General features: G+C 42.5%; 1 long non-coding RNA gene across 2 annotated transcripts; it reads left to right on the top strand.

Annotated features, from left to right (window-relative positions):
* Positions 1-14,051: 14,051 nt before the first annotated feature.
* Positions 14,052-54,325, top strand: LOC141987081 (uncharacterized). 2 transcript variants are annotated; one of them, XR_012639438.1, is made up of 3 exons: positions 14,052-14,089; positions 40,139-40,218; positions 50,472-50,583. It is a non-coding gene; the product is annotated as an uncharacterized LOC141987081 (long non-coding RNA). The 2 variants fall into 2 exon arrangements; XR_012639439.1 differs by lacking the exons at positions 14,052-14,089; positions 50,472-50,583 and adding exons at positions 39,651-39,767; positions 54,181-54,325.
* The last annotated feature ends 17,764 nt before the right edge of the window (positions 54,326-72,089 follow it).

A 72,089-nucleotide genomic window follows, 5' to 3' on the forward strand; every position in this document is an offset into this window, starting at 1 on the left:
ATTCTTGCTTTAGTCCCAAGCAGAACTCAGGATCTGGGACACAAGGTGAATATAGCTGAGCCAGTCAGTAATATTAACCATAATGTAATTAAATTTAACATCCCTGTAGGAGGAAAAATGTCAAAGAAACTCACCACAGTAGCATTTAACTTGTGAAAGGGAAACTACATAAAATGACAGGTTTCAGAGTAGCAGCCGTGTTAGTCTGTATTCACAAAAAGAAAAGGAGTACTTGTGGCACCTTAGAGACTAACCAATTTATTTGAGCATAAGCTTTAATGAGCTACAGCTCACTTCATCAGATGCATAAAGTGGAAAGTACAGTGAGGAGATTTTATATATACACACAGACCATGAAAAAATATACATTGTAAGGAGAGTGATCACTTAAGATGAGCTATTACCAGCAGGAGAGTGGGGTGGGGGGAGAGAAAACCTTTTGAAGTGATAATCAAGGTGGGCCATTTCCAGCACATTTCCAGGAGTTAACAAGAACGTCTGAGGAACAGTGGGGGGGGGGAGGAATAAACAAGGGGAAATAGTTTCACTTAGTATAATGACTCAACCACTCCCAGTCTCTATTCAAGCCTAAGTTAATTGTATCCAATTTGCAAATTAATGAGAGACTGCTGAATTGGAATTAATTTGCAAATTGGATACAATTAACTTAGACTTGAATAGAGACTGGGAGTGGTTGAGTCATTATACTAAGTGAAACTATTTCCCCTTGTTTATTCCTTCCTCCCCCCCCCCCCCCCCGACTGTTCCTCAGACGTTCTTGTTAACTCCTGGAAATGTGCTGGAAATGGCCCACCTTGATTATCACTTCAAAAGGTTTTCTCTCCCCCCACCCCACTCTCCTGCTGGTAATAGCTCATCTTAAGTGATCACTCTCCTTACAATGTATATTTTTTCATGGTCTGTGTGTATATATAAAATCTCCTCACTGTACTTTCCACTTTATGCATCTGATGAAGTGAGCTGTAGCTCACGAAAGCTTATGCTCAGATAAATTGATTAGTCTCTAAGGTGCCACAAGTACTCCTTTTCTTTTTACATAAAATGAGAAAACTAATTATATGGAAATTGAAAGGAACCGTCACAAGAGTAAAATGCCTGCAAATTGCATAGATAGTGCTTAAAACACCATAATAGAAGCTTAACCTACATATATACTCCAAATAAATACATAAATACCAGTATGAGAAGAAAAAAAAAGCCACCATGTCTAAACAGCAGAGTAAAAGAGACAAGAAGGGATACTTTAAATTTGGGAGTCATATCCTGCTGATGAAAATAGAAAGAAAAACTCTGACAACTTAAGTGTAAAATTATAATTAGGCAGGCCAAGAAAGAATCTAAACAGTCACGAGCTATGCGTACAAAAACGAACAGCAAAAAAGTTAACGTATATCAGGAGCAGGAAGCCTGTCAGTCAGTAGGGCAACTGGATGATTGAGGTGCTAAAGGACAACACAAAGAAGAGAAGGCAACTGTGGAAAAACTAAAATGACTTCTTCACATTCACTTTCACTGTAGAGGATACAGGGAGATCCCCACACCTGAGCCATTCTTTTTAGACGACAAATCTGAGGAACTGTCCCAGATTGAGGTGTCAGTAGAGGAAGCTTTGGAACAAATTGATATTATTGTTTAGTTGAAGTCACCAGGACGAGATGGGATTCCCCCAAGAGTTCTGAAATATGAAACTGCAAAATTACTAACTGTGGGATGTAATCTATTGCTCAATCAACCTCTGTACCAGATAACTGGAGGGTAGCTAATTAACACCAATTTTTTAAAAAGTTCCAGAGGCAATCCTGGCAAACCTAACTTCGGTACCAGGAGAATTGGTTAAACTCCAGTAAAGAATAGAATTATCAGATGCACAGATGAACATGGTATGCTGGAAAAAAAGAACACGGCTTTTGTAAAGGGAATTCATAGCTCACCAATCTATTAGAATTCTTGAAGTTGTCAATATCGGGACAAGGGTGATCCAGTGGATATAGTTACTTTGATTTTCAGAAAGCCTTTGACAAGGTTCCACACCAACAAGCAAACCAATCAGTCATGGTTAAAAAGCAGGAAACAAAGGGTAGGAATAAATCATTAGTTTTCACAACAGAGAGAGGTAAATAGTGGTATCCCAAGGATCTGCACAGGGAGTTGTGTTATTCAACATATTCATAAATGATCTAGAAAAAGGAGTGAACTGTGAGATGGCAAAGTTTCCAGACAATACAAAATTATTCAGGATAGTTTAATCAAAAGCTGACTGCACAAAACTGGGTGATTGGACAACAAAATGGTAGATGAAATTCAATGATGAAAAGTACAAAGTAGTGCACATTGGAAAACATAATCCCAAGTATACATACAAAATGACAGCATCTAAAGGAGCTGTTACCACTCAGTAAAGATCTTGGAGTCATTGTGGATAGCTCCCCGAAAACATCTGCGCATTGTGCAGCAGCCGTCAAAAAAGCAAACAGAATGTTAGGAACAATTAGGAAAGGGATAGGTAAGAAGACAGAAAACATAATGCCACTGTATGAATCCAAGGTACAGCCACACTTTGAATGCTGCAAGCAGATCTGGTCACCTCATCTCAAAAAAAAACCAAACAAACAAAAAAAAAACCCCAAAGATACATTAGAATTGGAAAAGGTACAGAGAGGGACAACAACAATTATTAGGGGGATGGAACAGCTTCCATATGAAAAGAAATTAAAGAGACTGGGACTGTTTAGCTTAGCGAAGAGATGACTAATCAGAGATATGATAGAGGTCTATAAAATCATGAATGGAGTGTAGGAAGTGTTATTTACTTCTTACATAACACAAGAACCAGGAGTCACCCAATGAAGCTAATTAACAGGCAGCAAGTTTAAATCAAACAAAGGGATGTACTTCTTTACACAAAATGGAGTCAACCTGTGGAACTCATTGCCAGTGGATGCTGTGAAGCCCAAAAGTGCAACTGAGTTCAAAAGAGAATCAATAGATAAATTAATGGAGGACAGGTACATCAATGACTATTAGCCAAGATGGTCAGGCATGCAACCCCATGATCTGCGTGTTCCTAAACTTCAAACTGCCAGAGTCAGGGACTGGGCAACAGGAGATGGATCACTTGAAATTGCCCTTTTCTCTGTTCATTCTCTCTAAAAGCATCTGGCACAGGCCACTACAGGATACTAGGCTAGAGGAACCATTGACACAGTATGACCATTCTTATATTCTATTTATTGGTCCACTAAAAATATTTTATCTATTCAGGGTCAAAATCTGCTGATTTTACTTGTGTGAAATTGCCACAGAAGTCTGAGAGTAAAGCAAGTAGGATTTGATCACTTGTATTAAGGAATATTTTGGGGGGTGGCTCACCCACTGAGAAAAAGTATGGCTTTGTGGACAAGGCACTGGACTGTGATTCAAAAGTTTTGGTTCATTTCCCTACTTTGCCAAATACTGTGTGACCATGGGCAAACCACTTAATCTCTGTGACATGTTGCTTGGGGTATGCAGAATTATGAGCCTGTATTACCTGTCTCAGCAAGTGAGAGTTTTGCTTCTAAACTACAGGTCAGGTCCCCGATGCATCAGCTGTCTGCGTTGCTAGCAAACTTTTCGGAACGATCAGTCCAAACTTTGCATTGAAGGTAACAAACAGCGTACCCCAGTTCCTGAATTTCTCAGAGATGCTTCTCTGCAGTGTCCAGTCACTCTCCCAGGACACGCTCAAAAGTTATTAACTTCATTGTAACCACAGACACAGAGAACACACCAGTCTGTATACTAGCTGAGGACTCACCCTCCAGTTTAATACACAGCACTGCAATGGCTTTGTTTATCTTATATGTAAATGTACTTCAGGTGTCCTCTACTTGTGATTTGAGCCAGCAGATGAATAAACACTAATTTCTTTGTCTAGGGCATACTGGGTTCATGCCCTGCCTTCCCTATCCAGTTTAAGAACATATTTACAGCACATTCCTCTAATCCTTTGTGCACAAGCTGTACATACATCACACAATGATTTTGGGGACCAAAATGTCACCAGCTTACATAGGTTACCTTACACCTTTGATGTATATTACTCCTGGGGACATTCTGCACCAAAATATTAAAAATTCTGCACACTATTTTAAAATTCTGCAAAGTTTATTTGTCAAAATAACACTACATAATCACACCAGTTTCAATTATTTGGGTAATTTATTTCAAAATGTGTATCAGCAAGTATGTCTGTAACAATACAGAAACACAAATATTCCCCCAGAGTTAAAGAAACCCCTATGACAACCCAGTTCCTGTTTCTCTGCCCCCTTCCCTCCCCCCCCCCCCGAGCCCAGCCAGGGGTTCAGACACCCACACAACCAATCCCCCCTGATCCCAGCCACGCCTCCCCAGCCAATACGCACAAACCTCCATCCCCCCAGAACCCAGTTGCGGCCCCCCTGGTGCAATTACCCACACCCCCTCCCCCCAGAGCCCAACCACGGCCCCCCCCCCTTGCCCAGACACCCATCCTCCTCCACTCAGAGCCCAGGGATCCAGAGGTAGAAACAGCCTGATGCTCAGTGCCAGGCTTGCATGGAGTTCCGTAGTTCCTGAGCATCACCCCCTTCTTCCCGCAGACCATGCTGGGAACTGCAGTTGCCAGGAACCCTCTAGCTCCCTCTCCCTTCCCCCAGAAGTGTCTTCTATGTGCAAGCTGGGCTCTGCTGGGTTCAGTGGCCCGTAGTGGCAGCAAGCAGTACGGTAGCCCATTTCTGTGGGGGAAAGGAAATTCTGTGCACATGTTAATTTCTGCAAAATTCTGTATTGTGCAGTGGAGCAGAATTCCCCCAGGAGTATACAGTCTGTTCTGCCTAAGGAGACAGTGCCTGCCCCACTCTTACCTCCTCAGACACACCTCAAAGCCCTGGACTGCTACACCGAGGGTGTCGCAATAGCGAGAGGGACAGAGTGTGTCTCTCTCGCTCACACACGCACAACTGCCCACCCCCCAGCAGTGATTTACAGTTCTACCAGCTGCTCCAGGTGCCCCAAATCAATCTGCCTGTGCTGCCAGGCAGGGTCACATGACTGCTCTTGTGGCTTCCCTTTGTTTCCCTGTCAGAAGTCATTTTTCTGCAGGGAAGCAAATAAATCTGCGGGGACATGAATTCTGCACATATGCAGTGATGCAGAATTCCCCCAGGAGTAATAATATATATACATATTATGACAACAGTATGTTGGGGCAATGGGTGTGTCAGCCTGATATGAATTAAAATATGGGGGCAACTCTCTGCCAGTTGGCACTGATGGGATCCCAGGGTTGCAATCTCTCTGTGCCTCAGTTCCCCATCTATAAACAGATAATACCCTTTTCTGTCTTCTCTATTTAGACTGTACGTTTTTTGGTTCAGGGACTGTCTCTTACAACATGTATGGAACCTACCACAAAGGGGCCTCAATCTTGGCTGGGTTCTCTCATATTAATTTGTATTACAGTAATGCCTAATCTCTCCTATGGGACAGCTGTGCCATCAATTTTTAAAGGCAAATTCTTTCTCCCAAATTATTCTCACCAAGGATATCTACTTAAAAACTCAAATTCATATTATATATATGAATGATATGGCCACAGGGATTGGAGTTTTTCTTCCAAATTTCACAGCTTTGGCACTAACTTTATTACATATTCACTTTAAAATTTGGAGCAGATTTTCCTGATCATTCAAGCTGAGAGTGCATAAGACAAAGTCCAATTATTTGGAATTTGCTCTACTTTTCTACCAGACTTTATGTCTGCTAAAACTGGTCTGAGGATATCATAAAAATGTTGGTAATGCCATTTTATTCACTGGATCCTCAATAGGATAGGACAAAAGAAAATGACAGCATTAGCTACATCTCATTTATACTTGTATGAGCAATCTTACATTATGCTCATAAAAGCAATCGTCTAGTCCACAAGAAAAAGATCCCCCAGAGTTTTCTTTAGTGTTCAATAAATGTCACAACTATTAGGATCTGACTATGGAATTATTTTACTATGCAATTTCCCTGTGTTATCATTACTAAATCAACAATATACTCACTATTTCAAAGCATGAAAATGTCTCTTTGTTTTGATATAACTCATGATAAAAGACATTTTCAGGTGAAAAAAGCCATTTCAACTTTTAAAAGCTGCTATGGGAACTTGCTGATGTCTACCCGGAGTGTCATTTGGGTAACAGGGCACAATCTTTAACCAGACTTTGGCAAACATAATTCGTAACCTCCCACTCAGATGCAGCTATTAACCATTGCAAACAAATTCTGTGGTAGAGGTGGGAATTGAACACAGGTCTCCTGAGTCCTAGTCCAATGCTTTATCTACTAAGCCCTCTTTCTTCTGAGGGAAGAAGCCAAGAAAAATAATTTTCATACATGATGTGAATGAGACCTATTATTATTATTTATTGTAGTTTGGTAAAATAGGGATGCCATTCTTAACACAAACTTTTAGCCTATGATACAAACTAGTCAATCTATGAGAATATCATGCAGCCCACTAGGGCAACGTATACAAGACAGCCTTCTAAATGTACACTAAAACTTTCAGGATTCTTCAGGTGTTATGTGGGTATGTCACAGAAGACGGTTCCATCATCCTAGACACATTGCTGCAAACAGTCCACACTCCTGTGTGCAGCACCACCTTGGGTTTTATGTACAATACACTATACAAGTTCTTGTCACCCCCCTCCCCCACAACAGAAGGCTTTTATCTTAACCTTAGGCAAAGGGTGAGAAGGAGAGATCTGACCTCCTTGAGATCCTGGGCTACTCTGGCTCTGGCTTGTCCCCTCTCCTTCCCCTTCCTGTCTCTCTTTTAACTGGCCTAAGCTGACAAGCTGAATCACCTATTCAGGAGCCAGGAAGGGTTAAGCAACTAGCAGGCTAAATGACCCAAATTCAACTGTGAAAGACCTTTGGTTGCCCTGAATGCTTGGAATGTAACACTGAAATGTGCTTTCTGCAATTAATTGATCTTCGACTACTAGTGGTAGATATGCCCAATGGCCTGTGATGGGATGTTAGATGGGGTGGGATCTGAGTTACTACAGAGAATTCTTTCCTGGGTGTCTGGCTGATGAGTCTTGCCCACATGCTCAGGGTTTAGCTGATTGCCATATTTTGGGTCGGGAAGGAATTTTTTCCCCTTCCTCTGCAGTGTGGGGCACGGGTCACTTGCTGGAGGATTCTCTGCACCTTGAAGTCTTTAAACCACGATTTGAGGACTTCAATAGCTCAGACATCAGTTAGGAGTTTGTTACAGGAGTTGGTGGGTGAGATTCTGTGGCCTGCGTTGTGCAGGAGGTCAGACTAGACTATCATAATTGTCCCTTCTGACCTTAAAGTCTATGATTCTATGATTCATGCTAGCAAAATCATACACCAGCCAGTAAAAACATACTGGTTTTACTACCAGCTGGCAATAGGGCAGAAAATTAACTTAGAAATTCAAGCCAATGCTAATGCAATTTTCCCCCACCATTTGAGCAAGTCCAAACTTGAAAGACTGATGTCCAAGCTGCCACTAATGTGTCTTCTTATTCTCTGAACTAAGGGCTTGATCCAGTGCTACTGAAGTAGATGGAAAGGGTGTCAGATCAGATCCTAATGGCACCAGTTGCAAGAGAAAAGTGATCTTCAAACTGTAAAGCTATCCCAACCTCACCAAAATACTTATGCCCAGTGTGAGCAAGGGATTTCCCCAATATTACTATTCACAGAGGAGAGGTCAAGGGAAAGATTTACGGGGGAAGGGGAAGCAGCGCACAAATGGAGAGCTGTCATGTGACAGTTGAATGAGCACTGAAATGGGATTCAGGATACCTGGGTTTTATCCTTAGTTCTGCCACTGACTGCATTTGTGACATTGGTTAAGACACGGTAACACTGTTGATTCCCCTCTCTGCCTATTTTTTCATCTGTTTAGATTATAAACTCTGCAAGGCAGGGATTGTCTCTATGTGTTTGTACAGCTCCTAGCACAACTGAGCTACCATCTGGGATAAGACCTCTAGAGGTTAGACGAAGGTTTCTAACCATCAGAGGAGTGAAGTTCTGGAACAGCCTTCCAAGGGAAGCAGTGGGGGCAAAAGACCTATCTGGCTTCAAGATTAAACTCGGTAAGTGTATGGAGGAGATGGTATGATGGGATAACATGGTTTTGGCAATTAATTGATCTTTAACTATTCATGGTAAATAGGCTCAATGGCCTGTGATGGGATGTTAGATGGGGTGGGATCTGAGTTACTACAGAGAATTCTTTCCCGGGTATCTGGCTGGTGAATCTTGCCCACATGCTCGGGGTTCAGATAATCGCTATATTTGGGGTCAGGAAGCAATTTTCCTCCAGGGCAGAATGGAAGAGGCCTTGGGGGTTTTTCGCCTTCCTCTGTAGCATGGGACATGGGTCACTTGCTGGAGGATTCTCTGCTCCTTGAAGTCTTTAAACCACGATTTGAGGACTTCAATAGCTCAGACATAGGGAGAGGTTTATTGCAGGAGTGGGTGGGTGAGATTCTGTGGCCTGCATTGTGCAGGAGGTCGGACTAGGTGATCATAATGGTCCCTTCTGACCTTAATATCTATGAATCTATGAATACAAATAGCAAATTGATTTTTCCCCCCACCTCCTTTTTCTTTCTGTAAAAGCCACAGGCTGGTGTTGGTCGCTCTCTAGCTCCCGTGTGAAATCTTGTGTACAGAAAAGACATCCCACATCTTTTAAATAAACTGCTCAGTGGACTCTGAGAACTCATAGGAAAACAGGAGTTCTGCCCTGTGTCCCTGAGATCCCTTCTGCATCCATGTACCTAATGGCAAAATAGGACATAGTTACCATATTAAAAAAAAGTGTGGGATGACATGAAAGCCCCAGTGGGAGCAGTGCAGAAGTTACTGCGAACACACAACATTCTATACAGAAACTGATAGTTAAGACATCAGGGCCACTGGCTGGACATCAGAAAAAATACAAGACAAAACTCATTATTATTACAGCACTGTTATACACAAGGGCTCAGCATGCTCATAGTCTTGCTACAACAAGTAAATTCCTCCCCATGGTCCTCTCTGTACTACCACTTCATACCAAGCCTTTCCCAGATTAATTAAAACTACAGGTCCAGCGTGGGAGTGAATGATGCCATATCAGCATGGATAATGGGCTAGAGATAGTAGCTGCTTCACAAGAACCTGTATCATAATCCAGGAGGGGCTGATTCTGCCACCCTGTCAAAAATCCAACAATTTATATGAAAAAAAGTTACTTGCAAACAAGCTTTCTTCTATTTTTTCTTGGGGAAAATAAGATCCATCTTTAAGATCTGACCAGTTTTATTTGTAGGCTGGTAGGGGAGAAGCAGGGAACCCACTGCTAGTGTACTGATACAGGGCCATCCTGTGATTGGACTCATAGTTATTACTAAGGCTGTGAGTTTGACACAGAGGCCACATATTCTGTGACTTTCCAGGACCTCCGGGACTTCTGCAGTGGCCAATGCGGCTGGACCAGGGGCCGCCTGAGGACCTCAAGTAGCCCCTGGACCAGCCGCACGGGCAGCTGCTGGGGCAATCTTGGGCCACCGTGCCCCCCTCCACCAGCAGCAGGGCTTTGGGTGGGGGCCTGGGACGCGGGAAGGGGTGATGGCTCTGGGCAGCACTTACCTCGGGGTGGGTGGGGGAGGTGGCTCCCTGGAAGCGGCGGCTCCCTGGAAGCGGCGACATCCCTCGGCTCCTAGACAGAAGCGGCCAGAGAGCTCCATGCACCACCTCTGCCTGCAGGCACCACCCCCGGAGCTCCTGTTGGCTGGAGTTCCTAGCCAATGGGAGCTGTGGAGCTGGCATTTGGGGTGGAGGCAGAGCTTCCTGGCCATGCTTCTGCCTAGGAGCTAAGGAATATCACCACTTCTGGGGAGCCACGGAGTGGGATAGGGATAAGTTCACAGTAAAGCTTAAGTGGCTGCAAAATCTCTTTTTGTAAAGCCTATTCAGGACCATCCATAGTCAAACGCAACAGTGTAGGGCACCCAAAGATATGGGGCACCACCGGGACAGCAGGTAAGAGCAGGTCGGCTCCCACACACCCAACACACGCTGCAGTATCCATAAACAGGGGATGTATTCACAGAGCCGAATGAGCTGGCGCAGCACATTCTGCATGAGGGAGAGGGTACAGGGGTCTCTGAGGGGAAATGTGACTCTCTGCCGTGAGGCCGGCTGGGTATCCTTTGCTGCCTCGTCCCTCCCCACCAGACTGCGAGCCCGGGCTGCTGCAGCCTCTACTGTGTACGAAGCTTAGTGTGTGCCAGGAATGGGGGGAGGGGAGTTTTTTTTCTGGGGATCCACAGGTGGAGGTGGTGTTTGTGCCCCTCAACACAATTGGTGCAGCGGCGCCGGCTGGGGACTACCTTCAGTGGAGCCCCCACCTTCCCCTCCCCCATCTCTCAATATCCCCCCTCAGGTAACCTGGGGGTATACAAGACAAATCAGACTCCTGAAAGGGGTACAGTAGAAGATCCAGAAAAGAAATTTGAGGTTGAATTTTTTAATGTTGTATGGATAAAGCAATATCTGCCGTTGATGAAAGGTTTAATACCTTACGAGCACACCATAAACGGTTTGGATTTTTATATGATAACTAAATTCAAAGAAATAAGAAAACAAGAGCAGCTAATGACAAAGTGCAAGCACTTCGAGAGCCTCCTGACGCATGGTGATAGTTTTGATTTAAATGGACTTGAACTGTACGAAGAATTGAGTACATTGTCATCAATGTTGCCACATGCAAAGTCGGTAATGGACATTGTACAATTTATTCACACCAGCAAGCTTGTTGATATATATCCTGTGTACATGGCCACTCGTATTCTACTGACAATTCCTGTAACCGTAGCATCAGGAGAACGGAATTTCTCAAAACTAAAGCTCATTAAAAACTATCTCCGCGCCACAATGAGTCACAAACACTTGATTGGTCTTGCTATTTTTGCAGTCGAACAAAGACATCACTTCATGTTCGTCATACGATGACATTATTACTGATTTTGCAGCCAAAAAAGCCAGAAAGATTGCTTTTAATTAATAACAAATCCTTGTTTCAAGACCTCTTCATAGTAACTTCCAATAAAATGTTGACAAACTTTAAAAAAATACATTTGCATCATTCCGTCAATAAATCAGATTTTTTCTATAGGGCTACTTCTCTAGTGCAAGTATAGTCCATCAGCATTACAGTGTGCTTAATTTGTTTAAACTGTTTTTAATAAAGTGCCTGTGTCAAGTTTTCCAGTACTGTAAGCTTATGTTTTTTGTTGCTAAGAGCAAGTCGGGCATAGGAGCACCAGTTTAATAACACTGCGTAGGGCCCTATAAATCCTAAGGACAGCCCTGAGCCTATTTTCTGATTAATACTTTTATTATTTAAGGCTAAGACTTTTTAAAAGAGCCAAAGGGTGTTAGGTAGCCAAATGCCAGTGAAGTTCAATGGGAGTTGCAGTATTGTCAACCCCAGCATCCAAAACCTGGGAGTCGGGGCACCAAAAATCATGAGACTTGTAAAATACGCTTTGGGTTCTTCCCCACCCCTCATTTGTCTTCTGGCTTTTGAGCTTGAGGGTTCATGTTTTCAAGTTTTTTCCTGCAACCATAAGGGGTAGAAACTTAATTCTTCTGTTAAACGATAGCTGAGATGCTTCTATAATCAATTCCAAAAGCCACAAACATGCGTAACTTTACTCATAAGAATAGTCCCATTGAAGTCAATATTACTTCACACCTGCATGAAGCTAAGCCTGTCAGTCAGTCTTTGCAGGATCTGGGACTTTATGTTCCATTTTATCACTGGACAGTATACGCTTTTTTTTTTTAAACTGGAATTCTGCTGTAAATGCAACTTCCACAAAACGATTCAGGGGTGGGGGACTTAAAAGCCTTTCCTGTGGTGTTTGAAGGTGTGTTCCAATCAATTATTTATTGATGTCCGTAAAACAGTGGTTCCCAGACTTGTTCCGCTGCTTGTGCAGGGAAAGCCCCAGCGGGCCGGGCTGGTTTGTTTACCTGCCGCATCCACAGGTTCGGCCAATCGCGGCTCCCACTGGCTGTGCTTCGCTGCTCCAGGCGAATGGGAGCTGCTGGAAGCGGCACGGGCCGAGGGACGTCCTGGCCGCCGCTGCCAGCAGCTCCCATTGGCCTGGAGCAGGGAACCGTGGCCACTGGGAGCCACAATCGGCCGAACCTGCAGACGCGGCAGGTAAACAAACCAGCCTGGCCCACCAGAGGCTTTCCCTGCACAAGCGGTGGAAGAAGTTTGGGAACCACTGCTGTAAAGGATGCTGAGATAGGAAAATGCAGCTTGAAACAGGCAGCCTCTGAAATCTTCCCAGGACACTCTTAGGTCATGAGTCACCCACCCACCTGCCATATCCCAGTTTAATTAGTCCATCTGCAGATAAGTTAGAGTCAGAGCCAGGATATTGCCGATGAAGTTGGAGATTCATAAAATGAGAGAAACCTTATTGAAAAGTAGCACTTCATAAGAGAATTAAAAACAGATTATCAACAAAGCACTTAATCCTGGTATAAATGCATGAGATTTAATCAAACTAAGATTTTTAATTCTGTTTTTAAAACCTAAGTTAGTTAAATACAAGAAATTACCATCATGCAGTAAATCTGCAAATATATAGCGGTAAATGTCACAGGGTTACTAAAACCCTTTTAAATTGCTGGGGAGGCAGATGCAGAAAATTCACAATTAAATACTGTTTATGGATTCTACTCAGATCAAAGTTAAATGTCTACAGCTTTATATTTTATCATTAAGGCTGGTTGAAAATGTCCTCAAACTATTTTCCAACAAAACAATTTTTTTATGAAAAATATTGACTTCTTCTGTGGAAAATATTGACTTTTTAGTCAAAAAACCCAAACATCTTAAAGTATAGTGTTTTGATTTAGCTATGTCATGGTGCTTTATAGGAGTTATAGCTCAGATTTCTCATATCCCCATTCTCTTCCCCAGCCAGACTACCTTTCCTATGATGCACTGCAGTCAGAGACTCCCATGAACCACTGTGGTAGCTCCATAAATGGGGAGAGTGTGATGCATCATGTAATCCAGCCAAAGAGCCCAGTCTGTAGGCGAGAATGTGGGCATGAGGTAGTCAAACTGCAGCTCCCATGAAGCACCTCAACAGTGATATGGAACAGAATTATTATTTTTAAATTTAGCTGAAAGCTTTTGGACAAAATTTTCAGTTAAGGACCAAAATTTTTTGCCACAAATTTGACCTTTCCACGTAAAGTGTTCATTAAAAACAATTTTCTTCATTTTCCTCAAAACTTTCTGCAGAAACCCTCATCTTCCAATGAGCAATAGTTAACTGTCTACACAAGGCTAGTTCTATGTAAACATAAAAAACTGGCAATAACCTCGAGAACCACTCAAGAAAGTGATATACAATAGGGAAATGAAAAAAGGAACCAATGTCTCCCAGTGGTATTTATTGTTATTTCAGTTTGAGCCCACTGCAGTGTGCCATCTCCCACCTTACCCCTGCCACATGCACACCTATCACCATCAACACTTCTCAAACATCTACACACTTTTTTTTAAGCAAAAGGTACCTACGTGATGGAAGTGGAGCTGCTTTGTAACAATCTAAGAATACTGAAATGTGCCAGTTTTGTGAACACTATATGTGACCTGGTCAGTGAGGAGACATTGCATACTGAGTTATAAGACTTTCCTGTACCAATTCTTTGTCTAGCTTGTCATAAATATAAAGGGAAGGGTAACCACCTTTCTGTATACAGTGCTATAAAATCCCTCCTGGCCAGAGGCAAAACCCTTTCACTTGTAAAGGGTTAAGAAGCTAAGATAACCTCGCTGGCACCTGACCCAAAATGACCAATGAGGGGACAAGATACTTTCAAATCTGGATGGGGGGGGGGGGACAAAGGGTTCGGTCTGTCTGTGTGATGCTTTTGCCGGGAACAGATCAGAAATGGAAGCCTTCCAACTCCTGTGAAGTTAGTAAGTAATCTAGCTAGAAAATGCATTAGATTTTCTTTTGTTTAGTGGCTGGTAAAATAAGCTGTGCTGGAGGGAATGTATATTCCCGTTTTTGTGTCTTTTTGTAACTTAAGGTTTTGCCTAGAGGGAGTCTCTATGTTTTGAATCTGATTACCCTGTAAGGTATTTACCATCCTGATTTTACAGAGGTGATTCTTTTACCTTTTCTTTAATTAAAATTCTTCTTTTAAGAACCTGATTGCTTTTTCATTGTTCTTAAGATCCAAGGGTTTGGGTCTGTGTTCACCTGTACCAATTGGTGAGGATTCTTATCAAGCCTTCCCCAGGAAAGGGGGGGTAGGGCTTGGGAGGGATATTTTGGGGGAAGACATCTCCAAGGGTTCTCTTTCCCTGTTCTTTGTTTAAGACGCTTGGTGGCGGCAGCATACTATTCAAGGACAAGGCAAAGTTTGTACCTTGGGGAAGCTTTTAACCCAAGCTGGTAAGAATAGGCTTAGGGGGTCTTTCATGCAGGTCCCCACATCTGTACCCTAGTGTTCAGAGTGGGAAATGAACCTTGACAGCTTAGGTTAGGAACCTTGATAGCTTAAGAGGGGATTGTGGGGGAAACAAATGGGAAGAAGACAATGGCTCCAGATAAGGACACCTAAGCGCGCGTGTGCAGATGCGCGCACACACACACACGACAATGAGCGAGGCTATCAGCTTTGAGGAGCTTACATCCTGTCTTTAACAGAACCTAAGCCTTGTTCTGCCAGTGCTGGGAACTAAAAGTTTACAGGGCTATGAAGAGTTACTAAGTGACCGGTCTCATGGATGATCATGAGGACTAAGCGTCTCAGAAATGGATTATCCCCCTGAGGCTGGGAGAGAGAAATAGCTTGTGAGTTAAGGGATTGGACTATGCCAGCTGTGACAAAGCTCTGTCCTTGCCTCCGTGGGTCCCACATTTCCTGGCAGTTTTCGCTAGCCTCAGAGGCTCACTGTGACCCTCCATGTGAGCCTTCTCTCTCTAGAGACAAGGTCACAGTCTATTGAGCCATTTTCATCATAAGCCAGCGAGGGATGTGAGGAGAAGTTACCCTTCCATGCACAGTCTCTGTTGTCTCTCAGTGATTAAACAGGGGGCACAGGTCGGGGGGGGGAGCCCGGACCCACCCTCTACTCTGGGCTCCACCCCAGGGACCCTAATAGTATCAGCTATGGTAGCTGACCTTTTAGAAACATGACATGTACAATTCCCTGGGCTACTTCCCCTACAGCAGCCCTCACTTCCTCAAGCTCCACTTCACCCTTACCTCAGGGCCTCCTTCCTTGTGCCTGCTATGGTGTGTACTACTCAGTCTCTCCAACAGCGCAACTTCCTCCCACAGCTCCTGACATGCACACCCACCTGACTAACTGGGAGGCTTTTAACTAGTTTCAGCCAGCCCCTGATTGGCTTCAGGTGTCCCAATCAACCTAGCATTCTCCCTGCCTTCTGGAAAGTTCTTAATTGGCCCCAGGTGTCTTAATCGACCTGGAGCAGCTGCCATTTCACTTATCCTAGTACCAGGGATTTGTTTAGCCTGGAGCCAATATATCTATCTCCCACTACTTTTTTATCGCCATCTGGCCTTGCCCCGTCACACAGCCAAATCCGAGAAACCTCAGAGGAAAGGGAGCCAGAGTTGCACAGCAGGTTAGACCTACCAGGATCCCCTTGAGGAACACTGTTAGATATCTATCTGGCAAACTAGATGTGTTTACAGTCTGTTTTTCTCTCAAATACTTTGCTTTTAGGACTTCCTTTGGTCACTGATTACCATGGTCATTCTCCCACACTTGCAGATGCTGGACATAAGTCAGACATGCTGAGATAATCAGAGTTGATGCACAGGTGACTGTAGTCCAAGGCCTGGTCTGGGTGTGGGAGAATCACATGGCTGAAGCCTGAGACCTGGAAGATGCCGTGGAAAAGACCAGGGGAGTCAGGAGTGCAGTTACCCAGATAACTGTGACAGCTTCCTCTGCAGATTGGATGCTATCCAGGGAAGAAAGTAATTACTCTTTCATGGCAAATTGGTATCTTATGCAATGGCTATTAGTTCTTCCAGCAAACTACCACAGCTAGCATAAATTCACCCCTTGTTAGACATTCTCAAGAGGCCCATGATTGCACAGACATGGAGAATGGGCCTTCTGATTCCATGAAAGGTGTTTTCTCCCAGTTCACAGTGGAAGCTCATTGGTGGGGCAGCTTATACAACATTCAAAAAGTTACACCAGCAATAAATCTAGTCGCTTCTCTTCAGTTTAGTGAAATTCACCCTGGTGCAGAGGATCAGCCCAAGGTTTATGCACCACTTAAGCTCTCAAAAATAGGACTTAAATTAGATTTCATCTCCAGGGTGAATTTCACCCACGGTGAGTAAACGCCAGTAAATTAGTGCTTAAAAATAAACGCCATATTAAACATTCTATAATAGCAAAGATAGCCATTTCTTTCTGTAGCAAAAGGAAAAACAGAACATTAAATTAGTGACCTTATTGTAAAAATCCACCCTGTATTTCTTCTCATTATCACCAACTTTCATCTCCTTTCTTTATATTATACTTCCCCAATGTATTTTTCTTCCCAGCTCCAGTTTTTTCATCTTGTATTTCCTTTCTTTGTTCTAGTTTTCTTCTTCTCCCTGTAATACTTAACAAGGCAGCAGAAGCATAGCATGTCCCTTTGAAACATATCAGTGCCTTCTTGAAGAAGCCCGGCTCATAATCAGTCCTGTGTTTCCTTAAGATAACCTTAGTGGCATGTAATTTCCTGGACTTATCTTCGCTAAGTGAATTATTCTGGCCATTTACTGGTTTTTGTGGCTTTTTCTTCAACTAGTAGCCCAATCCTGCTTTGAGTATTTGAGGCCTGATCCAAAGTCCACTGAAGTCAAGGGAAATGTTTCCATTTACTTCAAATGGCTTTGGATCAGTTCTCTAAATCAATCGGAGAAGTACTGGGCAGAGTGAGGTTAATGGCAGAATAATAACAGGAAATTTATATAGAAGTCAATTTGACTCACCAAAAGCATTACAGCAGCGGTCAGTTTTTACATCACTGTTCATTGTGAGCAGGGCAGGGGACTAGTAAACAAGCGTAGAGAGAGTCACCTAGAAGTTATAGCAGTGTTTATGCTAATATAGAATCATACAGTTCTAAGACTGTAGAGTTGAGAGGACCTCGAAAGGTCATCTAGTCCAGGCCTCTGCATTGAGGCAGGACTACGGCATCCCTGGCAGGTGTTTCTCTCATCTGTTCTTAAAATCCTCCAATGAGAGAGATTCTACAACCTCCCTTGAAGTCTATTCCAGTACTTAACTATCCTTATAGTTAGAAAGCTTTTCCTAACATTTAACCTAAATTTCCTAAATTTCCCTTGCTGCAGATTACTTCTTGTCCGACTTTTAATGGACATGGTGAACAATTGATCACCATCCTCTTTATAACAGCCCTTGACATATTAAAAGATTTACCAGGTGTGATAAATGAAAGGGGTGGAGGGGAGGCATAGCTCCCTTTTATGGACACCGAGCCAGCCAGTTAGCTATCAAATCCCTCTTAGTAGTTGTTGTCTACTTGTTTTATCTGTAAAGGATGAAAAAGTCTCCCTGCATAGGTAAAAGGAAGGGAGTGGGCACCTGACCAAAAGAGCCAATGGGAAGGCTAGAACTTTTTGAAATTGGGAAAAAAACTTCCCCTTTCTCTGTCTGTGTTGTTCTCCCAGAGAGAAGAGATAGAGCCACTGTGCTGTAAGAAGTTTGGGGCCAGGTATGAAAAATCATCTGAATTATACCTAAAAACCACTCACTTGAAACCCCCAAATATGTAAGTAGATCAGGAAATGTCTAGGAAAACAGGATTAGGTTTATTTCTTTTTATTTCTTTATGGCTTGTGGACTCCTCTGTGCTAACCCCAAATGCTTTTGTTTTGCTTGTAACCTTTAAAATGGACCTCAAGAAGGTTAATCTTGATACTTAATTCTTGTGTATGTTTTTTTAAATCTAGCAATAGCCTGAGTTTTCAAATGTATTTTCTTTCTTTTTGTTTTTAATAACATTTACCCTTTTTAAGAAGAACAGGATTGGATTGTGTGTCTTAAGAGGTTTGTGCACATGTTGTTTAATTAGCTGGTGGCAACAGCTGATTTCCGTTGTTTTCTTTCTCAGCTCTTCCGTGTGTATGTCTGTGTGTGTGTGTGTGTGTGTGTGTGTGGGCTTGAGGGTACCCCACAGGAGGGAATTCCCACGTGCGCCTTCCTGGGTTCTCAAAGGGGCTTTTGCACGTGGGTGGTGGCAGAATCTACCCATCCAAGGTCAGAGAAAAGCTGTAACCTTGGGAGTTTAATATGAGCTTGGAGTGGCCAGTATTAATTTTTAAAATCCTTGCGGGTCCACACCTTCTGCATTCGAAGTTCTAGACTGGGGAATCAACCTTGACACCAGATCCCTCCTCAGTCTTCTTTTCTCAAGACAGTTTTTTTTCTTTTAACCTTTCCTATATAGGTCGGTTTCTAAACCTTTTATCATTTTTGTTGCTCTTCTCTGGACTCTCTTCAATTTGCCCACATCATTCTTAAAATGTGGCAGCCAAAGCTGGACACAATACTCCAGCTGAGGACTCACCAGGGCTAAGTAATGCAGGAAAATTACCCTCTGTGTTTTACATACAACTGAAGATTAGACTTTTTTCACAACTGCTTCACATTGTGGGCTCATATTCAATTTGTGATCCCAGATCTTTTTCTGCAGTACTGTTGCCTAGCTGTTATTTCCCATTTTCTATTTGTGCATTTGATTTTTCCTTCCTAAATGTAGTATTTCTGTTTGTCTTTATTGGATTTCATCTAGTTGATGTCAGATTCATTCTCTATTTTTTTCAGATCATTTTGAATTCTAATTCTCTTCTCCTAAGTGCTCGCAACCCCGCCCAGTTCAGTGCTGCAGTCTGTATTCTTACGTACACCCCTTTTACAAGACTATGATAAATTTTGTACAAAGTATGCCTTGTGAGGTATCATTTGAAAACTCAATTTGCTGATCATTATTGTCCTGGTAACATGTGTGTGGCAACACTGTATATAAAGTTATAAGATTCCACTGTATAATATTATTGAGACATATTCCAAAGTCTGCAAAAAAGTCACAAACCAGTTCCTCAGAAACAAAAGGCAAACTGATGCCTCAGCTAGTTGTCAACAAGAACAAATGGACTATCACTTGGTCAAGTCGCTATTCATTGATAGGAAAAAGGGTGTGAGTGAGAAATTTATATCTTGGTAAAGAAATAGATGGAGATTCCTATTTCCACAGACTTTTTCTCCTGAACCTCAGCTGGAAATGATTTTCAAAGAAAAAGAAAACTATAAGAAAGGGGAACGGATGCCCCAAACTACTCCTCCCTTTCTCTATGCCTGCAGCATCGACACCACCAAAAGGACACAAAACTAACACTGAACTGGGGGAGGGGTTCTGGCCAAAAGGAATCCAGCCAGTAAAACTGCTGAAGCATGTGGTGAAAGAAACCTTTGCTTTGAATTCATTTAGCTTGTTCAGATGTTAGTTGTGTTTTACCTTTTATTTTCTTGTAACCAATTCTGACTTTTATGCCTCATTAACTGCAATCACTTCTAATCTATCTTTCTGTAGTTAATGAACTTGCTTTATTGTTTTATGTAAACCAGTGTGCTTGGACTGAAGTGTTTGGGAAACTGCATTTGCGATCACGGGATTTTTGCATATAATTTTCTATTAATGAAATGACGGACTCTATGAGAGCTTGTATTGTCCAGTTGAGGGCTGGGCAGTATAAGATCTATATTTCTGGGGGCATGTCTGGGACTTGAAGTTGGCTGGTGTTGCTCTGCCGGGTAATTCAAGAGTGGCTGGTCATAGCACTCATACAGTATACCTAGGAGTAATTTATATACTGGAGGCTGTGTGTGAAGAGAGCAGGAATGGTAGATCTCACAGCCAAGCAGTGTAAAAGGCACCCCAGGTTGGAGAACTCAGGGGACACAGCTGTTCAACAGTCCAGATAGTACGCTAGCTAATGTCACAGTGTTATCCACAAATTGTATAAGCATACTCTCCACTGCATTATCCAAGTCATTAATGAAAATATTCACTAGTACTGAACCCAGGACAGACACTTGAGACTGCTGTTGATTTCATTAATAAAATAAAATAATAAAGGATAATAAGAGAACAAAATTGATGACATTTTAGTGACATTTTTGTCCTATTCTTGATCAGCTATAGAGCTGATCAAAATATTTCAAGTAATCAAAAATTTGACCACTCAAAATTTAATGTTTTACTTTCCAAAAATAGGGAACATTTTCAAAATAAAGTTGAGAAATATTCCCCCTCCCACACCATCTAGCTCTTGTCATTTTAAATATTCCCAGTCACAGTATTGTACACAGCTTCTACTATAAATAAATGAAAAAAGTTGTCTTCAAACGAAAGGAAAAATTGCTTTGTTTTATATGTTAGTATAGAATTCGTCTTTTAACCTATCACTGTCTACGCGGGAACTTTGGTAGACTTAACTACACCCCTCTTGTGTGTGACCAACATAGTTAAACAGACCTGGTTTTCCAGTGAGGACCAGAACTAAGTTTCACAACACTTTGCATGATTTTTGCAACCCTTGTTTTTCCCTTAAAAATATCAGAAAGAAAAAGTGACAATAAAAATCCTCTTGCCTTAAAAAAAAATGAATTCCTTGAAATGCAGCAGTCAATATTTCTCCTGAAAAAAGTCAATATTGGAGCTGTTCCGGTAGGCTGTACTTGTCAGAGTTAGATTTCTCTATTTGGAAGTATCTGAAAGGGATACATTTTTCTTCCAATAGCTAGATACTGGCTGCCCACTCATACATACATCCACAGGTGACTTCATGCTTATAGATGTCAATCCAGATTTCAGTTTGCTGTGCAGACATTTCCTTATTCCAAACATTCCACTTAAAAAGCTAAAACTTCTTTTTCTTTTTTTTGGTTTTTAGTTTATTATTCTCATAATTATGGGTTGATCTCACCCCCCCCTCCCGCCCCCACCGCACCCCTGAGTTAATAAAACATACCCATCAACAAAAGGGAAAAGCCTGAATCTGCACAGTGAGAGATGGCTGGACCACACCACCAGAACACTATGTCTAAGAACAGCCTTGAAGAGAAAATGGAGTTGTCAAAAAAACCCACAAAAAATGATGGAACAGTTTTCTGCCAGAAAACCCGGATCTGACAAAATTTAAACGTTTCACAGGAACTATAGATTGTTGAAATGTGTGTGGGAAATAATTTAAGTGTTTCATTTCAATAAGGTCAAAATGTTGCATTTCAACTTTATCATTTAGACTTTTACATCATAGATGATTTGAAACGATGAGCTTGAAGTTAACATTTCAACATTATTAAAACGGAATGTTTCAATAAAGTCAAAGAGAAATAGTTTTGGAATATTTTGTTTCATAAAAAGTTTGAGATTGATTTTTCATCCCAGTTCAGGATGAAACCAAATTTCAGGAAATTTCATGATTTCATAGGACAGAAATCCCATTTTTCAAAACCAGTTCTACTTATATTTATAACACTGTACTCTCATATTTCAAAAGTTCATACTGAACTGACCCCAACTGTCACAAATTTTGCTAGATAGCTCAATGGCTACCAATCACCTCAGAGAGTGTCTACACTGGGAAAAAGAGGAGTGATTGAAAATGTGGTACTTGAACATGAGAGGCTTTTCTTAGCACCTAGTACGGACCAAAATAAAAAGTGATGTTTAGAACTTCTTAGCTGGTGGTTAACCATAGGGTTTGCCTTCATTGCAGACATTGTCCCCATCTATACAAGGTATAAGTGATGTTCACTTAACATGTCAGCCATCATGTTTTTAACACACCACTCATTTTCTGAGTCTAGACAAGCCCATGGAGAAGAGTGATTATTCTCCTGTAAAAGTGGCAATACATATGAATTTTTATTTGATGAGGTCAAGGGGGAACAAACTAGACAGAGCTGGATGCACTGAGGCAAATTCAGTCTTGAAAGCAAGTGCATCTCTGCTGACCTAAGTGGATTTGTGCATTTACACTAGGGGTTCTCAAACTTCATAGCACCATGACCCCCTTTGGACAACAAAATTACTACACAACACCAGGAGGGGGATGGCAAAGCTGGAGCCTGCCTGAGCCCCACTGCCCTGGGTGGGAGGTCCCAAGCCCAAGCCCCACTGCTCTGGGCAGGAGGCAAGGGGGCAAAGTTGAAGCTCAAGAGCTTCAGCCTCAGGTAGGGAGCCTGTAACCTGAGCTCTGCCACCCAGGGCTGAAGCCCTCGGGCTTTGGCTTTGGCCCCAGGCCTCAGCAAGTCTAAGCCAGCTCTGGTGACCCCATTATAATGGGGTTGCAACCCACTTCATAGATTCATAGATTCATAGATATTTAGGTCAGAAGGGACCATTATGATCATCTAGTCTGACCTCCTGCACAATGCAGGCCACAGAATTTCACCCACCACTCCTACAAAAAAAACCCTCATACCTATATCTGTGCTATTGAAGTCCTCAAATTGTGGTTTAAAGATTTCAAGGAGCAGAGAATCCTCCAGCAAGTGACCCGTGCCCCATGCTACAGAGGAAGGTGAAAAACCTCCAGGGCCTCTTCCAATCTGCCCTGGAGGAAAATTCCTTCCCGACCCCAAATATGGCAATCAGCTAAACCCTGAGCATATGGGCAAGATTCATCAGCCAGATACTACAGAAAATTCTTTCCTGGGTAACTCGGATCTCACCCCATCTAATAGCCCATCACAGGCCATTGGGCCTATTTACCATGAATATTTAATTACCAACACCATGTTATCCCATTATACCATCTCCTCCATAAACTTATCGAGTTTAATCTTAAAGCCAGATAGATCTTTTGCCCCCACTGCTTCCCTTGGAAGGCTATTCCAAAACTTCACTCCTCTGATGGTTAAAAACCTTTCTTCTAATTTCTAGTCTAAATTTCCTGGTGGCCAGTTTATATCCATTTGTTCTTGTGTCCACATTGGTACTGAGCTTAAATAATTCCTCTCCCTCTCTGGTATTTATCCCTCTGATATATTTATACAGAGCAATCATATCTCCCCTCAACCTTCTTTTAGTTAGGCTAAACAAGCCAAGCTCCCTGAGTCTCCTTTCATAAGACAAGTTTTCCATTCCTCGGATCATCCTAGTAGCCCTTCTCTGTACCTGTTCCAGTTTGAATTCATCCTTCTTAAACAAGGGAGACCAGAACTGCACGCAATATTCAAGGTGAGGTCTCACCAGTGCCTTTTATAACAGTACTAAAACCTCTTTATCCCTACTGGAAATACCTCTCCTGATGCATCCCAAGACCGCATTAGCTTTTTTCACGGCCATATCACATTGGCAGCTCATAGTCATCCTATGATCAACCAATACTCCAAGGTCCTTTTCCTCCTCCGTTACTTCTAATTGATGCGTCCCTAGCTTATAACTAAAATTCTTGTTATTAATCCCTAAATGCATGACCTTACACTTCTCACTATTAAATTTCATCCTATTACTATTACTCCAGTTTACAAGGTCATCCAGATCCTCCTGTAGGGTATCCCTGTCCTTCTTTAAATTGGCAATACCTCCCAGCTTTGTATCATCCACAAACTTTATTAGCACACTCCCACTTTTTGTGCCAAGGTCAGTAATAAAAAGATTAAATAAGATTGGTCCCAAAACCGATCCTTGAGGAACTCCACTGGTGACTTACCTCCAGCCTGACATTTCACCTTTCAGTAGGACCCGTTGTAGTCTCCCCTTTAACCAATTCCTTATCCACCTTTCAATTTTCCTATTGATCCCCATCTTATATAATTTAACTAATAATTCCCCATGTGGCACCGTATCAAACGCCTTACTAAAATCTAGGTAAATTAGATCCACTGCGTTTCCTTTGTCTACAAAATCTGTTACTTTCTCAAAGAAGGAGATCAGGTTGGTTTGGCACGATCTACCTTTTGTAAAACCATGTTGTATTTTGTCCCATTTACCATTGACTTCAATGTCCTTAACTACCTTCTCCTTTAAAAATTTTTCCAAGACCTTGCATACTACAGATGTCAAACTAACAGGCCTATAATCACATTTTTTCCCTTTCTCACTTTGGGGTCCCGACCCACAGTTTGATAACTGCTGATTTACACCTTATCTGAATTTGGTTTATTAAGACTCATGGTATGATAACAGAAAGGTTTCACTTATTTGTTTTATCATAGTGCGTAAGAGCCCTAGTCAAAGACCAGGTCTCCACTGTGCTAGGCTCTCTTCAGACAAACAACACAGTCCCTGTCTCAAAGAGCTTACAATTTAAGCACTTAATCTCTTTCCAGGGAAACTGAATATTACTACCTCCCAAAGCCTTATTTGCAATGTACATATTCAATTTTTTATAAATCCATTTCCACTCAGGCCACTCTCTTAAATCACTGTTTACTCTAAACATCCCATAATGCTGAATAATTATCAGTTATGTAGAGTGAAATTCACCCCTCTGTAGAAAAGGGCCAGAATACAGTCATTGCAAACCTCGTTTTTAGGGTTTACATTTTACATAGGTCTTGTGTGTATCCTCTCCATAGGCATGACTTTCACCCCTAAAACACAGTCTCTGTAACATCACAGGAAACCCAAAGAAATCAGCAGCATACAAGTGCAAATTGTAATTTTTCCCCTTTTAAATTCATTGTCTCATGTATCATAGAAATTGTGATTGTGGGGTTGGAGTATCTATGTAATAATCAGTATTTGTCAATCACATATTTTGTCTTGGCAACAGTCTTCAGCCACATTTACAAATCATGGATGGCCCAGGATAGTCCTCTGCCATCAACATTATGGGGGTATGCATTGTTTGTGTAAATAATAAATGGTGTTATTAAAACACATTAAAATAATAAAGTATTTAGAGCCACACTGGGAACCAGTTACTTATATAGAACAACTCCTCACTCTGAGAAGTACCACTCATTATAAAGGGCTATGAAACTAGAATCAGGGTATCAGAATCTGCCCCTTAATCTCAGCAAATATGGTGGTTTCCTCTTCTTTTCTTAATGCTAAATATCTGGGATCCTACTGTTTTCATTCTTTGTTCTGTACATTAACCTGGAGTATGTCTAAACTACCCGCCGGATTGCTCTCCCATCAACTCCTGTACTCCAGCTCTGTGAGAAGCGCAGAGAGAGTCGACGGGGGAGCAGCAGCAGTCAACTCACCGTGGTGAAGACACCACGGTAGGTCGATCTAAGTACATCGACTTCAGCTATGTTATCCACGTAGCTGAATTTACGTAACTTAGATTGATTCCCCCCCACCACATTGTAGACCAGGGCTAAGTTAGGAAAACCTTCAAATCTCTCAAGCAATTCATACACACCTGATGTCTAGAACATGTGCAGAATGCACGGATGTTTGCATGACTGCAGCCCCTTGGTTGCCCCTTAAAGGGGAGAGATGAAGTCACAGAAGATGAAGTTGAAGTGATATTATAGATATCATGAGTCATAATAAGATGTGACATTAAAAAAACCACCAAAAACAACTTTGCTGATAAAAGCTGTCAAGAAGCACAGTAAGTATAGTGACAGTAAATTAATACAACTTTGTAATATGTGTTATATTTTGATAACAGAAAGGTTGGCAAATCCATCATGTCTCAAGTTGCTGAAGTAGAAAAACTAGTTACCCTCACACCATTTATCATCACCTGCCTATCTGCTAACACCTTAAGCATCACACAAAACACTGCTCAGTGTGTAAATGTTCCTAATTTCACAGAAGGCAGCCAAGAACATTCTATTGCAAATATTTGGGAAGATAATGTAGCCATAGGTATTAGCAAATAGAAGTCTGAATATTCATCCCCTGACACCCCTCCCTACACACACTATTAAACTTGCACTATTTGGAGTAACAGTAGGTACTTCATCTATTCACGGCCACATAGTTGTACAGATTGAGAAAAAGTAGATCCATTCTTATTACTGTGAGTTTCTGCACCTTACAGAGAGAGGGGTTTATTCTGGAGTTATCTGATTCTCAACAGACAAATCAGCGACACTCCAATGAAGACAATGAGAGCTCAGACTTCATGAATAATGAGCCAGTAGGCTAAATCTGGAGGTGATGTAAATGGTGAGAGTTACACTCAGCCAAATGAGTGAGAGAAGACACATTGTTTTACCAGCTGTAATCCTGCCCTTCCTCCCTGCAGTATGTAAATTACATCAAGCCACACGCTTCTCCTTTAATGTACTACACTCATGTAATTCACACCACTTTTTAGGCCCCAGTTCAGAACACTTTACATGTGCTTAATTTTCAGCATGAGTTAAAGACCATCCCAAATTCAGCGAAACATCTAATCCCATGCTTAATTTTAAACAGGTGCTTAAATCCCACTGAAGTCCCATGCCTAACTTTGAGGCCATGTTTACACTTACTGGGGATCGATGCTGCTGTGATCGATGCAGCTGGGGGGGGGAAGGGGGGCGATTTAGCGGGTCCAATGAAGACCTGCTAAATTGACCGCAGAGTGCTCTCTGGTCAACTCCAGTACGCCAACAGAATGAAAAGATTAAGGTAAGTCGATGGGACACGCTCTCCTGTCGATGCAGCATGGTGTAGACACCACAGTAAGTTGACCTAAGCTATACCGACTTCAGCTACATTATTCACATAGCTGGAATAGCATCACTTAGGTTGATTTACCCCAGTAGTGTAGACAAGGCATTAATAACTTCTTTGCTGAATAGGGATGGCTTTAAGCATACCCCAACTCTACCTTTAAGGATTAGTCTAGCAGAAAAAATCGCCATAAATATTCAGTAACTTTGACTTATGGTTATATGCCCCCTTCATATTTACTTTGTGCAAGTGTCCTAAAGAATGAATGTTCTAAATCCTGGTGTACGCTTTATAGTGCCATAGCTACATTGTTCAAGGGTGTGAAAAAGCCACATCTGCGAAAGCCAAAGCTATGCCGACCTAAGCCAGGTGATGGTGTGGCTAGGTCAACAGAAAAAGGCTTCCATCGACCTTGCCACTGTCGCTAAGGGAGGTGAAGGAAAAACCCTGTCACTGTGCTGCTGTAGCACCCATAATGTAGAGATGGCCTAAGAGGGATTTTGCAGATCCCTATAATAGACTCACTCCCTTTCACATTAAGCCAGTCTTTATAGTGTATCTAGGGAGAGGCTCTCAAGGTATTCATCTTCCAAGAATGCTAAATAATAAGCCCCATTATTATCCTCAGATGCCTATGGAGGAATTATGGTGCCTGTGAGCTCTAATCTAGAATGAATATGATTATGGCATTCTGTACTCTTATCATTCTGAGAAGCAAAATAGAGTACCAGACAAAATGATTTCAACTGAATGCACTCAGCACCTCACAACAACTATCAGGATCAGACCTGTAATTAGTAGGCCTGAAAATGATGAGATACGATGGCACAGAGATCACAAGTGTGACAATCTGGTCCTAGATCGATTATACGTTTGTTCTTCTGCCCTTTGCAAGTACAGCTAGTCAGGAAATGGTTTTTCCATCCCACAAAAGTCTGAGATTTTGGAAATTTGTTGTGTGTCAGGACAAAGTAGAAATGTTGAGAATTTTTGCAAAGCCAAAATCCAAAAATAAGTAAATAAATGGTTCAGCTTAATCTAGACATTATCTTATAATCATTTTAAAATGTTTTGCTTCTACTTTGAAGATATAGAAATATTTTTGTATTATACTTAAATTTCTAAACATTTTGAACAAGAAAATTTGACTTGGAGATATGCCTACTACAATCAGTGAGCCTGAGAGATACAGTAGCCATGTGCCTAGATGGAAATACATCTTCACAGTCTAATCACGTTACAGACTGTGAGGGTAAGATTCTGAGCTGTGGCTCCCAAGGGCTGTCTATGGCTTGTGGGGTAAGCCAGAATGCCCACAGATCATATAGTGCAGCCATGCCTAGGCACAACCCCTACACCTGCGCTTGAAGTGGGCTACATAGAGGTGTCCATGATGGCCCAATACAATGCCTGCTCCAGGGGGATTCTCCTCCGGGTCCCTTCCAGCTCCTCTAAACCTTGAGAGTGAGGATAGGGAGTGGAATCTTAGGCCTGAGCTGCACATCAAAGTGACAAGGCAGTTCCAATATCTTTTACTGGATCAATTTTTATTGGTGAAAGAGAAGTTTTCTAGCTACACAGAGCTCTTCTTCTCATCTGGAACAAAGTACTCAAGAGTGTCCTTCAGTCAAGCTAGCTACCTCACTCAGGGCTGTGCAAAACGTAATTACATTGTGCAGGGAGTCACATTGACCCAATCCCCACTGATGACAGAGGAAGGTTGACAGAAGAATTCTTCCTCAATATGCCTACTGCTTCTCATGGGGTGGATTTACTACAGCAACAGAAAAAACCCCATCCATCACTGTAACAAGTGTCTACACTACAGTGGCGTAGCTGCAGCTGTGCCACTATAGAGCTTGTAGTGTAAACATATCTTTATATTGATTGTTCAATACTGCTGCACCTCTTAACATATATATGAGGTTTAAGTACAGTAGAAAAAACTTTGTAGATATTAACTGAAGAAAGTACATTTTCCAATGGATTTTTCAAATGAAACCAAGGCTCATTCAAATTTCATGCAAAGAATGAAGCAATTCCCTTCTAAGGAAGAAGCACAGGACTCCTACTCTATATGCATCACAGGTCATCCATTGCAGGCTCCTATTAGATTCTGGAAAAAATCATTGTTTAAATGGTTGTTTAAATCAAATGTAAACCCCGACAGACCAATATTCAACCTGAAAAAAGGGCTACTCAAAGATACACATGCTAATTACAATATATAAATCACTCTTTTCATATAATTAAGTGGTTGTAGAAAACAATCCCAAGTTGCCACATGAGTAGGTACATCATAAATCTGGATTATTAAAAAAGATTATAAATGCATAGATTTCCTAGGTGTCTTGATTAACAGAGCTTTGTTAGCACCTCTATCCTTTCTCTGATATGATAAACTGCAAAATCATGACTGCAAAGATCTTGAAGCAGCATGTGTCACAGAAAGCAGTAGAATGCTAATTTAAGTGCCCCAATTGGCAATTATATATTCAATATTTAGCAAACGGATGGGGTTGGTGAGAGATACAACTGTATCGTATTCTTGAATACGGGGGTAAAAATGTAAAAGTGCTTATCAGTTTAGGATCTTTTAAAAGACTTTAGGCTCCAAAATAAGTGGTCTGATCTTCAAAAGTGCCAAGGACCCAACGGTTCCCATAAAACTCAATGGGAACTGCTGAAGGCTCGGTACTTTAGAAGTGTCAGGACACATATTCGGGTACCTAAATTGAATGCAGAGCTGGTAGAGATGCTTATAATTAAGGTTGCCCAACACTTCCCATTATACTAAGCCCCTGTTTTCAGCTGCTTGTAACTGTGCCAAACTAACTGTTTGAGCTGAGGTTTTCCATGCTTGCTCTCTTCCTCAGGCTGAATTAATATGTTTCTGAGGCTGTCTACAGACAGTACAGACTTCTGCCGGCATAACTATGTCCGTCAGGGTGTCAAGAGGTGGGATTCCTGACTTGAGAAAACTATACCAGCAGAAGGCCCTAGTGTAGATGAAGTTATAGTAGTAAAACAGTGCTTTTGAAGGCACAGCTTGTTTTGCTTGATGGTAGTGGAATAACTTGTACCAGTAAAAGCTCAAATCTGCAGTGAAAGTGTTCTTCAAGCAAACAACATATGCTGGGTAGTTGTCATTTGAGGCTACCATAACACAAAATATATGGCAGAATGCAGGTAAAACCATGGAGCAGGAGACATACAATTCTCCTCCAAGGAGTTCAGTCACAAATTTAATTAACCATTAAAAAACAACAAAAAAAAACAAGCATCAGGATGGAAGCATGTCCTCTGGAATGGTGGTTGAAGCATGAAGAGGCATGTCTGGCACGTAAAATACCTTGTAATGCTGGCTACAAAAGTACCATGCGAACACCTGTTCTCACTTTCAGTTTCTGGAAGTGGGCATTCATGCTCCTCTCCTTCCGTCAGGAGGGCATATGGTAACATCCTTGTTTGTTTGTTCTTCTCATAAGTAACATCTCTGCTAGTTAACATCAAGGTCCATTGGACCATCCTGGTATTTGATGCTTCTTTCCCCTGCAGTTTCCCTGATAAAATATGCTTCAGGGGAGAGTGAGGTGTTTGTATTATAATAGGGGCAGTGCCAGTAATCAAAGCAAAAGCTTCAATGGCCCACACAGCAGCTAAGCATTCTCTTTCACAGATCCCAAACTGCTGCTCCATAGGGGTTAATCTTCTAGACTCATATGCTACGGGTATTAACTTTCTGTCCGTTTCTTGCTGCAATACTGCAACTAGACTTTGTTGGGTTGCTGCCAACTTAATCACAAACAGCTTGTTTATCTCTGGGAATTTCAATGCTGGAGCTTGCATCAAGGCTTGTTTTAAATGACAGAAGTCTTTTTCTTGTTCGGGCCCCCACTCCCATTTTCCTTTCTTTTTTAGTAAACACCACAAGGGTCCAGTTATAGCAGCAAAATTCCAGATGTATTTCCTTAATTAAGCCCTCCTAATATCACCCTCAATGCATGAGAATCCTCTGTCCTGGGTAAATTCATTAATGGTTTCACCTTTTGTTGATCTACCTGAATTCCTTGTTCCCCTAGGGTCACCCCCAAATAATTCACTCTCCTCTGCAGTAGTTGGGTTTTCTCTTTATTAACCTTGAAACCCGTTTCCTGGATCAGTCTCAACACTTTTTTAGTCTGCTCAGTCACCTCCTCTTCAGCATCCCCCCCACACTAATACGTCGTCTATATTGCCTCAACAAAAGGTACTCTGGGTCTCAATCCTTCTACCTGGCTTCCCCCTTTCATCATTTGCTGGCATGCTACACAGTGCTCCAGTGCATTCATAACTGTTAACGCCTCATTCTTCGCTCCTTGGTTCACCAAATTAGTAGACATTGCTAATAAATTTCAGTCCAATCCTTCAAACACATCGTTCCAAAATCCCCTCTGATTCAAATCAACTGCCATCAAAGAATCAGCTGAGACATGTCTGGAGACCTCCGCCCTGAGATGAATCAATTGTATTTCTCCAGCCAATAATCCCAATATTATTATCCTTAACAGGTAACCCCTGGGTGAATCTCCAGGCTTCCTGTAATCTGCACTGGATAACACCTTCATGGGTCTTTGACTTCTCTCTTTTCCCAACAGCATAATAAATCGTGGTATCAGCTGGTGTGCTTCCGGCTGCCTGTCCAAAGCATTTTTCATTCCATCTACTGCCTGTCTAATCTTGCCAGTGGTAGCTGCCATGATTAACTGATAAGATTCACTTATATTTAAATTTTCTGTTCCTCCTAATTCTGCCCACCGTACCAGCCATGTAGCTAAATTGTTCATATCCACTGGGCCTAATGACTTTACCATCAACTGTAAGTCTGATGAACTCACAGGAATTATTTGGGTCTCCTCTGCCTGTATCTCCCCTGCTGCATCCTTAATGGTTGATCTCCGTTCTATCTTTCTGGCTTTGGCTCTCCCGGCCAGTTTCTTATCTCTTCCCGCAACTTAGTATAAAGCCCCTCTCGAGGTTGGCCAAATTCCCTTTGCTCTTGACCCCCTCGCAGATTCTCTCCATACCCAGGGCCGGCTCCAGGCACCAGCGTCCCAAGCAGGTGCTTGGGGTGGCAGTTCGAAAGGGGAGGCAGTTCCTCCGGCCACGGTGGCAATTCGACGGCAGCTTTTCTGTTCTGCCCACCGCCGCGGCAAATTGGTGGCAGCTTCTTCCTTTTGCTGTCCGTGGCGGCAGTTTTTTTCATTGCTTGGGGCGGCAAAAATTGTAGAGCCAGCCTTGTGCATGCCAGATATTATTGGAATCCAAATCCAAATCTCTCTCTTTTTGACACACGGCCAAACCTTGCAGCTTCTGTATTTTCACTTGCTTTTTCAATGCTGCTAGAGTTTTCTGGCACCAACTGTCAGAAACGCTTGCAATCTCCTCTTCCTTTTCCTTAGTAAAATCTCAAATTAACTGTTTCATTCCTATCACTTGACGGTCTAATTTATCTTTGTCTGCTTTAATCTTTTCCCAGTCCATCATTCTTTTCTCCATTTCCCTGTTTTGTTCCTCCATTTGTTTTGAGTTTGCATTATATGTGTCTGTCTCACTTCCCATTCCAGATTTTCCTAGCAAGTTTTAAAATTCTCTTGTAATGTTTGGTTTCAGAGTAGCAGCCGTGTTAGTCTGTATCCGCAAAAAGAAAAGGAGGTCTTGTGGCACCTTAGAGACTAACAAATTTATTTGAGCATAAGCTTTCGCGAGCTACAGTTCACTTCATCGGATGCTGTAGCTCATGAAAGCTTATGCTCAAATAAATTTGTTAGTCTCTAAGGTGCCACAAGTCCTCCTTTTCTTCTTGTAATGTTTGTAACTCTGCACAGACTTCCCCCTTACATGCTATTGCCTTTTTTATAGTTTGCCACAACAGCCATACTATGGCCGTTTGCTTTTTACAGGCATTAGGCTTGTACAGCTGTACATATTTCTCAAACATGTTTTTTAAGGTGTCAAGTATTACATCAGATTCCACTGCACCTTTCATCCAAGGGCATGTCCCAAATGTAATAATCTCCTTCTCTAACAGAGAAGGGGCTTTAACTTTAGTCCACTGGGGTGCCTTTTCCACCCCTTTACTTCTCTTCTTAAACAGTGTTTTAAACATTATTAAACTAACACCACGTGGTATCTCCCCATGCGTTGTTTTTTTCTTCACAAATAAGGAGTCACCTTTATTAGTCTTAAATAAGGACTCCTCCAACACTATAAGACCTCATCTTGAAATCTGGCACTCCTTAATATCTCTGCCTCATCCGCATTCTCCACCACTTGTTAGACACGCAATAGAGGTCTCCCTACGGGATAGGGAGCAAGCAGATACCGGAAAGAATGTTGGTACTCTAAATGCTCATTATTGATTACAAAACAAACGTTACTCACTCCATATTCACACTCTACACATACTATACCAGAGTCCAAAGGTCAGAATGCTCTCGATGGCCAGTTGAGGTTCCTTCCATCAGGATAAGATCATAATATGCGGGGAGATGGCAAAACCACATCTATATCCACATGGGACTCTGGAACAATAAACGACTCCAATTTGAAGAAATCATAGGCATCCATTTATAGTCCATTCCATCGCATCATCGGTTCTTTGCCTTTGTTTACTAGGCCTTCTATCCACACAATTCCAAAGAGACAATCCTGGGTGGGCCACCATGATCCAAGGCATGCCATTTCCTCCAATTCTTATACAATTTTATATCAGTCCAGCTGGTGTTATTTCCTTTTCTGATGATTTTCTGTATTTTTCTCAGAACATAGGATTGTTTTTGCACAAAGATTCTAGTAGTCCTTGACCTTAAGTCCTTGCTTCGGGTATTAACTTGCAACACATGCATTCATGTCAAGCACGCATCATTCATACCAGACCTGAATGACCTATAACATATTACATGGATATATGAATCACAATGTGTGTGCGTGTGTATATATATATCCCAACAGAAAAACATCCAAAAATATTTAATAAATTTCAATTGGTATTCTGTTTAACAGTGCACTTAAAACTGTGATTACTCACCATTAATTTTTTTAGTTAATAGCATGAGTTAACTGCAATTAATTGACAGCCCTAAATCAATGGCTGGAAGACTAGTGTGATATTTATATCTCCTGCACTTGCAAAGTCACTAGGCTAATTTATTTGTATGTTGGCAGTTGCCTGCCTCCTAAAGAAGAGCGATGAGGCCATAGTAAGCAATCAGAGCTGTGAAGTACACAGAAATCAGTTAGCAGAAGTGGCAAGACCAGAGCTCATGGTCTCCAGGCTCCCATTCAATGTTCCGTCCCCTAAGCTACAAGGTGTTTGGTGGGGAAGGATTCCTTCAACTAACCTAATGCATGAGATTTTTGCACAGATGTCTCACTCTGTAGTCACCTTTTGCAATAAAATTTAAACAAGCACCATCTGAGCTTCCCAAAGAGTCTGGGTGGGATACTGTGAAGCTTAGTCTTGTTATGCACAGCCAGTTGGAACTGGACACAGACTAAAGCAAAGTTCCTGCAGGCACCTCATGCCCTGAGTGATCATTGAACCCCATTGTGTGTTGCCTACCAAAATCGGACTTCAAAACTTGTTTACCCTCCTCCACTCCCCATTCCCCAAAGCCACGTGACCCCTTCAATCAATTATAAATTGTTGGCGGGGGTCCAGCTCCCTCCTCCCTCTCAGTTCCCAGACACAGTTTATCAGAAAATAACAGTCCAGAGTCCAGTCTACAGGAAATTTGATGGGTTTATTGGGGCTAAACAAGCAAGCATATTCCGAAGCCTTTCACACCAGTTTGGCTTATCTCTATACGTTGATAGATTTTTCCTCTTCCCCTCCCCCAGATATTGTTGTATACGCCGATAGAACCCTCTTCTCCTGACCCCTAGCGCTGCACACCAACAGAGCTCCCTTTTCTCCTCCCTCTTCTTGGCAAACTTAATTATACTCGAAGTGCCCCTCCCAATACCTGGTCATGTTCCGTTCGGGGGTTCTTGAGTCTGGGGTTGATAAGGCCCACCTCTTTTGTACCTTATGGAAGGGGTAAGGAGTGGGGTTGCTTTTCGCCATGGTCACTTTCTTGCAGAATTTGCTTCTCCGCCTTACACCCTCCCCTCCCCTCCAGCTGCTTGGTTACCATAGCAAGCCTTTGCTCAATTAGTCCCTTATCTTCAAGGCTACCACCTGGGGATGGAGTACAGGGGTGTGGGTGCAGCCTTGTGGTTTCACTTACATTTTCTTACTTGCTTATTTAGCTTGTTTAAACTAACAGCAAGGCCAGAAGCAAGATTAGTATGGTTTAGTCTCTACCCTGTTTACTTCACATTCTCCTAACACTAATAAGGTTACTTGTTACCACTAAAGAGCTCCTGAATATATTCTTCTGGGCAAGTTTGAGTCTTTTGCCCAGATGTTCATGTAAAAAATATGGTGGATTTGCTGTACGCAAGCCTGAACCTTCATGAAATTGTATAAACAATGAGGAGTCCTTGTGGCACCTTATACACTAACAAATGTATTTGGGCACAAGCTTTCATGGGCTGAAAAGATGGGAGTTGCCTTACCGAGTCAGGGGTCAGTGCTAACGAGCCAATTCAATTAAGGTGGAAGTGGGCTATTCTCAACAGTTGACAAGAAGGGGTGAATACCAAGGGAGGAAAAATTACTTTTGTAGTGCTAATGAGTTGTGTATTTATATCTGCCTCTGAATTTTCCATTCCATGCATCTGATGAAGTGGGTTTTAGCCCACAAAAGCTTATGCCCAAATACATTTGTTAGTCTCTAAGATGCCACAAGGACTCCTCATTGTTTTTGCTGATACAGACTACATGGCTACCACTCTGAAACATGAAATTGTATGAGACACATGAGAAAAGGGCTGGATAATACTGATGATATTCTGTATAGAACTAGACAGTTTCAAATCTACCTTGGAGAGAAATCTCTTTCATGTTATCCTTTGACACTTGCTCAGCTCAGTTGATTTCAGTGCTTTTGTTAGTTTCACTAACTTAAAAAGAAAGTGAAAGCCTGGGGGACAGCATGGCTCAGGGAATTCATAAAGGGATTATGGATTCCTTTGTTTCTCAGTCACTAACTCATAACATCTGAGCAAATAATCTTTAGAGAATAACTCACTCCGTGGATTTTGGGCTCCCCCGCCCCGGTGAATTTTGCATGAGCAGTTAACAGTTCTCTTACATATACTTGCTGTTCATTAGGATTTACTGAATACTTTCAGTAAATAATTCAAGGTCTGTGGGTAAGCAGATATCTGTGACTAGTCACCATACAAAACCGAAAATATATTGGTTGATTTGGATTGAGCATATAGGTCACATGTTGTTTCTGTTCCTTCAATGGATAGACTCATTCTTCATGTTGAGGAGCTCAAAGTTTGCTTTCCCACCAGTAGAGCCTAACAGCATTTGCTTCAGGTTCATTGTTCCCATGAATAATCCTGACAGCAAATGCCTTTGCTTTCACAGTCATGGAAAGGCACAGATGGGGCATTACTATAACAGAAACATTCATTGTTACATTTTTGTTGAGCTATTCACGCAGTGCCACTGCAGGACAGCAGTGAAATTTACAACCCAATGGCTGCACAGTGGTCTTTGGAATGAATCTGTGGTCTCAATACAGTTCCTAGCAAACAGGATCTCAGAGCACAAACCAAGTGTCCCGTTAGGCACTGAAGATTTCTCACTCCGTCCCTGCCTGCTGCCACTTCTATCTCTGCTCTCAGTCATTTCCTTCTACTTCTCCTCTCTTTCTTTGTTCTCTGACCGCACTGCTATGTCTTTTCTTTCCACTTTTGCCCTTTTACATTCCATTATGCGGTCATAATGTGTGCTCGTTTGTCAAGCAACCTTTCTTCCTGGCCTTCCTTAAAAACTCACCTCTTCGAGAGATTTTCCTACCTATTCCTATTCAATAGTCCACAAACCCTCCCGCTCTGGATCTCTTGCCCTGGGTGTAAATAAGATGAGGCTACAAACGCTTAGGTGAGGAAGTCTCTCTTTCTGTGGACTAGACTGTGTCTCAGCCTACACAACTGTGCAGCTTGTGGGGTGGTTTCGGGCAGGGAGTCGAAGGAACCTTCACTCTGTTCCCTCGAACAGGCCAACGTACGCAGCTGACCCAGTGCCGCTGCTACTAATAAGGGCCAGTACCGTTCTCTGGGACAAAGGAATGCCTCTGAGAGCATGTCTACACAACAGTAGCAGTGAGGTCATGGAAGCACAGGCTGTAAAAGCCCACCTGGGACCCTGGGTAATTACTTGAGTGGCTAGCCCATGCTACTGCAATATCATTGCTATTGTTATACTAGCTAACTAGATCAAAACTAGCTAGGGTAGGTCTAAATGTGCTGCAGTCACACCTCTGATTGCAGTAGCCACATACCCTTAGACACAACTCCTTCCCCATGTAGCTTGTAGGGCAGTGCAGCTGCATACATATAAAATCAATTTTCCCACAGGGCTCATTGTTAAACCATACTTATAGCCCTATCTGTCTGATTGTTACACAGAATTATTACCGAGTATGGAGTCTGAACTAAACAAATTAATGACCTGTGGCCCTAAGAGTACCCCAATTTTAGAAGGCAAAGGGCTCCTTACTATGTAACAGAATCTCAGCTGACTTGACCAGTTTAAAAACACCTCACACACTGTGGTCGTGATATTTATGTAATTATCATTTGAAAACCAACAACATGCTGGTCATCAGTATCACCATTTAATGTATGTAAACACGGCATGTGCAATTATGGATACTCTCTGATACTACGTTTTGGAGTCTGTAGACAAAGAAGGGAAAACAGTTTTCTTCTTAAACAAAGGAATGCATATTTTATTGTATAACCAGCTCAATCACAGAGGACAATGAAAAGTACATTTACATACAAGGTAAACAAATGTGGGAAATGACCGCTTAACAATCACAACAGGGGATAGAGTCTACACACCCAGAAAGTCTCCCCGGCTCTTGAAACAGAGACAATTAACTTTGGTATAATATAATGGGGGAAAGAGACATTTGAGTCATCCATCATCTGGATGAACAAAGAAACCAGTGCGTTGTATCTATTAAAGATGGGTCAGCCTGCTCAAACAGGATGGAGAATGCTGAAAACTTGTGGCAAGTAAGAAACTGTGTTAGGCAAAGCTATATCTTGCTAGAATTAAAGTTCTAGGCACTAGAAAGTGAGTTTCTGTTTTGTTTGTAACCATTTCATATCTTTCACTCTTGCTTGTCGTCACTTAAACTTATTCTTAGCTTTTTGGAGGCAGGGAAGTTGGTGCTATCTCTGTGAGTGTCCAGTAAGAGGGACACTCTGGAAGGGATGATGGGATCAAGGAGTATTGGGTTAGTGGAAGCTCAGGGTGAGACTTTGGACTGTGGGAATGCTGCTTCGGTCAGGGCTCTGAGCCAAAAGTTGCACAGCCTAAGGGCATGCAAGGTTACTGGGCAGGTGGTGACAGAACCCCTTACTGGTCTGGGTGAACCCCCAAAGCATCACATGGCCATTACATGTGAGAAGAACAAAAGAAAATGTATTATATTACATACCTATATATTTTACTGTTGCTTAGCCATTGATGAGCTGATTCTTTTCACTTTTAAGTGACCTTTTCCTTATCTTTCCTCCCCCCCCCCACTTTTTTTTTTTTAAACACACACAATTACTCTCTCTCACTCATCTCTGCTAACAGCTCTTTGGTGCTACTGCCATTGCGAGATGAATTTTTTTTTAAAATGCAGCATAATGAGCTTCCCTCCATGCAAATAGTGTTATTTTTCTCTAAATTGCTTTGCCATGTGCCGCCTCTGCTACTAAAATGGCACTTCAGTTTCTTTGTTGTTCAGTCATCATCCAACTCCAACGTAATGCCATGTTGCCCAAGAGACCAGTGATAGAGAGAGAAATGTGATCCAAGCCAATTAAGAGGAAAAAAATTAAGCAATTCAGAAAGAGTAATATCAAGTGAGCATCATTTCCATTTCTTTTCTGCAATGTCCCCTCGTTCCCATATTGTAACATGTATATACAATTACAGCATCGTCTTGATGGCCTGGAATGTAGTGCCAGTATCAGCTATGTTATTGTTCAAACTTCATTTTGAAATTCACAAGACACTGTTAAACTTAAGTGAAAGCTCTTCTAGAAACTGCTGAACATCATGTAGGGGAAAAGTTGCTAACTTTGGGTTTTTTCCTTTTTCATAAAGAATACAAAAAACATGCTTTGATTGAAACAAAAAGCACCCGGATTTCAGCTCTGTCTCTAATCTCTGCATCTGAATCCCAAACTTTGAGTTCAGAAAAAGTTTATGTAATAATTTCCCTTCTCACCCCGCCTTCCCCACTCAGCTGTACATACAGACTCAAACAATCTCTCTTTCCTTAATGTTAAGCACATGCTAAAATACATTCCTGAACTTGGACCTTAGTTCATTGTTTAAAATGAGCCAGATTGCTGTAAATTATATGTTTCAAATTAGATACCTGGATTTTTTACTGAAACATGTCTTCACAAAACGTTTACCAAAATGCATTATTCTTGTTGTACACCTTAAAATTAACCATTTTTATTACTTTAGAAGTCATTCAGTTATAACCTTTTGTGATAAATGAAGGGAGAGGGTAGCTCCCTTTTATGGACACCCAACTAGCCAGTTAGCTGTAAAATCCCTCTTGGTAACTGTTCGCTTGCTTTACCTATAAAGGGTTAAAAGTCCCCCGGCTAAAGAAAAGGAAGTGGGCACCTGACCAAAAGAGCCAACGGGGAGGTAGAACTTTTTAAAATTGGGAAAGAAACTTTCCCTCTGTCTGTTTTTCTCTCTGGGCTGCAGGGACACGGAGCAGCAATGCTATAAGCAGGAATACTGTGTAAGGTTTGAACCAGGTATGAAAAAAAATTATCTTCCATACCTAGAAGGAATTATTGGGACAGGGAATGTTTAGACAGACATGATCAGGTTTATTTCTTTATTTTGGCTTGTGGCTCTCCTCTGTGCTAACCCGAGATGCTTTTGTTTACTTGTAATCTTTAAGCTGATCCCCCAAAGAAAGCTATTTTGGGTGCTTAATTTTTGGAATTGCTCTTTTAAAATCTAGCAAAAGCCTAAGTTTCAGATGTATTTTCTTCCTTTTTGTTTTTAATAAAATTTACCTTTTTTAAGAACAGGATTGGATTTTTGGTGTCCTAAGAGGTTTGTGCATATGTTGTTTAATTAACTGGTGGCAATCGCTAATTTCCTTTGTTTTCTTTCTCAGCTCTTCCCCAGAGGGGGGTGAAAGGGATTGAGGGTACCCCACAGGGAGGAATTCCCAAGTGCACCTTCCTGGGTTCAAAGGTGGGTTTTTTTCCGCATTTCAGTGGTGGCAGGATTTACCAAGCCAAGGTGAGAGAAAAGCTGTAACCTTGGAAGTGTAATAGAAGCCTGGAGTGGCAAGTATTAATTTTAAAATCCTTGCGGGCCCCCACCTTCTGCACTTGAAGTGCCAGAGTGGGGATTCAGCCTTGACACCATTGCAATCAAGAATCTTGTTGGACAGCCCGACTTCACGTTCCCCATGACAATTAGTAATCTTGGTTTATAAAATCCACCATCTACTGCCAGTTTTTTCACCCAAGGTGGCTGCAAAAACATCTTTCTAAAATGACAAATATGTAGGAGTAAGCAGATGAATTTATACATAGAAAGGCTTGATTTTTTAAAATAGGATGCATAAAACTTTTCTTAAACAATATAAAAGTTTCAGTAAAAGTTTGATCTATACAATTTAATACCAACATCCCCCGTACACTTGCATTCGATATATTACATTACAGCAAGATGAATCATGGCTGATGGTTTGAAAAAATGTGACAAAGTGTACTGCTTAACGCAGAGGACTGTGACCTTTTCTAGAGTGAAAGCTTTATTGTCCATATGCTAGCACTGCAGGTGGCAATCACAACACAGTCAAAGAATAATCTATGAAGGCACACAAGTCGGAGGCTCCAATGTACATATGCTTATTTACCCTAGCTGAGGATTTGGCTCTACATTCAAATGCATGCATAAGAAAGAAGGGGGTAGGGGGTGCTAGGTAAAATAAGATACTAACAGTCTGATTAATGTTTCTTCTGAAATTGTTTTGGTGAATTTGCCTTCTCCATGCTTTTGGAATGAGTTTTACAACAGGGGGTTTAGAAGAGTTGATTGTATGGAATGCTATATTGGAAATAGTTTGAATTACTCTTTTTTGCAAAATAACAAAGCCCATTCAATGCTTGAGTTACAACAAGAATGTCAGCTCCTACCATAAGAGGATATGAAAAAACACAATTTACAAAGCCAATGTGAATGCAGAATTTATCATTGTGTATTAACCCATTGTTCTAAGTCACTGAGATTTATGCATGAAAAGCACTCTGAATCTGCTAGACATTATTGTACAAAGAAATTCATTCATTACTACTACATTCTGCCATCTTCTTCTGAACAATGAAATTACAATCTATCTTTCAGTATTTTTATTACCCTAGCACCTAAAGGCCCCCACTGAGATCAGTCCCCCATTCTGCTGGGTACATATATATAGGGCTGGTCCATACTTAAGTGAGATTGACTTAACTACGTTGCTAAGGGGTGTGAAAAGTTTCATGCCGAGTGCCATGGTTAGGTTGACCTAACCCCCAGTGTACACAGAGCTAGGTCGATGGAAGAATTCTTCCGTTGGCCTAGCTACCACCTCTTGGAGAGCTGGATTATGTACAGCAAGGGAAAACTGCTTCAGTCAATGTAGGAAACGTCTGCACTATGGCTCCACAGCGGCCATGGCACAGCTATGCCACGGTAATGTGGACATACCACAGTAAGAGCTCTGCCCTCCAAGAAAAGGGGTGAGGATGATCATCCTTGTCTTCTCCAGTTTTACAGTTGGGGAACTGACGCACAGTCAGAAAGATTAAGTAACTTGTGCAAGATCACACCAGGAGTCTGTCAGAACAAGGAACTGAACCCTCATCTCCTTTGCCCAAATACAGGGCCTTAATCCCAAGGCCATCACTCTACTTCACATAGTCTCTTGCTTAGTTATGTTCCTCCTTATGATGTTCTCCATGCTTTAATTCTGCAAGTCTCAATTCTGTGTAACTCTTTGTAAGAGGAAAACGTGTTAATTCTCATGTTAGCTGGCTGCCACTCCAAATCACTCAGAATCTAATGTAATGATACCAATGGTACAGTGGACCTAAACATGGTGTCTAAAAGCCCAAACCCTTCAGTGATCTATAGGAGACACACAACTTATTGAAAAAAAGGGAGTATTTTGTATTTAATGTGTTCTTTTAATATGAATGATAGCAAGTCTTATTAAAGCCCATAGTGCAAAGACACGTCAAACAGTAAGGGTTTAAATGGATGAGCCCTGTACATTGTGTGCAGCCTTTAAAACAGTGACATTTCTTCCCTAGTAAATTCACATGCTTTAACCTTCTGTGGTGCTTGTAACTTATTGATTCAGGACTTGTGATTTTCAAAGCACGCAGGCATATAGCATTCTAACCTTGGTCTCCCATACTCTCTGGGCACATCTCTAGCCAAGACTTGGGGGGGGGGTGGAGGAGGGAAATGCACTTCAAGACCTTGATATGCTATCTCTAGACATTCAAATCATTTCAGCTAAGTCCTTACAAACTGGCACATGCTCATCACTTCTTCAATGCACTCAATAAAGAGAGCTAGTGTGATTTGTTATATCTATAATCCTTTCCGCACCAACCTCTGCTGTCAGACTCAACAGCGAGTTTTCACTCAAGTTTTCAAATTACACACAGCCCTGTTAGATGAACCTTTTCTTTCTGCACTTATGGTGAGATAACAAAGGCTAAATCATAACCATTCCTCCCTTCGCAGCGTGGGCTTTCAAGGGCCCTATAGCACCTGTGAAGGGTCAGAGAACAACATGGAGAATAGAGGTAGTTCCTTATAAACATTGGGTGTACAGCAACTCTACACACTCCCAAAGTCACTTGCTTCCTAAGTGCAGAAATGAGAACTCCGTCCAACCTGCCAGAGATCTTGGTACTGGATCTGGGTAAAACATTGTGGACAAAATATTTTGCTGAAATATGCAGATTCAGGTCAGTTGAAATATTTCAGGAATGCGTGTCAATTTTATCAAATAGTTTTGGTCAAGCTAAAAAATGAATCAGAAAAAAAATGAAATGGTCAATTTTAGAGAGAGAAGATGGGTGAGGTAATATCTTATTGGACCAGCTTCTGTTGGTGAAAGATGCAAGCTTTCGAGCTTACACAGAGCTCTTCCTCAGGTCTTAGAAAGAAATAAAGCTCTGTGTTCCGTTCATTCCCTCTGGGGCTCCTGGCACTGGCTGCTGCTGGAAGACAGGATACTGGGCTAGATGGACCTTTGGTCTGACCCAGTCGGGCCATTTTTATGTTCTTATGTGTGAGCTCGAAAGCTTGTCTCTCACCAACAGAAGTTAGTGGTCCAATAAAAATACTACCCCACTCACCTTGTATCTCTAATATCCTGGAACTGACACAGCTACAACATTATTTACATGTTCAATTTTAATATTTTCAAACCAAAAAGTTTTAAAGTGACTTCTCATTTCAGAATTTCCTTCATTTTTATTATACAAATAAAAAGTAAAAACCTGCAATCAAAATGAAACGTTTAGTTTGATCCCAAACTATTTATTTTCCTGACTTTTTGGAACTTGCAATGATTCAAAAAAGAAATCACTCATTAGCCTAACTGTACTTGGCACTACGCATTTAAGGAATGTGCACAGATCCCTTTGCCCCCTGGATGCACTGAGCCCAGCCAGCCTTAAGACTGATCCCTTCCCTGCAGAGCCCTGAGATCACGGCAGGGTTGAAGAGGAATGTGGCTTTCAAATTCTGCAGTTCCCCAAAACACTGCCACCAGAAGAGGGAGTAATAGGCAAGTTCTGCAAGGGGAAAACTTTGTGATTTCTTTCCTTCCTGTGGCTTTTTCCAACAGAAGGGTGTAATCTAGTCCCTGAGGAAGACACCTACCATTCCCAGGGAAACCATGACTGGGCTCCTACAAAGCAGCCATTTTAGACTGAATTCTACTCCAAAAAGTGTATATTATAGGTATGTCTTGCTCCTGTGGTCTAGAAATTGACCATGATGAGCAAAAAAACCCCAAACTACTGCAGAGTTCAGATTTCCCCATTATTTTAAAGTGTATTGGTCCATCCTATGGATGGATTCCTCACTCCCACGCTCACCCCAACACCAACACGTGCACTCAGTTCAGAAACATTTTGTTTCAAGCTGTCTTGAAAGTTTTCATTTGGATTTTGGGAATTTTGACAAGAAGGGGGTGAATACCAAGGGAGGAAAAAAATCACTTTTGTAGTGCTAATGAGCTATGTATTTATACTTGCCTCTGTATTTTCCACTCCATGCATCTGAGGAAGTGGGTTTTAGCCCATGAAAGCTTATGCCCAAATAAGCAAAGGAGGATTAGATTCACAAAGCAGGGGGAGGGAGAGGACCTCCTTTATTACCACTGCTCTAAGGGTATGTTCCTCTCCTGGGATGTGAGCTACCCAGGTTTAGGGACCCAATCTCTTTGGTGGTCACTAAGAATGCCTACTTGATCAGGCCTAATGAAAGTGGGGTGATGGCTAGTTTGAGGTCCAGTTGGGGTTTAGGCACCTAGATTAAGGCAGCTTGTGCAGAAGCAAAGGGCAATTTTTTAGGTTGCTAGGGACTTTTGGCTCCTACAGGATTAGGTGGCAGCTGAGAAGGGTTTTGAGGTTTGAAGATCTAAATTCTGGAGTTAAGCATCTACCTACCACTTTAGGTGCCTAAATCCCTTTGTGGCTCTAGCCCAAACTTTTGGACCTCTTGCACCAGTTACTAGAAGTCCATTTCACCCTATAACTATGAAACTGATCCACTATTGACTGGCTATGTGGCTTTGGCCAAATCACTTATCCCTGGGATGCTGTGTGAAGTAATTAGCTATTATTTGAACATAGGAAATGCTATACATACTAACAAATAAATAATGTCAAAGATAGATAAAATGCCAACTTTCAACAGTTCTGATGTCTCACCTTTAGTCAGAAAGTTAGTCACTTTCTAGTTAGAAAGCATGATGGGACATAGGTGGCTTCCACTACCTACAGGTCTATCATTGCTTGTTTGGTCTACTGCAACAGTGGGCTTTGTTTTTCACCACTCTGTTCTGTGGGGAAAGAATAAATGCAGACCTATTATACTGGTTTGCTTACACTGGAAACAATAGGTACTGAGCACTTTACATATTGCTACTACATAGCTTTTGCCACCACTGAGCGTAAGTGGCCTTTCGGTACAGACAGAAGGGTCGGTAGTGCTTTCATTTAAGGAAATGTAAACGATAATGGTACTAATACACAGATTGGCATTAGACACTCATGCATTACTATGCATGTACACTCCCCACCCCTGTGCTATTTTGCTGGACAGTTGCCAAGCAACTGTAGCATTGGAGTGCATATCTCAATCCTGGGGGCATGAAGGCTTAAATGCTACAGTGATGGGCTCAATATAGGAATCCTGATACACAGATAGAAGCAATATCCATACTAGTGGCTGCAAATATTGATTTCCAGTAATCTCATTATTGCTGAAAAACAATTTCCAAGTTTTATTTCAGATTTGAAATCCCCAGTCTGCACTGATTTCTAAAATTAAAGACATTTCCCTGGATTCTGGCTAACTGCAACTGTATATTTAATCTCGGCTTCTCCAAAATGAACTAAAAGTTAACACCTAATTTCCAACGTGGCAAGTCTAAAATGATACTGCTTCATGATCAGCTACATCCAATCACTTATGTTTATTAAAATAGAAGACAAACACTAAGACCACATTAAACTAACCAATCTGTATGAAAATTTTCCTAATCTTGCTCAGCCCAGTAGCTCGTGTTTCAGAGGAAGCCTTCCCGCAATACACCAATCCCATTATTATTAGACACCAGGTAAAAATGTTACCTGTGAGATAGTTCTCCAAAGGTCTCTCTCTTCCTCGTGCCTCACTCTCCCCTTCATTTCCTTACCACAAGCCCCTGCTAGAAAGCCGTTGGCATAAGTGGTTAAGGAAATATAATGTGATATTTGGAATGTAATTTGCAAGAGGAACACCTAAGATATTTCTAGATGAATATTAGTAATGATTTGAAATGGAGCATCTGGCTCAACCTGAGAAATCTTCACAAACTTGTGTACCTCTTCTGAAGGATTTGAATAAAGTTTTAGGTGATGAAAGTTAAAAAAAAAAAGCACACTTTCAACTATGGCAGATGCAGATGTACTGTGTGCTGTGGGAGAGAAAGTCATGCTTTCCAAATATCCATTTTGAAGTTCAGTATTTAAGAATTTGTATATCTAAACATCTATCACTTCTCTGGGACTTGAATTAAGTAGCTTATTCAAAAGGACTTTGGGAGACACACAGGTCCATGACTGTTCCATTAAATACATACATCCCTTAAGCTTATAAATTAAAGGCAGCCTTCCCCAAATAGGGAAAGCCAGCCCATCTTTACAGGCCATGTACACAAAAGCACATAAGCTCACAGTTAAGTGTTTTTCTGAGTCAGGGTCTATAATCTCAAGTGCAGGTCATACTAAATAAGAAGTTCTCTTATAAACAAATCTGTGGTTATTCTAAACATCATGGACCAGGTTCTTAGCTATTGTAAATTGGTCTGAGTTGCACCAGCTGAAGATCTGCTCTGATACTTTGGTTTTCACAGACATTCTAGGAGAAGGATAATATTTCTGGTGGTGGAACATATTTCTATTCTACAAAAAAATTCTGGGTATTATTATAATTTCATTAAACCCAGCTATCAATAACTATATAAGCCAGCTAATGTGCATTTACCCTAATGACAGAACAGCATAAATACTGGTAATTTTCAACAAACAATTCTATTAAGGATACTTCACCATGGTTTATTAAGTCGGTTGCTTCCCTCTTCTGTGATAATTTTAAATACTATTTTAAAAATAACTTATTTTTATATTCTACAGTGATGACTGAAATTACATTTTCTTCATGCTGAAAGCATTTAAAGATGATCATTAGATAAAAAATTGCTTTATACTGCTTCATTATACAAATGAACTTAGTGCTTTTAGCAAACTTTCATGCAGTTTATGAACAAAATAATTACACAAAATATTCTTCACTTGACAAACTCCAAAAAGCCTTTGGTGTTTTCCGTTACCCAAGGCACCATGGGAAGCAAGTGTGTAATAACTACTGAGTTAATAGCTAATGTGACAGATTCCGTTAAGTTATCGTCTTTCTGCCCTCCCTTGGAGCTTTGCCCCAGTTAGCAATGTAGCCCAAAGCTTATTAGCGGGATTTTAAAAATGTGGGCAGTGTTGGGCTGACTTTGTTCCCATTGAAGTCAGTGGTGAAAGTTCCACTGAATTTAATGGAAAAAGCACTGGGTTAATGATGAGCCCTTCTGGAAATCCCATCCTATAGGTTTAGGGCTCTAGACTGCCCGACACTATTGTCCTGATCCCACTCTCACAGAAGTAAGTTTTTAAATTCCCAACGATTTTAAGGGTGCAGGACATTTTCTTAGTGCCATCAACTCCCACTGTAAAGAGTGGAAGTGGAGGGCATTCAGCACCTCACAAAACTAAACCCTCAGGACACAAACAGTTATGAAAATAGTCCAATTTGTATTAATAGCATTAGCATATACAAAGTCTGTACTAAGCTTACAAGTCACCACTGCTTTGAGATACATGGGTTTGGGGAAGGGCACGCTGGAATAAGTATTGCCACAGTTATTCAGCTGCAGTAAACTGTCAGCAAGAATGTAGTAGGAGGTATCTGCAAATTTATTTGGGCTGTACAGGATCCATTCCAAAGGGCTTGGGAATCAGTGCTGCTAGTAAACATGTATAAATGAGACAGAACAAAGTCTCCAGCTTTTAGAGATACCTGCAGCGTCTCAATAGTTATTTGGATTCTGCCATTTGTCTAGAAGAACGAAGTAACGGTTACAGTCAGCTGCTTATTGGAAATAGGATTGGTCATCAAATGGGAGTACTCCCAAACATGTTAAAGCTAGGGAGTATCATCATTTTTAAAGCATTTTGTCCTACCTATTAATGATAGTGGAATTATACTCCAGTTTGTCAGATCTGCCATAGTGTGCATAAACTTGGATATTCATATAAACCACACACTTTAAAAAAGGCACCATGATTGCTAAGTAATGAGAATGCTGGGAATGAGATCACTTTGATGGTTCCTGGGGATAGGCTCAAGAGGTCCAGTATTTAACACACATTATTATGAAAAACAGCCTCTTGATGCCTTTCTCCAACTCTCGCTTCATTATGTCACTGGTTTTAGAAGTTATTCCTTATATTAATTAAACTGGAAGATTTGACCCTCCTACACTGGAACAATTACATCATCATAGCCATCGTGTTAACTCAAATGCTGCAGTTACAATACCCACATAAAGTATGGCTCCAATTGCCAAATTGGGCCTAGATATTTCCCTCTGACTGTGCATAGCCCCTCTCAATAGGGCTCTGTGCGCCCTGGCATAAGTATCCAATACCTAGGATGCCTAGGACTAAGGATCACATGCCTTTCCCAACCCTTCCAATATCATAAAAACACGTAATACCAGCTATACATACACTTTAAAACTAACAAAAAAAACCCACCTAAAAACAATGGTTCAGCCACATAGTCTAGGTAACATTAGCCATATGTTGTAACTTCGGACGCTAGGTAAAATTTTCAAGAGACTTTCAACAGAAATTCAATGAGACTTAGGCTCTGATGTCACTTGAAAAATTATCCAGGGCGATAACACCCAAGACCTCTCTCAATCAGCACTTAGTTGCCATGATCAGTGCATCTGTGCTATTGGTGATTGCTGTAATATGGAAGCAAGTTTTGATACTATAGACAAGGCCCTAAGGGTCAAATTTTCAAGTGCTCAGTACCTACAAATAGGGGCAGATTTTCAAAAAGAGTGGCCAGATTGATTGATTTTTTTAAAAACTCAGCATATTGGGTGTAGAGTTCCTTGAGAATCTGGCCAACCCAGCATAAGAACTTGGAAAGGATCAGAAAGACTGCATATACCAAACAGAGCCCACAGCGGGATTCAAAGCATTTACCTTCTTCACTGTGTTTTTTATATTTAATGTAGTTTGAAGGACTAAAGGGGTGAAGAGATGAAGAACTTCATAGAAGGCGGCATGTAATCTTTCCCCCCCCAAGATTCCAACGATAATGCTGTACAGATGGTAAAAGTCACTCTAAGAGAGGAAGACGCGTCTCAAAAATTACATTTTATAATGCAGCATTTCTCTCATTCATTAAACTTTTGAGCTTGATTATAGTCATACAACAACTTTTACATATAAGCTCCCGTGCTTAAAGTCCTCTGAGCTCTATAAAAAACCCCTCACTTCTCCTGCAAATGAATGAAAAGAGTTATTGGTATTATAGTAGCACACAAAAGCCCAATTGTCTTAGGTGCTTTGAAAATGCATAGACAGAGTCCCTGTGACAAAGAACTTCCAGAATACAGACAAGTTTGACAACGGCTGGGGGAACTAAAACACAGACTCTGGCCAAAAGTGACTAATTATTTTGGGTACATCAGAGCTGGAGTGTTCCGCATGAGACACCTGACAAATGGAGAATGATTTTCAGAAAGTACTCAGCTCCCAACCTCTGAAAATCAGGTCCTTTTAAAATGTTTCAGTTGGGACACTCCAATACTGAAGACCCCGAAATTAGTAGTCACTTTTGAGTATATTAGCCAGATGTTAATTGACTTTACCAAGGTCACACAGAAAGTGTATGGTTTATCTAAGCATTGGACCCAGAATTCCATCCTTTTTCTTCTTGGAAGCAAAAAAACAGGCAGCATGTTTGAAAACACTTCACAGTTGATTTTATTGCACTGAATAGAGAAATAGGGACAGCACTCTGTATTGTCATGATGTAATCTGGTGCGGAGAGAAGTTTTCCTTTTCATTCTGTTCATTTATACCTTAGCACAACAATTTGAAAAAGCAGGCTAAACTCATGGTTTTCCTGTGCTGGTCCTAACTAGAGCTGCCTGGAAAATGCTAATTTCTCATAAGGAAATTAAATAAAAATGGAAGTTTCCAGCAAAAAAAATATTCTGATGAAAAACTTAACCCCCACCCCAACTTTTTTCTACTCCACATGTTCCATTTTTTCCATTGAAAACCTGGAAAATTGAATGAAAAAAAGCCAACCATCTCTCCTGTACAGAGTATACAGACTCAAGATAAGATCCAGTTCTATCCCCTTCCTAGGTCTTAGCTTTATTCATCACTTAAGAACAGCAAAACATAAGCTTGCGCCTAAACTTTCCCAAGCGTGTCTGCTACTAGTTGGTTTCCCCAAATGACCACTTCTGTCCAGCTTCTAGATCCTTCTGCCCCAGAGGACGTGCTAACCATGGTATCTGGTGTGGCACCTATCAAGATCCACCTGCCAAGATGCATTAGCAATGTTTGCTCTGCTTTTTTATGCAGGTTTCTAGCACCTGATCATCGAGCTACACCGTGGAAGAGCCCTGCTCATTTCTCTGCAGTCACACAAAATTTGTCCCCATGTAACAATCAGGCACATGAGCTTAACACACCAAGAGGAGACAGAGGAGGCGCGTATGTATTTTAAATATCGGAGAATCTATCAGAAAACAAAGTAACATTTTATGAAAAAAAAACCCAACATGACTCTATTGGCATTTCAAAAAGTGCTGGTCACTGTTCAGGGCAACTGCACTTGTATTTCCCCTCTATGATCTAACAAGGGCACTCAGTGTAGGCTTCTGGCTCCCCAGTCAGTGCCTCCCTTGGGTCACGAGTCACGTGCCTCTCCCTTCTGATCAGTGTATTTCCAGACTGTGCAGTCAACTGGGGATTCTGTGATCTCCCTAGCAACAGACAGGCGGCCTAAGCAACATTAATTTGCAGTACACCGTGTAATTGCCATAGGTATAAGTTACCACTCAGCAATTTCTCAGTAAGCTTATTTTATGAAGGTAAAAAGCATTACAGAGAAAACGTTTAAAATAAAAGATCCTACACACATGCTAATAAGCTTACCAGAGACCACCCCAACTCCAACATGGGCTCTGGCTGGTGAGCAGTCCTTCCAAACCCCACCCATAGACTCTAAGGCCAGAAGGGACCATCATGATAATCTAGTTTGACCTCCTGCACATTGCAGGCCACAGAACCTCAATCACCCACTCCTGCAATAGACCCCTAACCTCTGGCTGAGTTACTGAAGCCCTCAAAGGCTTCAAGTTACAGAGAATCCACCATTTATTTTGCTTTAAACCTGCAAGTGACCTGTACCCCATGCCACAGAGGAAGGCGAAACTCCCCCAGGATTTCTGCCAGTTTGACCGGCAGGAAAATTTCCTCCTGACCCCAAACATGACTGTCAGTAGGACCCTGAGCATTTCAGCAAGACACAACTGCCAGACTCGTGGGAAAGGATTCTCTGTAGTAACTCAGAGCCCACCCCATCTAGTCCCATCGCTGGCTACTAGCAGTTGCAGACCAGCTACATGCTATTTTAGGCAGTATCATCATACCAGCCTCTCCATAAACATATTAAGCTCATTCTTGAAGCGAATTAGGTTTTTTAATCCCCACTGTTCCAGAACGTAACTCCTCTGATGGTTAGAAAACTTCATCTAGTTTCAATCCTAAACTTCTTGATGGCCAGTTTACATCCATTTGTTTTTGTGTCCACATTGGTGCTTAACTTAAATAACTCCACTCCGTCCCTGGTGTTTATCCCTCTGATGTATTTAGAGAGCAATCTTATCTCCTCATATACTTCTTTTGGTTATGCTAAACAAGCCAAGCTCCTTGAGTCTCCTCTCATAAAGGTAGAAGTGGACAAAGCACTAGTTATTTTTCTATTTGGAATGATATTGTCTGTATGTTGGCGGAAGTGCATATCAAGAAGAGTAGATAAGATACCCTAGGTCTTAACTCTATTCCAACAGATAAAACTAATTTCCAATCAATTTGGCCTAAAATGTGAATCATGATGGCAAAGGTGAAGTTATAGAAGAAAATGTTATCTGCATCCTGTTCTCATATGTTAATATCTGGTCTTGTTTTAAGCTGCTAATGCTTTTGAAAACTATTGGTTCTCTGTCCGGCTTCTCAGGATTACCACCCACAGGAAACCTCCTTAATAATAAGTTAGAAGGATCAGATAATCCATCTAATCAATCTGTGCCCTCCATATACTTCGTGTCTGACTTGAGAATTAAAATTTGATATGCAAGATAAAAAGACAGAACCAGAGCATGAGTTCAAGTGTCTGGTAGAAGACAAGTAGCACTGCATAAAAGTGACAACAATAAAAGTCAAGTACATAGCAAATCACCATCTGTAGAGACTCAGGACGAGAATGCTGTAGAGTGATGCTGCTATTTAACGTAGATTCCAGCATACCATTTATAATATTTATGACTGCTGCTTCCCTTCTGTTCAAGATCTTGAAAGATGTTAATTTACAGTTCCATGAAACTGTGTGTCATGTTTTCTTTTCTTGACATACACACAAAAGCATGGCTTGAGAGGATAGCCATTATTACACCACCAGAAATGTCGGGTTTAGAGGCCTACAATTCGTGGCATACGTCTCACCGCCTACATACTGTCTTTCAGTCTGCTGTGGCATGTTCCTGCAACCAAAGCAGAACCAATAGCTATCTGACACTGTGCAATGAAGGATCCGGATTCCCCACCCCTTCCCCTCCCCCTGCACATTTATAGTTTGCCAACTGCACAGGAGCTACAGCACAAATTTACAGCCATCCATCTCGAAATCTGAGAACTAGTGTACAGTTCAACTATAAACCAAATAATTCAGGATAAAGGATTCCCCAGAACAATGCCCAATTTTTTATTGGTAGAATCTGACGGTAAGCTTTAAAAAATAAATAAATAAATAAAAGCCTTCTAGGACTTAGTTTGTAGATTTGTCTATTTTAAATAGTCTCCTATGTCCATACTTAGGCACCCCAATAAATTGACCTGATTTTCAAATGCATTTGAGCACCCACCAATTCCCAATGCCATGATTGGCAATTGCTGGGTGCCTCGGACTTTTAAAAAGTCATGTCACGGATTTTACATAACATAAGGATTTAGGAGGTTAATTTTAGTCACCCACCACAAAAAAGTGTTAAAAAACATTTCAGATTGATTTTTGTACCCCTAATAAATATCAAAGTTTTAAATGTTAAAATCTGTCATGGAATACCCCAAAATTTTGTTTAATGTGAAACAAGTCTCTAGAGTAAGATGATTCAAAAGCTAATTTTATTGTGGGCAGTATCCTTGTCTATTTAAGACAGCTGATATAAATTGCCTTAATTTAAAAACCACCAAAAAAATCTCTATTAGACTTTTTTCTTGTTAAATTAAAGCATATCAAGACAACTTGATTAATACCATACTACATTAATTCATTTGAAAACTGTTCTGTGTATTTAAAAAGCTAGCTCAGCACCCTTTCTGCACTCAGAAAATAGGAAACAGACTAACACAGTAACACATTTACATGTAAATATGGCACCTTTAAAAAAAAGACGGGGCAGTCTCTGCACTGAGTGGATAATAACGATATTATGGTAATTTTCGTAACAGAAGTTGTTTTGCGGGTGTCTTCAGCCAAAGCTTTCCTTTCACCCATAGCTGTAGAGTGTGCTATGTACTGATAACGGTCAAGCACCACCCCAGAAGTTGATGCAGTTCAGTTGTGTTGCATTATATATCTATACGCCTTATGTACATGGACAGTTTCATTTAGTTTTTGCACAATTAGGTCCATAGGTTGTAGAGTTCTTTGAGATAAAAGATAGTCCAGTAGTTAGGGCATAAATCTAGGAGAAAGATGACATGGGTTCAAGTCCCTGCTCTGCTACAGACTTGACCAAGATCAACCAGACTGTGTCTCAATTCCCCATCTGTGAAGTGGGGATAATACTGCCCTAGTTCAGAAGGGTGAGGGGAGGCACTCAATGAGGCTATAAAATTACTTAAAATAGATGTAAATCCCCATATATGAATATCAAATGCTGTTTTACCACACTTAACAGAGTGACTTCTGAAGACATGTCAAAAGTCATTGCTCTCTGGAAACCTGGGAAAGACCCACATAATGTTACAAGATATTGACTGATATCTCTTGTCTGTGCCATTCAAGGTGCTGGAGCATCTCACTCTTAAGGGCATCTCCCCAGAAGTGGAGTCAATACTCAGCATCAAGCAAGCAGACTTTTGCGGAGGTTGGAGCACCTACAATCAAGTGCTAACTTTGACAACATTAAGTGAAAACCGTTTTCTAAAAAACGTGAAGATGGGAGCTGTCATAAATATAAAGAGAAGGGTAACCACCTTTCTGTATACAGTGCTATAAAATCCCTCCTGGCCAGAGGCAAGACCCTTTCACCTGTAAAGGGTTAAGAAGCTAAGGTAACCTCGCTGGCACCTGACCCAAAATGACCAATGAGGGAACAAGATACTTTCAAATCTTGAGGCAGGGGGAACAAAGGGTTCGGTCTGTCTGGTGATGCTTTTGCCAGGAACAGATCAGAAATGCAAGCCTTCTAACTCCTGTTAAGTTAGTAAGTAATCTAGCTAGAACATGCGTTAGATTTTCTTTTTAGTGGCTGGTAAAATGAGCTGTGCTGGAGGGAATGTATATTCCTGTTTTTGTGTCTTTTTGTAACTTAAGGTTTGCCTAGAGGGATTCTCTATGTTTTGAATCTGATTACCCTGTAAGGTATTTACCATCCTGATTTTACAGAGGTGATTCTTTTACTTTTTCTTTAATAAAAATTCTTCTTTTAAGAATCTGATTGATTTTTCATTGTTCTTAAGATTCAAGGGTTTGGGTCTGTGTTCACCTATGCAAATTGGTGAGGATTTTTATCAAGCCTTCCCCAGGAAAGGGGGTGTAGGGCTTGGGGGGATATTTTTGGGGGACGATGTCTCCAAGTGGCCTCTTTCCCTGTTCTTTGTTTAAGACGCTTGGTGGTGGCAGCATACTATTCAAGGACAAGGCAAAGTTTGTACCTTGAGGAAGTTTTTAACCTAAGCTGGTAAGAATAAGCTTAGGGGGTCTTTCAAGCAGGTCCCCACATCTGTACCCTAGAGTTCAGAGTGGGGAAGGAACCTTGAGAGGAGCCATATTTCTAGACCTGATGGCAGAATAGGACACAAATCTGGCACATGGGTCTCAGTCAAATTGTCAGAGCACTCCCAGCATAAGTGGTCATAATTGACCTCTCCTCCTCAACAGATGTTTGAGAGCACATGGAAGACCGAGTTAGTGCATGGAAAAGACAAACCAACAGTCTACTCCAATGCTCTGTACTGGCACTGACACTTTTCACTGTACACAAACAACCTTCCCCTTACCAGTCCCATCAGTTCACATACACAGGTGACATCCGCTTAGGTGTCCAAGCACAGTCATTCCCAGAACCTGAAGACACACTAAACACTTACTTGATTAAGACTGCCAAATACCGTAGTCAGTGGCACTTACAACCAAGTCTGACCAAGACAGTTTCTAATTTGTTCCATCTTTACATTGCTGGAGCAGTCCGAGAACTGTGTATCTTTCTCAATAGACATCACTTGAAACATAAATCCCACCCAGCCTATGTTGGCGAACCCTAGATAGATCTCTCACATATCTTAACCACCAGAGGAAAACTGCGTCTAAGGTGAGAACACGTAACAACCTTCTAAGCAAACTGGCTATCACTTCATGCGGATCAAATGCTCAAACTCTCCAATCATCCAGTTGAGCTCTCCATAACTCTACAGAAGAATGCTGTGCACCAGCCTGGCTCCACTCATCTTATGTCAAGTTCGTTGGTCCACAAACGATATTCAACCATCTGCATCATAACTGGGACAATTTGACCCACCCCAATACTGTGGCTCCCCGTGTCAAACAACATTCCTCCACACGTTTCAGAGTAGCAGCCATGTTAGTCTGTATTCGCAAAAAGAAAAGGAAGACTTGTGGCACCTCAGAGACTAACAAATTTATTTGAGCATAAGCTTTCGTGAGCTACAACTCACTTCATTGGATGCAACTCCATACATCCATCGTGAGGAATCCACAGCCAGAAGGGTTGAGAAGATCAGGGTAAACCCAAGCCTTCCACTGTATACAAACTTCTTTGACCACCCAAGAGTGCACTTATCATCGATGCACCTACTGTAGGCCCACTTGACCTGCCAGATTTCTCTGTGATGTCAATGGAAAATGAAGAATGGTCTGCAGCTGATGCCCAAAACCTTATAACTGACCTGACTATGTGTGCGTTTGGCTTTGATTTGATACACCGCTCATGGGCCATTCTGAACTAATTCCTAACAGGCCAGGGTCCTTGTGCAACCAGCCTTCACTCCTGGATCCAACCCGAAGATCGCAGATGTGGTCGTTGCCAAAGAGACGATGTTTCACATCACTGACAACTACACTCCGACCAGATTTGATGGGGAGCTGAGAGTTCTGCACCTTGCTGATGAGGCTTCAGCAAAGTGGCTTGGCAAGCTCCACATCCAATAAGAAACATAAAGCAGGTCTGATGGATAACTTTATACTACATGTTGTGTTCTAGAGCATGAACCTGAATATCGAAATTCAAGTTCAGGATAACACTGTTTTGTTTTTTTAAAGTGCGTAGCCTTGCTAATTGACAGTAATTACCACAGTATTATCTGAGTTGTCACAGTTTAAAAGCTCCCTGCCACCAAAAAGGAAAAGTGTTAAAAATATATTTACAGCAGCCATCATTAAAAGAGAAACACAGCTACTGTCAACCAAAGACTTTCCCGTTCTTATTACTAAGCATTGCCAAGGTCATGCTTGACTGAAGACAACATAAACTGCAGTTTTCATTAAAAAAGTTGGCAGAAAGGTGGATATTCATTTAATTATGAATCTCAAACTAGAGCCCCAACCTTGCAGTGTGATATATGTGCAGGTGGAATAAATTAACCCATTTACATGAGCCATTGTGATTTTGCCCATTCTCTGAGAGATAATGTAGGTGTACCCTCTTTATGTATCCTAGATACTTAAATGGCCTCTATTACTATAGTATCCAAGTACCTCAATCTATCATGTGTTTATCCTCACAACACCCCTGTGTGGTACGGCAGTGCTATTGTTGCCATACTACAGATGGGGAAACAGGGCACAAAGAGATTAAGTGTCATGTCCAAGGTCTCACAAGAAGTCTGTGGCAGAGCAGGGAATCAACTTCCCAAAGTCCTGGGCTAACACTGCGACCGTGCAGACTTGGAAGACCTGGGTTCAACTACCTACTCCACCACAGACTATGTGCGAGAGCAGAGACAAGTCTTATTGAGCCAAGGCACAGTGAAGCCATCTTTAAAAAAAACTGGGATAATAGCACTTCCCTTCCTCACAGGGACATTGTGAGGATAACTACATTAAAGACTGTGATGTGCTTTGAGCTCTACTGATGAAAACCACTACGTAAGAGCTAGGTATTATTTAATTTCCTAAATGAGCCAAGAAGGTGCTGACAGAAAAGATAGTGTAGTTAATACAAAATAAGTCAATTAGTATTTTCATTGCTTAGATAGGAAAAAGTTTCTTTAATTGATTTTAAATGGTGTTATTGTGACTACTTTATTATTATTTTATGAAGTTATTTTGTTGAATCTTTCTCCTGCATGTATTACATTGAATAGATAATATTCTGAAAGAATGGCTGGCCACACAAAAGTAACTGTTATTGGACTGCAATGGTGTACCACATTTATTGCAAGGAAGCCCCTCTAACTCTGTTTGAGACTCCTCCTAGCGCACAGGTGGGCAAACTACGGCCCGCGGGACCCTCCTGCCCAGCCCCTGAGCTCCTGGCCCGGGAGGCCAGCCCCTGGCCCCTCCCGCGCTGTTCCCCTTCCCCTGCAGCCTCAGCTCACTGCACCGCCGGCACAAGGCTCTGGGCGGCGGGGCTGCAAGGTCTTGCCAGGCAGCACAGCTGCGGCCTGACCCGGTGCTCTGTGGTGAGCGGCGGTGTGGCTGGCTCCAGCCGGGCGGCGCAGCTGCCTGTCCTGGTGCTCTGGGCGGTGCGGCTGTAGCGCCGCCAGCCACCGGTGCTCCGGGGAGCGCGGTAAGGGGGCAGGGAGTGGGTGGGAGGTTGGATAGAGGGCAGGGGAGTTCGGGGTATGGGGTCGGGTGGTCAGAGGGCAGGGAACAGGGGGGAGTCAGGGGCAGAGGTCCAGGGGCGGTCAGGGGATAGGGAGGGGTGGATGGGGCAGGGGTCCCGGGGGGGCCATCAGGGGGTGAGAAGTGGAGCAGGGGGGTGCAGATAGGGGGCAGGGGCCAGGCCATGCCTGGCTGTTTGGGGAGACACAGCCTCCCCTAACCAGCCCTCCATACAATTTCAGAAACCCAATGTGGCCCTCAGGCCAAAAAGTTTGTAACTGATGTGCAATGGTTGCTAACTAAGAAAAGGGTTAGAAAATGAAAGAGGCTGCGACTGAAACGGAAGCCATAAGGCTGACGTGTATTTAGGCCATGGGACATTGACATAAGAATCTAAGATGTGTAAAGAGGGATTTAAAAAAAAAAAAAGAAAGGTGCTATTGTACCTTAGCAAGGAGGTAAAATATCAGCAAAAGTGTGAACAATAAATTGCACTATACCATGCTTTGTAAAAAAAAACACCTAACACTGACAGGACAACCAGATTATTTTTTGCACTTATAAAAAGAGAGAATGGGTGAAATCCTGGCCTTAGTGAAGTCTATGGGAGATTTGCCATCGACTTAGATTTCACTTAAGAGTGTTTAAGAGCTAGTTTTCCCCAGTGATGATCACCATATGATGGACTGCTGTACACACGCAGAGATTCACTGACGCCAGTGGGATTCTGTAAAGGCACATATGTTTATCCACTTGAAGCTCACTGGAGAACGGAGACCTTATTCAATATTTAAATATACTGGATAAAGCTCTTATATTTGCGAAAGAAAACAAGTCCTCACTCCGCGTTTGTTAGCAACAAGTCAGAGACAGTTTATTACGAGCAATTGCAAGGGAAGACTGTGGTCGGACAGAGGTCCCCTGACCTTAGGCAGATCTTCCCCCTACAAGCAGTGTAAGACAAGTATTTATACTTTCCCGTTACATACATCAACGGCTATCCTTTGTTTATGCAATTTCCCTCCAGACGCCACCTTATCTCAAGGTTTCTGTTTAAGTCAGCACTCCATCTTTAAAAACTAAAAGCAAGGCAAAAACGGCATCTCTTACAACTCTCGCATTATTAGGGTAAGGGTTAGGGCTAGGGTTTCCTTTCACTCTATCCTTAAATTGACTAAGACATCTACCCCCAGATCCTCCTTTTTCTCTTTTTTCTGCTTCCACATATTGTACAAGTCCTGACTTATTTGCTGCCTTTTCCTTTACATCATGCACTGAACACCTGAAATAAGTGTAAAGATTTGAGCGTCTCTCAGAGAAGGAAGTTCAGCAGTACAACAGATACATTTCCAACAAGAGAGCTAATATTGTCACAAACAGAAGGCATATCAAACTAGCCCATAAGGCTTGCTTTCTAACCAGCAAGTGCAACATTTTCTTTATCCACAGACACTAATATAAAACATGATAGGTGCCATCAAGAAAATTGTAATACTTCTCCACCTCTTTCCCAAAGCAAGATATTTTAACTGTATTTCAACAGATAAATAAATTGTTGCTCCAACAGCTGAAGCATGAGATGCTCGCAATGGGAAGCTGAGCTGGTCTACCATGCTAGAAATAATAAAGCACACAGTCGATGTTGACTATAGCCTATTAAGTCTCTTCTGACTTACTTGTACATTAGCACAGATCATACAAAATTCAAGTTTGCATCTTTAGAAGTACAGGTGATCTAAACACTTGATCCTAGGATTGTTCCCTCTCACCTCCACTGCGAGTACAACCTTCGTGAACAAAGTCTAAGCATTTTTTTCCTGTCTAAGAGGAACCATAAGGTTTAAAATATTTCAATTTACTAATAATGGCTATTTTTGCAATATGTGGTCAGAAGTCTGTAAACTCCCCTCCTCCCCCCACAAAAAAACCCCTATTTCTTCTCATACCAAACCTGAAGACCAAATTCTGCCTTTCTACTTCACGTGAAGTAGAAGTTGATCTGTATGTATTAGGTGTAGTTCTCTTCATCAAACTCTCAAGCATTTGCTTAATTTTAAATAAGGAGCGAGCCAACTTCCATTGGCTCCACCTGGATTTGAACACGTTTAACTTTAAGCACATGCTTTGAAGTCAAAGCGACATGGCCACGTGATTAAGTTAAACGTGTTTAAGCGCTTTGCTGGATTGGGGTCTATGCTACTCCACATGCACACAGACGGCAGAATTGGTCTCTAAACTATTTTCAAGGAAGTAGCTTGATTTGAAAAGGGGAAAAGAAAATAATGAGATAATTGTCACTGTAAGGCTATGTCTAAGGTGCACACCTCCCAAGACAGCAGTGTGTAGGGTACATGTAGCTACATGCCTCAGTGAAAAGCAAGCTGCCTCCACACTGTGGTGTGTAGCTATGCATATCAGTGAAAAGTTCTGGCATGGGGGAGGCAGTGGCACCCAGCACTGTAGATGAGAAAGGCCCTGTTTGGGCAAGTAGAGAGCATATACGGTACATACCATAGGGGCTCAGGTGTGTCTTTACTCTATTTGCCTAAGCAATTCCGCATCACCTACGCAGCTATTTACACACATGCTAGGGGTCCATGCCACATATATACTCTGCATGCTGACATAAGAAGTGTACAGTGTAGACCTACCTTGAGATTCACAACTAGAGAGAGGAAATTTGGGAACGTAGAGGACACTCCATACTCCTAGATGCAATCAATCAAAAATGAAAAACCAAAGCCACCATTGATTTTTCTCAGCCCCAGTTGGTCTCTCCCGAGAAGTTCTAGAGTGTCATTTTTAATACAAGACAGAGCAGCTGAAATATATTAAAACAACTTATTCAGTCCCTTATCCCACAGTGGAACAGGGCCTGGAATGTTCAACTGCACTGGAAGAGAAAATATTCTACCTATTGAGAACTAGGATTCAGCAGACAGTCTTCAGGTAGAAGGGCTAATTTAGTATTTAAGACCATGAAATACTGTAGGAAACTGCCAAAATGCCTCTGTAGATCATGTTACAGTAGCTGCACTTAGCTGATAAGAATATGAGCTTAAAATTGAACACAATCCCACTGTTTTCAATCTTACTCTTTTCCCTTGGGTCTTGACAGGCGATGGAAACAAAAATCTTTCTCGGCTAGGATCCAAAGCCCTCTGAAGTCTATAACAGGAGCCTTTCATCAACTTCAATGGAGTTTGGATAGACCCATTTTCCACATGTTCACCTTGAAACATTACTTTTGAAGATAAAATAATTAGATTAGGTTTCATTTTAAAGCCTGCTATAGACCTTCAAGAAGAAAATTGTCCACTTTATACCATTTGGTTTTAAGGAATTCATATAGCCCAGGAGCCTTGGCTTTTTGATATCAATATTACCCTGTAAAATAGCTCATTTTATATTAGGACTGCAGAAATCAGTCACGGAGGACTACTGTTACTGCAGGGGTGTCCCTGCATTCCATAAACTTGGTTAAACCAGACAACCCTCCCACCTCCCCCCACCCACAACACACAGAGAAAAATGGCAACTGAAGAAACCCAATTGCATTTAAGAGATTGCAAGCTTCCAGCCAGAATGATTTGGAGTCACTTTAGAATTACCCAGGGTATGTAATCACACACATTTCTCTTGTTAAAATGATGTCAACAGGCAGCTATCTGGTAAATAAGGATCATCATTACATTACATTTTCTGAGATTTACTGAAAGTAGTAATGAATTAAATAAGGAAGAGAGAAGTGAAGGTTTTCTGACAAAACGAGTCTTAAAACTGCAGGCACTTCAAAAGCTTCCTAAGAGTAAGTCCTACAGCTTAGGGTTGCCAACTTTCTAATCGCACAAAACTGAACACCCCTGCCCTGCCTCCTGCACCACCCTTTCCCTGAGGCCCCACCGCTTCTGTGAGGCCCCACCCCCACTCACTCTATCCCCCTTCCCTCTATTGCTCGCTATCCCCAGTCCTCACTCACTTTCACTGGTCTGGGGCAAGGGTTTGGGGTGTGGGCTCTGGGGTGGCACCAGAAATGAGGGGTACAGAGTGCGGGAGGGGGTGAGGGCTCCAGCTGGGGGTTGAGGTGTGGGAGGGGCTGAGGGCTCTGGCTGGGGATGTGGGCTCTGGGGTGGGGTCAGGGATGACAGGTTTGGGGTGCAGGAGGGGGCTCTGGGCTGGGGCCAAGGGGTTTGGAGTGTAGGAGCGGGCACAGGCAGGGTGTTGGGGTGCAAGAGAGGGTGTGGTCTCTGGGAGGGAGCTTGTAGCTGGGACAGGGGGTTGGGGTGTGGGATCTGGGAGGGAGTTAGGATGTGGAAGGGGGTTCCGACCTGGGGCAGTATGTTGGGGTGCAGGTGGGGGTTTGAGCTCCAGCTGGGCAGTGCTTAGCACAGGCAGCTCCTGGTCAGCGACACAGTGGGGCTAAGGCAAGCTCCCTGCCTGTCCTGGTTCCACACGGCTCCCGGAAGAGGCTGGCATGTCCGGCTCCTAGGCTGACGGGTGGTCAGGCGGCTCTGCGTGGTGCACTCTGCCTGCCCCCACAGGCGCTGCCCCCACAGCTCCCATTGGACACAGTTCCCGGCCAATGGGGGCAGTGCTCGGGGAAGGGGGGCAGCACCCTGAGTTTCCCTGATCGCACTTCCCCTCCTAGGGGCTGCAGAGATATGCCAGCTGCTTCCAGGAGACGTGCAGCCAGGGAGATTTCTTAAATCCTGCTGTGTCACTGACTGGACTTTTAACAGCCCAGTCTGTGGTGCTGACCGGAGTCGCCAGGGTCCATTTTCGACTAGGTGTTCCAGTAAAAAAACAGACGCCCGGCAACCCCACTACAGAGCCCGAAGTGCCAAAGGAAACCGAGCTCTGTGAGTATAGGACCAGGGTTGCCAACTTTCTACTCATACAAAACCAGACACCCTTGCCCCGCCCCCTCCCCCACCCCTCCTTTGAGGCCCCCCCTACTGCACCAGCCCCCCAACTCTGTCGCTCACTATCCCCACACTCACTTGCTCATTTTCACCAGGCTGGCTCAGGGGGTTGGGAGGGGGTGAGGGCTCCAGATGTGGGTGCAGGCTCTGGGGAGGGGCCAGGGATGAGGGGTTTGGGGTGCAGGAGGAGACTCCAGACTGGGGAGTGGAGAGGGCTCCAGGCAGAGGCATGGGTGTGGGAGGGGATATGGGCTCTTGGCTGGGGTTGTGGATTCCAGGGTGGGGCCAGAAATAAGGGGTTCAGGATGAGGGAGGGAGCTCTGGGATGGGGTGAGGCCTCTGGTATGAGGCTGGGGATGAGGTGCAGGAGGGGGCTCCGGGTCAGGGGGTGTGTGAGGGCTCTGGCTGGGAGTGCAGACTCTGGGGTGGGGCTGGGAATAAGGGGTTTGGGGTGTAGGAGGGTGCTCTGGGCTGGGACCAAGGGGTTTGGAGGGCGGGAGGAGGATCAGGGCTGGGGTAGGGGGCTGGGGCATGGGAGGGGGTCAGGAGTGCAGGCTTTGGGCGGCACTTACCTCAAGCGGCTCATGGAAGCAGGGGCGTCAGTAGGCGCCACCCCCAGAACTCCCATTGGCCATGGTTCCTGACCAATAGGAGCTGTGGAGCTCCCTACACATAGAAGCCAAAGGTGGTACATGCTGCTTCTTTGGGAGCCACGGCAGGTAGGGAGCCTGCCTTAGCTCCGCTGCGCCATGGACCAGGGCTTTTAACAGCCCAGACAGTGGTGCTGACCAGAGCCACCAGGGTCCCTTTTTGACGAGGCATTCCAGTTGAAAACCAGACACCTGGCAACCCTATATTTGACTCACCATATGGGGCACACCCCAGGGGCTGTACCAGGCATAGCAGACTCCCATTTCAGCGCCCCCCTCAACAGCAACTCCAGACTTGTATTGGTCTGCTTCTTGTGACACGGCCCTCAGGATAGGTTACGTACATTCCCACCCCTTCCAGGGTAAACCAATAGTCCAACAACTGACAGTTCTTCAGCTTCATATTGGACCCTCAGTCCAAGTGCAGACTCACTAGTTCTTACCCATGGTATTGGGGTATGGATGTGGAGGCAGGTTTCTACTGCACCTCCTTGGGTGGGCTGGTAGGGAAACCCAGGCCCTCCTTCTCCACTGGGTTCCAATCAAGGACCCTTTAATAGTTAAGCCTGACTTTGCAGGCCCCTTGCTGCCTCCCTGAACCACTTCCTACCTTGCCCTGTCTGGGGCTTTGTCTCAGCCTCTTCCCAGGCTATCACCTCTACTCTTCCCCAGGCTCACTACAGCGTTCCTCAGCACTTTATGCCACCCAGCTGGTTCTGCTGAAAGAAAGTTTTCTCCACTTCCTTTTCAGGGCTGTCCCCAAGTCAGAAGTCTCCTTGCAGCCCCTCCACCACCACTGACAATTCTAGGAGGACTCGCTTCCTGCATCCCCTCCCCAGCTGCCTGGGGTTCCCTGTTGCAGTCCTACCTTCCTTCAGAGGGGCTCTGTCTGCCAGCAGTCCCACTCAGCCGACTGACTCCAGCCAGGCTTCTTTCACTAAGCCAGTGCCAGAGACTTGCTCTGCTTCCTGGTCAGGCCCTACCTCAGCCTTTTCAACTCTTCCCTGAGACCTACTGCAGCTGTAGCAGGGCAAAGCTTATTGAACCCACAGCCTCATTAACCCCTTCAAGTCCTGGGTGGGATTGGTTCCAACTGAGAGAAAGGGAAAGATCTGGCCATAAAAAGCTTCATTTTCCTAAGTTGCCTACTCACAATTGCTCTAGTGACACTTGAAGGTCACCAGAATTATACATGAACTTGAATGGGAGGCAGTGTGCTCCCAGAGAGGCTTGGGGAGGGACAGCGTTCATTTCCCAACAACCAGGATGCAGCTCAGGGGTCCCCAGGGCTCCTGGATCCCCTCCAATGAACACTTTACTGCAAGAACCACCACAGGAAGCTCAGAAAAGCTAAGTGGGCTCCAGTGAGGCCCTGCCTACCCAGTACCTTAATAAAGCTGCATCACTAAGATTGGTTAGATGATAGTGTCTCCAACCAGGACCACACAAGCAGCTCCCTAGACACTAGAGACAGACCAGCAGAAATGTTTGGACTACTTAACTCACTGTTCCAATCCAGGAGTGAGGCTTGGTGGATGGGTGAAGTGGTGTGGCCCAGGGAGTATTGCCTATGGGGCACTCTCACTGGTGGGAAGGAAGGGAGCTAGATGGACTAGCAGAGATTATATTACATGTACAGGGAACCTAATGCACTGTGTAACGTACAGTACTTTTAAAGAACATTTCAAGTCCAAATCGCATTTCAAATTGCCTTTAGATTTTAGGGCCCAGAGTTTGTACAAGAGAAAAGTGATCAAATGCAGCACTGGCAGTGGTTCTGTTCTCTTGCTCACATACACAGTGATTGTGTTCTCTCAATTCCATAGACTTAACCCAATATCTGCCTTTCCTGCCCCCCCTCCCCGCCCAATAATATATCCCCATCTGAAGATGCTATTAAATAAGAGATTCCTCTGGAATTGTTGGGGGAAAAAGTTTGGATTTTGCAACACGAAATGGGATGCTATCAGATTTAATCTCAAAGTCAGACAAGAAGCCACTTGATATTCATGGAATACCAGTGACAGGATTTCACAGTAGTAAGTGAAGAATCTTTGCTCGTCTCCGATTCATGATAAATATAAGATTTAAGTATTCCTTATTCAGTACTAGATGTCAAAGCTGGCCGCCTGTTGGAATTCCTCCAAGTAAATTCTCAGCTTTTAGCCCTTTTCAACATCTAGTCAAGTTGAAGAATACATTGAATGGAAGCATTATGTGTTCCCTAGCACTGAAAAGGAGGTTCTATTGTGATGACAGATATACACATCAACGTACCCCTATGAATTCAACAGTCAGGCTGTAAATATTTTCCATGATCCTCTGTTTTCAAATTACAATATTACAGAAAGTCACATTGCTGCAGCTTAGTTCATGTCTTTCTCTGTGGCTATCCTGTGCTGTTATAAAGGAATGATACATAGGGATGCTGATTTCAACAGAGCACTCGTTTCATGTACCGTGTGCTGGGTGAATACATGAAAGGGCTCCAGGCATGTAAAACTAAACTGGCTTTTTATTAAGAAAATTGTTTAGTGATGCTGCCACTGTAGCTGGCATTCAGCCATACGCACACAGACTGACTTCCTGGCCCTTCCTCTAAACTCTTCCCTCATGAAACCTGTGCTCCTCCCTCCAAGTTCCAGGTAGGTTGTTGCACAACTGATGTTCTGTTTCCTGATGTTTTCTGCCACCCATCACATAATGTGTGTCAGTATTACAAAATATTAGGTCTTGTCACAGGACAGTATTGACAGATTTCAGGGACTGCTGATACACACAAAACACTGGTCAAGCTGTATTTCATAAAAAAGAAATGAAACTTAATCCTACTAACAATGGGCACAAACTAATAGAAAAGCACACAAATGGAGGGATCTGGGAAGATAACCTGAATCCGCTGACAAATGAAAAGATTATTTTACTTCTTACTTGGCATTTACCAATACCTACAATCTCTGCACCTAATTGGCTTTCCAATTCCACGGCCAACTTGTTTTCAAAACACTGGACAATGGGTCTATGCAGTGAGCTACAGGCATATTTCAGTCTCATTCTAGCTAGCAAGAACTGTGTTCTGCTTTTCACAATTATTAAAAAAATAGTTTTGTGGTTTATGATGAGACTTAGAAATACCAAACATCCCCAGAGAGCAAAAAGAAGAGTGTAAAATAAGAAGTATACCAAATGGTTCCTAGGGTCTTTTTTTATTAATTACGCCACACATAAGCAGCTATGTTGAAAGGTCATTTTAATTTTAGAAATATAGTAAGAGATGGATAGATTAAATAGTTCTCTTTAATTAGAAAACCCCCAGGAAATGAAAGAAAACTTGTCCAGCAAGCTCATTAAAAAATAAAGTTGAAACACATCGTTAGCAGCAAACATTTTTGCATGTCAGCAATATGTCAATTAAAAAAAGTTAATTATTAAATGAAATGGATGATTTAGTTGGGGATTGGTCCTGCTTTGAGCAGGGGGTTGGACTAGATGACCACCTGAGGTCCCTTCCAACCCTGATATTCTATGATTCTATGAAATATGAACATTTCAGAAGGATGCAGAAGTTAAGGCTGATTCAACCCAAACAAATAAATTTGGGAATGTTTGAAAGGTTTTGTTTTGATTAAAAATATTGCAACAAAATGTTTAGATATCACTGAAATCAAAGTTTTTCAAAACTGTGAAAAGTTTTTATTTTGTCAAAGTAGCAGAATTTCTCATGGAACGGAAGTGAGAAGGTTACTCATCTTGTGCAGTAACTGAGGTTCTTCGAGATGGTTGTCCCTATGGGTGCTCCGCTTTTGGTGTCTTGACACCCTGAGCTTGTAATTGGAGATTTGTGGTAGCAGTGCCCAGTTGGGCAGCACATGCACCATAGCCGTCTCATGCAGCTCTGAGCAGTTACATAGTGGTGCACAGCCAACCGTCGCCCTGTTCCTTCTCTACCTCAGAGAACTGGCCTGAAACGCCAAAGTAGAAGAGAGGAGGGAGGCTAGTGGAACACCCATAGGGACAATCATCTTGAAGAACCTCAATTACTGCACAAGGTGAGTAACCTTCTCTTCTTCTTTGAGGAACATCCCTGTGGGTGCTCCACTTTAGGTGACTGTTCAGCAGTGCACCTCAGTGGAAGGGAGGGGCTTTGGAGTTGCCGTATCAATGGTGGGTAGCACTGAGAGTCCAAATTGAGCATCTGATGCTGATTGTTACTCAGTGGCGTAGTGTTTTGTAAATGTATGGGGTGATGCCCAAGTTGCTGTTTTGCAAATGTCCTTCAATAGCATCCCTATTGTGAAGGCTACCGATGTTGTAAGTGCTCTAGTCAAATATGTACAGATGCCCATAGGGACCAGTAGATGAAAGTTTTCATAACAGAGATGGATGCATCCTGATATGAATCTGAGTAGTCTCTGCTTTAAGATGGTTTCTCCCTTTGATCGTTCCGTTATCAAAACAAATAGTCTTGGAGATTTTCTAAATGGATTTGTTCTATCAATGTAGAAAGCAAGAGCTCTGCGAATGTCTAGTGTGTGGAGTGATGCTTCCCTTCAGTCTGCATGTAGTTTTGGAAAAAATACAGGTAAGTTGAGTAAGGTGAAATGGGGAGATGACTTTGGGTAAGAATTTGGGATATGGTCTTCTTTGAAGAAAGTTGTTTATGGAGTGTGTGCCAGTAATCCCCCTAGTTCTCCCACATGCCTGGCAGATGTAATGGCAATAAGGAAATCCACCTTTATGGATAAATGTAGCAATGAGCAGGTCACCAGGGGGTTCAACTAGTTTACCCATGAGTGAGTGTAAGACGAGATTGAGGTCCCACACTGGCAGGGAGGGGGGTTGTCATTGTGGGATGGGTATTCTCAATGCCCTTAAGAACACGTTTAGTTGTCAGGTGGGCAAATATTGATGTCACCTCAACCTTGCTGTGGAAAGAAGTGATAGCTGCTAAGTGTATCCTGATGGGCTTGCAGAAAACCCAGACTGTTTATGTTCTAGTATGTAGTCCAGGACACTTGGTAGAGGGGAGGATGTTGGAAAGATGTTTTTATCTTGGCACCAATTACTGAATCACTTCCATATGTTTATCTGGGCCATGTAGGCGCTGTGACAAAGCTCTGTCCTTGTCTCCGTAGGTCCCGTGTTTCCTGGCGGATTTTGCTAGCCTCAGAGGCTCACTGTGACTCTCCATGTAGCCCTTCTCTCTCCAGAGGCAAGGGTCTCAGCCTACTGAGCCATTTTCATCATAAGCCAGCAAGGGAGATGAGGAAAAACTATCCTCCCTTGCACAGTCTCTGTTGTCTCCCAGTCTCAGTGATTAATCAGGGGGAGCAAAAGGGGAAGCCCGGGCCCACCCTCTACTCTGGGATCCAGCCCACGGACCCTAATAGTAGCAGCTACGGTAGCTGACTTTTTGGAAATAGGATGCGTACAATTACCTGGGCCACTTCCCCACAGCAGCCCCCACTTCCTCAAGATCTACTTCACCATTACCTCAGGGCCTCCTTCCTTGCACCTGAAATGGTGTGTACTGCTCAATTCCTCCAACAGCATAGCTTCCTCCTACAGCTCCTAACACACACACCCACCTGACTCACTGGGAGGCTTTTAACTAGTTTCAGCCAACCCCCGATTGGCTTCAGGTGTCCCAATCAATCTAGCATCCTCCCTGCCTTCTGGAAAGATCTTAATTGGTCCCAGGTGTCTTAACTGACCTGGAACAGCTGTCATTTGCTTATTCTGGTAACAGGGATTTGTTTAGCCTGTGGCTAATATATCTGTCTCCCATTTCTTTACTATGGCCATCTGGCCTTGCCCTGTCATAGCACTATTAGGATCATCTTGGATTTGTCTCTCTTGATAATTATGTATGACCTGATTTAAGTGTGGGGTCGGTGGAAATGCATACATCAGTGGCACAACCCATTTGATAAGGAGAGTGTTCCCCAGAGAGAGGTGTCCCAGTCCCGCTCTGAAGCAATATTGTCAGTATTTGGTGTTTAGTGATCTTGCAAATAAGTCTATGGTAGGGACTCCCCAAAGTCTGAATATCGCATGTAGGATTCCAGGATCCATTTCCCATTTGTGAGTCTGTGCAAAGTCTCTGCTTAGGGTGTCTGCTATTGTGTTTTGGCATGCCGGAAGGTAGGATGCTAATATGTGAATGTTGCTGATGAACCAGTTCCAGAGCCATGTCACTTTTGTGCATAGGGACAGACTGTGCATCCCATTGGAGGTTTATGTAGAACATGCATGCTACATTGTCCATAAGGATCCTGATGTTTTTGTTTTGATAAGAGGTAGAAAGTGGTTGCATGCATTGCGGACGGCCATGAGTTTATACAGGTTTATATGTCATATGGTCTCCAATCGGGACCATCGGCCCTGGACAGTATTGTTTAGTAGATGTGCTCTCCATCCTATCAGGGAGGCGTCCATGGTGATTGTCATCATTGGAGTTCTTTGTAGAAATGGGTCTCCTGTGCGCACGTTCATCAGTTGTGTCCACCAATTGAGTAAGTCCTTTACCAGCATCGTGAGATATCTGTTTAGGCTGTCCCTGCATGGGATGTACACTGTTCGAAGCCAGGATTGTAGAGCTCTCGTGTGAAGTCTGGTGTGCTCAACAACAAATGATGTTGCTGCCATGTGTCCCAGAAGTTGGAGACATGTTCTGGCAGATATTCGTGGACTGTCCTTTACCATTGTAATTAAGTTGACGAGTATGGTAAAGCGTTGTTGAGGTAGTGTTGCAGTTGCTGTTATGCAGTCAAGATGAGCTCCGATAAATTCCAGTGTCTGGACAGGAGTCAATGGGGACTTTTGACTGTTTAGCTGCAGACCTAAGTTTGTAAAGAGGGTTATTGTGCGGTGCATGGCGCTCAGTGCTTCGAGCTGGGTTAGGGCTCTTATGAGGCAGTCATCTAGATATGGAAATATCATGACTCCATGGCTGCGGAGACGTGCCCCCACCACTAATAACACCCTTGGGGTGGTTGAGAGACCGAAGGCTAATACTTTGCCTTGGACCTGTGGTTTCCGTAGGGTGAACCTCATGAATTTCCTGTGTGAGGGATGGATAGTGATGTGAAAGTATGCGTCCTAAAGGTCAAGGGCCAAGAGCCAGTCCCCTTTCTCTAATGCTGGAATCATAGTTCTTAATCTCACCATTTTGAAATGTTGAGTTCTTGCAAATTTGTCTAGTTTTCTTAGATCCAAAATGGGTCACCACTTTCCAGTGAATGGAACCCTTTCCCCTTGTCTTGCGTTGGTACAGGTTCTACAGCTCCTAGTTGAACCAGGTGTTTTATTTCTTGTTGCAACAGGTGCTTATGAGAGGGGTCCCTTATGAGGGAGAGGGAAGGAGGGTAGGTGGGTGGGAAGGAGATAAAGGGAATGGAGTAATCATTTTGGATTATTTCCAGAATCCATTTGTGTGTGGTGATGTTCTTCCAGACCTAGTAAAATGGGGTAGCAGGTGATCTCCGAATGGTGCAGAGATAAGTTTTGTTTCCAGCATTAGAGAAAGTGGTGGTCTCGAGTCCTCGACCACACCTTTAAAACTGTTGTCTCAAGGTGGATTGTTGAGACATCAAGGGTTGGTTTGGGGTCTGCTGGTGCCTGGATTGTTTCTGTTTGTGGTGTTGGTCATACTGTCTGTATGGTTGTGTATAGGAGGGTGAGCAGAATCTCTGTGTGTAATGCCTGCCTTGCTTCTTTTTATTTGCAGGTGCATAAATGCCCAGTGATTTTAGGCTGGCTCTGGAGTCCTGGAGAGAATGAAGGGACTCGTCAGTCTTGCCCCCGAATACCTTAGAGCCTTCAAAGGGCAAGTCCTCCACTGTTGACTGAACTTTCCTGGGGAACCTAGAGAGGCATAGCCAAGATGTATGACCACAGATGTTGCAATCAATGTTGAAGCCGTGCCCGCTGAGTCAAGTGAAGTCCTGGTGATGAGGTGGCCTTCCATAATGTTGGCTTTAACCTGTTCTTTTTTGTCATGTGGGAAGTGGTCAATAAAGTTTGACATTTTTGAAAATACCATGTGGGTGTATTTAGGTAATAGAACTTCGTAGTTTGCTATGCGAAACTGTAGTGTGGCAGATGAATATGCCTTGCAGCCAAAGAGGTCAAGCCTCTTCCAATCCTTGTTGTAAGGAGTTGTTCTGGCCTGGTGTTGTTTACCCCTAACATTCACAGCCTCCACTTCTGACAATTTGGGTGTGGGGTGGGTGAATAGGAACTCTGAGCCTTTGGATGACATGTAGTAATTTTTATCACATCTTCTGCAAAATGGTGGTACTGTGGCAGGTGTATGCCAGGTGGTTTTAGCAGGGTC

Source organism: Natator depressus, chromosome 5, assembly GCF_965152275.1.
Source record: "Natator depressus isolate rNatDep1 chromosome 5, rNatDep2.hap1, whole genome shotgun sequence".
Classification (NCBI taxonomy): Eukaryota; Metazoa; Chordata; order Testudines; family Cheloniidae; genus Natator; species Natator depressus.